The sequence below is a fragment of the Coregonus lavaretus genome (assembly GCF_964263955.1).
Source record: "Coregonus lavaretus genome assembly, chromosome: 27".
NCBI classification, from domain to species: domain Eukaryota; kingdom Metazoa; phylum Chordata; class Actinopteri; order Salmoniformes; family Salmonidae; genus Coregonus; species Coregonus lavaretus.
Window position 1 is genome coordinate 42,882,889 of NC_140014.1, and position 63,169 is coordinate 42,946,057.

Genomic DNA, 63,169 nt, shown 5'->3' on the forward strand with positions numbered 1-63,169 from the left:
AATGTAATGACATCATGCGTATTTTGGGAATTAGAAACAAAAGCCAATAGTGGCCAAGTTGGCCAACACTAGGAGGTCAAATGAGGGCACTTCTGATCAGGGTAACACATGCACATATGGAGATCACATTAATAGACTATAACATATGGAGATCACATTAATAGACTATAACATTCTTTAATCATTATTAAGGAAGCAATTGAGACTCCTGCTTATTTATTTACTTTGTTTGGAGAAGGAAGCTTGTTAATCTGAGAATGTTTGTTGAAGGGCATTTACCGGAGGGAGAGCGTGCCAACAGACCAACCAGCCTTGCACCCGACGGGCACTAGGACCCAACACGTGTCTGTGTTTCCAGTGGAGGTTTAGGAGAAGGACAGCCTGGGGAAATTCCCACTATTCCGCCTGTTCTCTAGAGAGGATAGAAATACGTTTTGCGTCTTCCAGGCGGGATAACCGCTTAGCAGGTTTTTATAAGTTGTTTTAGTTGATTTAATGTGGTTATTGTGAGATGATAATAATTGCTGAAATGTTTAAGAATCTTTTCTAGATATGTATCTCTTCTCATTAGAAGATATAAGCTGACTGCTGTCAATTAATTTTCTGAACTATTCTGTCGTCAGAAAGATAATCACAGTCAGGTTATCAATTAATTTGAATGTAAACAGAAACTTTCAGGCGGTATACATTTGGTTTAGTTGTGCTGTTTATCATATTGTGTACTCTGATTACGACCCTATATTACAGCATGGCAATGGAATGCATCAAGAACTGCTGCAAGAGCTTCCTAGGCAAAGGCACTGAGATCGAACAGCAAGGTAGATTGTTCATTTTATACATATAAAAAAATATAGCCTATAGCTATGGGATTTACTGTAGCTCAGCTGGTAGAGCACGGCGCTTGTAACGCCAGTGTAGTGGGGTCGATCCCCGGGACCACCCATACGTAAAAAAAAAAATAATGTATGCACACATGACTGTAAGTCGCTTTGGATAAAAGCGTCTGCTAAATGGCATATTATTATATCTAATAAATGTTTATTAAAGGAAATACATTGATTATAGTCCGTCCTTATCGTGTTATTTTCCCCTTTCAATGTAGTCCCGTATTGTCTTTCTACAGCCTAATCAGATCCGATGTCCACTACTTAGTACCTTTTAGTAGACGCTCTTATCCAGAGCGACTTACAGGAGCAATTGGGGTTAAGTGCCTTGCTCAAGGGCACATCGGCAGATTTTTCACCTAGTCGGCTCGGGGATTAGAACCAGCGACCATTCGGTTACTGGCACGACGCTCTTAACCACTAAAGCTACCTGCCGCCCTAGTAAACTGAAGTCCCCTCTGTTAAAATAAAAAATGGTCTATTCTACTTTGTAGTGATTACAGTGAAGATGCCCCCTGCCAGAGCAATCTCAGGTGGCTCCAGGAAGAGTCTAGGGGTAACAGAGGACTATCTCCTCTCTAAACTCCCCCCGGATGGAAAAGAGGTTCCTTTTGTCCTCCCCACGTTCACACCTTCCTACATCCAACCACGAGGATCACGCTACCTCGGCTACCAGCCACCCGGGCTACCAGGGCTACACAGTATGTACCAATCAACCAATCAATGTCTTTACTGTCACAATTGGGAGAAAAAAATTTACACGCACCATTGTCTGAGCTTTTCTAAGAGAGAAAATGTATATCAATCAATGTTTTATTGCTAAGATCATAATAATGTACATACTGTATTGATTATGGCGATAACCTCTGTGTGTGTACCCCAGGTTTAGGTGATGTGTCAGGTAACCTCTGACCTGTGACCTCTAACCTCTGTGTACCCCAGGTTCAGTCAGGAGCACCTATGCAGAGAGGAAGGCAGAGCTGTCAGGGGTCAGTCACATAGCCTATAACCCTGACTCCTCCCCCAACATGTCTCCCGGGACAACACGACACAGCACCCTGAAAAATAGCCCCCGGGGCTCAGGATCAGGTGTGTACTGGAATATCACCCTGACCCCTGACCCCTGACCCTAACACTAACCCTGTAAACCCCTGTACTGTAATATCACCCCTAACCCCTAGTGTACTGTAATATCACCCCTAACCCCTAGTGTACTGTAATATCACGGCTGAGAAAAGTCTCTCATACCAGCTCATATTGGTTTATATGTGAGGAGAGACCAGGACCTCAGGATCAGGTGTAGTTTATATGTGAGGAGAGAGCAGGACCCCAGGATCAGGTGTAGTTTATATGTGAGGAGAGACCGGGACCTCAGGATCAGGTGTAGTTTATATGTGAGGAGAGACCAGGACCCCAGGATCAGGTGTAGTTTATATGTGAGGAGAGACCAGGACCTCAGGATCAGGTGTAGTTTATATGTGAGGAGAGACTGGGACCTCAGGATCAGGTGTAGTTTATATGTGAGGAGAGACCAGGACCTCAGGATCAGGTGTAGTTTATATGTGAGGAGAGACCAGGACCCCAGGATCAGGTGTAGTTTATATGTGAGGAGAGACCGGGACCTCAGGATCAGGTGTAGTTTATATGTGAGGAGAGACCAGGACCCCAGGATCAGGTGTAGTTTATATGTGAGGAGAGACCAGGACCTCAGGATCAGGTGTAGTTTATATGTGAGGAGAGACCAGGACCCCAGGATCAGGTGTAGTTTATATGTGAGGAGAGACCAGGACCCCAGGATCAGGTGTAGTTTATATGTGAGGAGAGACCAGGACCTCAGGATCAGGTGTAGTTTATATGTGAGGAGAGAGCAGGACCTCAGGATCAGGTGTGTACTGTAAAATCAGAAAGAGAAGGTCTCCCATCATCTCCCTAAGAAAGATGAATATTGCATAATTGAGATTTCCCTGTAACTGTTTGCTTGGCTTTCACATTGGGAAAAGTATCTTTAATCCTTTAATACGTCCTTTTGGTTTGATTGGCTTTCAGGTGGGAATATGAAGACTGAGAGACTGACTCTGAGCAAATCCATGTTTGACTTGTCCAACTCCAGCCCTCACGGCCACATACAGGTGAGTGAGGATGTTTATGTAATAATCAAACACCTGTATTATTTAACAACCACCTCCGACACATTCAGTAATGATGCCTCTGTAAACAAAAGCCTAAATCCACCTATGAGCTGACATACCTATTTTTGTCATTGTGCGTCACCGGTACCTTCCGGGGTTTTCCATTGACCGTCACTCACCTCTCAGCCTCTAAAAGACGGCGCAAATCTCTGTTGATTGTGCTGAATGAAGTGGTAATCAATCACAATAATATGTAGGGTTTGGTTAGGGTTGGTGTGGGTGAGGTCCGCTTAGCTGTATTAGTAATATAAGAGATATTGTATCGTAATCGCTAGTCATCAACAATCCATCGGTTACCAGGTATATATTGATAGTGGATTTGTTATGAATACTTCGGGACTCGTGTCTCGCCCCAAAACCACGATAAACATTACAATCTATCGTACAGAACCTCGTGATAAATAACGGGATAGACTTCAGTTTCTGATATTACTCCTGGGCTTGCATCCCAAATGGGACCCTATTCTCTATATAGTGACCTACGGGCCCTGGTCCAAAGTATAGTGCACTAAATAGGACATAGGGTGCCGAGTGGGTTAACCTCCCGAGTGGCGCAGTGGTCTAAGGCACTGCACATCGCAGCGCTAGCTGTGCCACTAGAGATCCTGGTTCGAATCCAGGCTCTGTCGTAGCCGGCCGCGACCGGGAGACCCATTGGGGCGGCGCACAATTCGTCCAGGGTAGGGGAGGGAATGGCCGGCAGGGATGTAGAGCATGGCGTTTGCAATGCCAGGGTTGTGGGTTCGATTCCCACGGGGGGCCAGTATGAAAAATAAGTCGCTCTGGATAAGAGCGTCTGCTAAATGACTAAAATGTAAAAAAATAAAATAAATGTAAATGGTGCCATTTGGGACATTAACTGGACCTGGTTGAAAATAGCCAGAACTTTGTGATTTGATTATTTGTCTGTGTTGTGTTGTGTTGCTAAACTGTTGCTAAACTTCCCCCTTATCTGGGGAAGTTTAGTTACTGAGCTGTTTCTGTGTAGTGTAATATCGGGGGAAGTTTAGCTACGGAGCTGTTTCTGTGTAGTGTAATATCGGGGGAAGTTTAGTTACTGAGCTGTTTCTGTGTAGTGTAATATCGGGGGAAGTTTAGCTACTGAGCTGTTTCTGTGTAGTGTAATATCGGGGGAAGTTTAGTTACTGAGCTGTTTCTGTGTAGTGTAATATCGGGGGAAGTTTAGCTACTGAGCTGTTTCTGTGTAGTGTAATATCGGGGGAAGTTTAGTTACTGAGCTGTTTCTGTGTAGTGTAATATCGGGGGAAGTTTAGTTACTGAGCTGTTTCTGTGTAGTGTATTCATACATCCTGTTAATGTCCTGTTGACTTCATGTCTTGATGTCACGCAAGGTTGCCTCATGTGTTTATCATGTCTCTGTGTTTGTCCCAATGTAGCGTTACGACAGTGTGTCCAGTGTCCAGAGCAGCAGTGCGTCGTCCTCCCAGAGGGACTCCCTGGAGAACAGCCGTAGCCTTGGTAACCATTACACACACGCACACGCACACGCACACACGCACACACACACACACACACGCACACGCACACGCACGCACACACACACACACACACACACACACACACAGTTGTAGCCTTGGTAACCAATACAAAGGAGACACTAAGCCCTGACTACAGAACAAAGACAACAATTCACTTACTAACAGACTTAGAATTTGTTTTTGTGCTTTTTCTTTTTTTGAGGAAATAGAAAAGAAAACAGCCCGTAGCCTTGGTAACCATTACACACAACACACACACACACACAACACACACACACACAACACACACAGCCCCACCAGACCTCCCTGATTCAGTCAGATTGAGATTGTTCTCCTCTGCTCTGTTCTGCTCTGTATTGTTGAGAAAATCATGAAAGGGCAAATCTGTTGACGTTGGTCGATCCAGCGTTTAAATCCTCAGATAACACTGTGAATAAGACTAGATGGGCAGCTTGTCAAACACAAACTGTCAAACACACACAATGTACATCAAGTATTTCACAATAAGCAGATGAATATCCAAACGAACAGTCATGTTCTGTAGCTTAGCTTTAGCCTTAGGCTAACAACATTGTGTTTTCCATTGAGCTGACAAGTCTCTGTGTGTCTGTCTTTGTAGAGTCCATCACGCTGTCTGGGGATGAGAGGGAACAGAGAGAGTTGGGGAAGGTGTGTGTCCGGCTGAGTTACCAGGAGGCCCTGGAGCAGGTGTGGATCACGTTGCTACAGGTACGGTTACAGGCCTGGGGGGTGGAGGGGGCTACCCAGGGCACTGAAGGGCCCATTGTACCTGCCTGCTAGGTGGCTGAATGGGGCTTCTGTCTCAGACTGTTGGAAACCCAGAAATTCCATCTCAATATCTCCTCTCTCTCACAAGTCACTGCTCTGTTAACTTCTGAGAGGTTTTTTACTGAGGAGCAATAATCACTGCTTTGAGATTTTTTTTATTGAGGAGAAATAATCACCGCTTTGAGAGGTTATTTACTGAGGATAAATAATCACTGCTTTGAGATGTTTTTTACTGAGGAGAAATAATCACTGCTTTGAGAGTTTTTTTTACTGAGGATAAATAATCACTGCTTTGAGAGGTTATTTACTGAGGAGAAATAATCTCAACGTAGATACACTAACAAGTAAATTACTTTCAACCAAAGCAAAAACAAGAGGACAAGTCCTGAGACACTTGGCTAGAAGTCCCTGTATAATAAATACACTATGATACCTACTGTAGCCAGACCTCTATCTCTGTAGCCAGACGACCTCTAACTCTGTAGCCAGACGACCTCTAACTCTGTAGCCAGACCTCCAACTCTGTAGCCAGACGACCTCTAACGCTGTAGCCAGACGACCTCTAACGCTGTAGCCAGACGACCTCTAACTCTGTAACCAGACGACCTCTAACCCTGTAGCCAGACGACCTCTAACCCTGTAGCCAGACGACCTCTAACTCTGTAGCCAGACGACCTCTAACTCTGTAGCCAGACGACCTCTAACTCTGTAGCCAGACGACCTCTAACTCTGTAGCCAGACCTCTAACTCTGTAGCCAGACGACCTCTAACTCTGTAGCCAGACGACCTCTAACCCTGTAGCCAGACGACCTCTAACTCTATAGCCAGACGATCTCTAACTCTGTAGCCAGACGACCTCTAACTCTGTAGCCAGACAAACTCTAACTCTGTAGCCAGACGACCTCTAACTCTGTAGCCAGACGACCTCTAACTCTGTAGCCAGACGACCTCTAACCCTGTAGCCAGACGACCTCTAACTCTATAGCCAGACGATCTCTAACTCTGTAGCCACACCTCCAACTCTGTAGCCACACCTCTAACTCTGTAGCCACACCTCCAACTCTGTAGCCACACCTCCAACTCTGTAGCCACACCTCCAACTCTGTAGCCACACCTCCAACTCTGTAGCCACACCTCTAACTCTTCTTCCTCTCCTCTCAGTGTAAGGATGTGTACCTCGCTCAGGACAGCAGCGAGCAGCAGAAGATTGGCTTTAAAGGCATCATCACTATGACCAAACCAGTACAGTTCAAGAGCTCCGTGAAGGAAGGCTCTCCGGTAAGTTATTTAGCGCATCCCAACCCCATGTTAGCCTGGTACCAGATCTGTTTGCGCTGTCTTGCTAACTCATATGGTCAGTGATGTAGGAAAGACAACACAAACGGTTCTGGCACCAGGCTAACCCCATTTACTGTACAATGCTATGTCTCCAATCACATCTAAGATAGACTAGCATTAGCCTGGTCCCAGATCTGTTTGTGCATGACAACCACCATAGGAGTTGGCTATATGCCTACAACTCAAACAGATCTGGGACCAGGATAGTCTAGCATTTCCTCACCTATCATAATTCCATGCGGAGCGTTCGAAAATAAACAAATTCATTGGAACAGCGCCGGAGCAAAAATGACTGGAAGTGAATGTTAGCAGTACAAAAAGTTTTGTCATCCAAGTGGAAAATAAACGTAATCGTAGCGGCAGGTAGCTTAGTGGTTAAGAGCGTTGTGCCAGTAAACGAAAGGTCGCTGGTTCTAATCCCCGAGCCGACTAGGTGAAAAATCTGTCGATGTGCCCTTGAGCAAGGCACTTAACCCGAATTGCTCCTGTAAGTCACTCTGGATAAGAGCGTCTGCTAAATGACTTAAATGTAAAATGAATTTCAGCTAACTACTAAGCATACACAGAATAATAACTGTTTCCTGTCATTCTACAACCACGTTATGACCTGATGTCCAGACCGCTGGTCACGGTTTCAATGCTAATCCTCTAGAATCAGCAAAAAGCGCTGGTGGTCCAATGAATGTGTTTATTTTCCGAACACTTCTGCATGGAATTATTACGTCGTCTTAACCTTCTCTGTATTCGACCTTCGACCTACCTAAAACACTGAACCACTGACGGTCAGTTACCTAATAAGCTTCACATCCAAGTAGCAGTTCTCGCTGCCAGCATCCTCACGTCTTAGATATTGGGCTTCTGTTTGATAGAGAGGAAATGTCTGTTTGGGAGAGAGTAAAGGTAATTCTCTCTGGCAGCTAATGTCCTACTAGTCTGAGTGGAGTACCATCCTAATCTACCAGATACTAGTCTGAGTGGAGTACCATCCTAATCTACCAGATACTAGTCAGAGTGGAGTACCATCCTAATCTACCAGATACTAGTCTGAGCGGAGTACCATCCTAATCTACCAGATACTAGTCTGAGTGGAGGACCATCCTAATCTACCAGATACTAGTCTGAGTGGAGTACCATCCTAATCTACCAGATACTAGTCTGAGTGGAGTACCATCCTAATCTACCAGATACTAGTCTGAGTGGAGTACCATCCTAATCTACCAGATACTAGTCAGAGTGGAGTACCATCCTAATCTACCAGATACTAGTCTGAGCGGAGTACCATCCTAATCTACCAGATACTAGTCTGAGTGGAGGACCATCCTAATCTACCAGATACTAGTCTGAGCGGAGTACCATCCTAATCTACCAGATACTAGTCTGAGTGGAGTACCATCCTAATCTACCAGATACTAGTCTGAGTGGAGTACCATCCTAATCTACCAGATACTAGTCTGAGTGGAGGACCATCCTAATCTACCAGATACTAGTCTGAGCGGAGTACCATCCTAATCTACCAGATACTAGTCTGAGTGGAGTACCATCCTAATCTACCAGATACTAGTCTGAGTGGAGGACCATCCTAATCTACCAGATACTAGTCTGAGTGGAGTACCATCCTAATCTACCAGATACTAGTCTGAGTGGAGTACCATCCTAATCTACCAGATACTAGTCTGAGTGGAGTACCATCCTAATCTACCAGATACTAGTCAGAGTGGAGTACCATCCTAATCTACCAGATACTATTCTGAGTGGAGTACCATCCTAATCTACCAGATACTAGTCAGAGTGGAGTACCATCCTAATCTACCAGATACTAGTCTGAGTGGAGTACCATCCTAATCTACCAGATACTAGTCAGAGTGGAGTACCATCCTAATCTACCAGATACTAGTCAGAGTGGAGTACCATCCTAATCTACCAGATACTAGTCAGAGTGGAGTACCATCCTAATCTACCAGATACTAGTCTGAGTGGAGTACCATCCTAATCTACCAGATACTAGTCTGAGTGGAGGACCATCCTAATCTACCAGATACTAGTCTGAGTGGAGTACCATCCTAATCTACCAGATACTAGTCTGAGTGGAGTACCATCCTAATCTACCAGATACTAGTCTGAGTGGAGGACCATCCTAATCTACCAGATACTAGTCTGAGCGGAGTACCATCCTAATCTACCAGATACTAGTCTGAGTGGAGTACCATCCTAATCTACCAGATACTAGTCTGAGTGGAGGACCATCCTAATCTACCAGATACTAGTCTGAGTGGAGTACCATCCTAATCTACCAGATACTAGTCTGAGTGGAGTACCATCCTAATCTACCAGATACTAGTCAGAGTGGAGTACCATCCTAATCTACCAGATACTAGTCAGAGTGGAGTACCATCCTAATCTACCAGATACTAGTCTGAGTGGAGTACCATCCTAATCTACCAGATACTAGTCTGAGTGGAGTACCATCCTAATCTACCAGATACTAGTCTGAGTGGAGTACCATCCTAATCTACCAGATACTAGTCTGAGTGGAGTACCATCCTAATCTACCAGATACTAGTCTGAGTGGAGTACCATCCTAATCTACCAGATACTAGTCTGAGTGGAGTACCATCCTAATCTTCTATCTCTGCTCCCTCCCTGCCTCCCTCCCTGCCTCCCTCCCTCCCTCCCTCCCTCCCTCCCTCCCTGCCTCCCTCCCTCCCTCCCTCCCTCCCTCCCTCCCTCCCTCCCTCCCTCCCTCCCTCCCTCCTAGGACACAGTCTTCATGGAGACCTTTGTGTTTGCGTTGCGGCTGCAGCAGCTGCGTTGCAGTGCTCTGGTCCTCCGGCTGCAGACCCACCACCCCAGGAAGAGGACGGTGGCAGAGTGTGTCCTCTCCCTCAGACAGCTGGGCCCTGAGGAGACACAGCACTGGATGGAGCTCAGCCCCCCCTCCAAGACCCCTGTGAGTGTATAGAGTTATACAGCATAGAAATAGAATGACCAGAAAGTACATTCCAACTCGGGGGCCTTGTGGTTAGAGCGTCCGCCCTGAGATTGAAACTTTGTGGAGTTGGAATCCCAGGCGGAGTCATACCAAACCGTGTAAAAATGGGACCCAATGCGTCTTTGCTTGGCACTCAGCATTAAAGAGATGGATTGGTAAGGCCCAGCGATAGACTAGCGTCCTGTCCAGAGGGTGTACTCGTACATCAAGCTGCCTCACGCTACAGAAACAGGAGATAGACTCCTCCCCCTATGAGCCATTCTTACTTACTTTAGAATGTACATTCCTAGCCAACTGACCTCTGTGGTGGATGGGGTTATGACCTCGTTGAGAATGGGGCCGTCTTCATTAGGGTACCGTAGCAAAATGTAAAATGAAAATGAATGTTTGTTATTGGGCAAGGTCAGAGAGTACCTCCCCGAGTGATTTCTCAGTGTTTGTCTTCGCGGAGGGTGGCTATTGAAATTCAGTCTGTTAGTTTTGTTAATAAATATATATTTAGTCCCTATTTTGTTTTGTATTCTGCGGATTTCATTGAGAAAAAGCCCATGTTTTTCACTCACGAGCCTGCAGCCACTAGTTAGCTTGTCAGTTGACGTTCAAAGTTAGCGCCATTTTGCCTCGGAGCAGTGACAGAGTTCTATTGAGCAGTGACCACTTGTTGATCATGTCTGTGATGACATTCCATCCACTCTCATGCTACATTCTCAGAATAAAACGTCTAACTTTTGAATCATACATGGTAGAGACATGGGGTTTGGACCATTGTTTTTCTGATGTAATTCTCTATTGAATGGACGTATTTGTATAAACCTTGAATGAATTAATATTTTTGTTGGTGAACAACACCCTGTCATCTGGGAGTATCCTTATGAGCACTACCCTGTTCTCTGGGAGTATCCTTCTGAACACTACCCTGTCCTCTGGGAGTATCCTTCTGAGCACTACCCTGTGCTCCAACCTGGTCTCAGAGTATTTTGTATTATTCTGTATGGAACTCCGAGACACCTCAATTAGTATGATATGTTATGTTTCGTATGGTATCAATTTGTGGATGTCCATCTTCCATTTTGTACGATATGTTATGAATTAGCAAAATGTATGATATGTTACGAATTCCAATTTGTTGTGGCTAACGTTAGCTAGGTGGCTAGCTGGCTAATGTTAGCTAAGCTAGGGGTTAGGGGTTAAGGTTAGGGTTAAGGTTAGGAGTTAGGTTAAAGGGTTAGGGGAAGAGTTAGCTAACATGCTAAGTAGTTGCAAAGTAGCTAAAAATGGGTTGCTAGACGTTCGCATTATACACCCACCCATCCACCCCGACCAACCACCCTCCTTTCTTTTTTGGCTTAAGTAACCTCCTGTCTTATGTAACTGTACCAAACATAACATATCATACTAATTTGGGTGTCCCCTGGATTTACATTTACACTCTGTCCTCTGGGAGTATCCCTCTCAACACTACCCTGTCCCCTGGGAGTATCCCTCTGAACACTACCCTGTCCTCTGGGAGTATCCCTCTGAATACCACCCTGTCCTCTGGGAGTATCCCTCTGAACACCACCCTGTCCTCTGGGAGTATCCCTCTGAACACTACCCTGTCCTCTGGGAGTATCCCTCTGAACACCACCCTGTCCTCTGGGAGTATCCCTCTGAACACCACTCTATCCTCTGGGAGTATCCCTCTGAACACCACCCTGTCCTCTGGGAGTATCCCTCTGAATACCACCCTGTCCTCTGGGAGTATCCCTCTGAACACCACCCTGTCCTCTGGGAGTATCCCTCTGAACACTACCCTGTCCTCTGGGAGTATCCCTCTGAACACCACCCTGTCCTCTGGGAGTATCCCTCTGAATACCACCCTGTCCTCTGGGAGTATCCCTCTGAACACCACCCTGTCCTCTGGGAGTATCCCTCTGAACACTACCCTGTCCTCTGGGAGTATCCCTCTGAACACCACTCTGTCCTCTGGGAGTATCCCTCTGAACACCACTCTGTCCTCTGGGAGTATCCCTCTGAACACCACCCTGTCCTCTGGGAGTATCCCTCTGAATACCACCCTGTCCTCTGGGAGTATCCCTCTGAACACTACCCTGTCCTCTGGGAGTATCCCTCTGAACACCACCCTGTCCTCTGGGAGTATCCCTCTCAACACTACCCTGTCCCCTGGGAGTATCCCTCTGAACACTACCCTGTCCTCTGGGAGTATCCCTCTGAACACTACTCAGTCCTCTGGGAGTATCCCTCTGAACACCACCCTGTCCTCTGGGAGTATCCCTCTGAACACCACCCTGTCCTCTGGGAGTATCCCTCTGAACACCACTCTGTCCTCTGGGAGTATCCCTCTGAACACCACCCTGTCCTCTGGGAGTATCCCTCTGAACACTACTCAGACCTCTGGGAGTATCCCTCTGAACACTACTCAGACCTCTGGGAGTATCCCTCTGAACACTACTCAGACCTCTGGGAGTATCCCTCTGAACACTACCCTGTCCCCTGGGAGTATCCCTCTGAACACCACCCTGTCCTCTGGGAGTATCCCTCTGAACACCACCCTGTCCTCTGGGAGTATCCCTCTGAACACCACTCTGTCCTCTGGGAGTATCCCTCTGAACACCACCCTGTCCTCTGGGAGTATCCCTCTGAACACTACTCAGTCCTCTGGGAGTATCCCTCTGAACACTACTCAGTCCCCTGGGAGTATCCCTCTGAACACTACCCTGTCCTCTGGGAGTATCCCTCTGAACACTACTCAGTCCTCTGGGAGTATCGTCCTGGCCCCAGCTGTTCCTTTCTTTCTCCCATGTACTTCCCAACTGTGACGCACTGGCTTATTTGCAGTTTCTTAAGGCGCCCAACCGAGCCCTTAGATAACACAGGCCTTAGACAGAGTCATACCTAAGAGCTTTCCTTTTTGTTGTATCCTTGTTTCTGAAATAGACTAACCTGTTATATGAAGAGTGTGTATTTGAAACAGTGGATGCAATAAAAATGCATCTTTAGAAAAAGCTTTGTGGGCTTATTATGTGGAGAGTGTAAATGTAATGTAAATGAGAGTTGTTGATGGAGGTTATAGGCAGTAGCACTGTAAGGAAGGTGATTTAGAAACGGTTAGAAACAATTGATGCAATAATATTATTTAGAAGTAGCCTTGTGTAATAATGTGAAAGGTTTAGAATGGACATTAGAGGCATCTGATGTACAGATGTAGTATCTTAACTTGAGCCAGTTAATTTGAGCTGCAGCAAGAAAAAATGTGAATTATTATGTGGATTATAATTAATTGACTTTTTTGTATGGGGTTGATACAAATTACAAACTTCAGAAACCTTTTTAAACCTCAAAAAATACACTACAAGTTTTACATTTCCTGCATTGCAGGACATTTCTCCTGCAAAAGGGTGATCAAATTAAGATCCTACACCGGTGTATACACAGTCCAGGAAGTTTAAGAAAGGTTATTGACTGTACTTACCGTAACAGGAAATGTCCTTGTACATATTCTTGTTGTCATGCCTCAACATGTCCGTCTTGTGGCAGAAATGGGTCAGTGGTCCAGTGGCTGGCCTCTGAAAGGAGAAGCAGGAGAACTGGGTCACTTGGACCATTACACGCTGTTGGTCCTTACAATGGTAATGTCATGCTAATGTTATGAAAGAGCCCACTCTCTGTAGCATCATTGGTTGCGTATCAAATGGCTCCCTATTCGCTATTAATAAATAAATAAAATATCCCAATGCCCCAGGGCAGTGATTGGGGACATTGCCCTGTGTAGGGTGCCGTCTTTCGGATGGGACGTTAAACTGGTGACCTGACTCTCTGTGGTCACTAAAGATCCCATGGTGGCTTCCAATTGGCTCATTCATCCCCCCCTCCTCTCCCCTGTAACTATTCCTCAGGTCGTTGCTGTAAATGAGAACGCGTTCTCAGTCAACATACCTGTTAAAATAAAGGTAAAATAAAATGAAATTTAGTGCAGTACTTTTGATCAGAGCCCTATGGAACCTGGTCAACGGTACTGCAGTAAATAGGGAACTAAGCTTTGTACTTGTGAATCAATTTATGATTGTGTTTAAAGACTATGATTAAATAAATAATGGGGATGTTCTGGGGATGCATACGGTTACGATTCTGCAAAATGTTGTGATAACACATGTTTACAGGACATATACAGTGAGCTCCAAAAGTATTGGGGACAGTGACACATTTGTTGTTATTTTGGCTCTGTACTCCAGCACTTTGGATTTGAAATGATACAAATGAGGTTAACGTGCAGACCGTCAGATTTAATTTGAGAGTATTTCCATCCATATCGGGTGAACCGTTTAGAAATTACAGCACTTTTTGTCCGAAGTCCCCCCATTTTAAGGGACTAAAAGTATTGGGACAAATTCACTTATATGTGTATTAAAGTAGTCAAAAGTTAAGTATTTTGTCCCATATTAACAGCACGCAATGATTACATTAAGCTTGTGACTCTACAAATGTGTTGTAAACATTTGCTGTTGTTTTGGTTGTGTTTCAGATTATTTTCTGCCCAATAGAAATGAATGGTAAATAATGTATTGTCATTTTGGAGTCACTTTTATTGTAGATAAGAATATAATATGTTTCTAAACACTTCTACATTAAATGTGGATGCTACCATGATTACGGATAGTCCTGAATGAATCGTGAATAATGGTGAGTGAGAAAATTACAGACAGAAAACGACACTGTTTTGTTTCTGCGGTCCAGAAGTCATTGTGCTCTCTCAGAAAAGAGACATCCAATTTTTCCTAGAAAACAAGCACATGTTGTTAGACCATATCATTTAGTCTACCACTTTAAGGTACACATAAACAGCACAAACAAGAACAGAACATACAATTCCTTTCGGTTAACTCATAAAAACGCCAACAAAAAGATGGTGGAATTTTCACTATCTTCTTCAAATTTGTACTCCTTCAAACCAATCCAGGTTACACACAGAAGCAATAAGTACTTTAGTATCACGTTGTTGTTACGCTGTTACCTAGTCTCACGTTACCATACCTCCAAATCACGTTGTTGTCACGCTGCTACCTAGTCTCACGTTACCATACCTCCAAATCACGTTGTTGTCACGCTGTTACCTAGTCTCACGTTACCATTCCTCCAAATCACGTTGTTACACTGTTACCTAGTCTCACGTTACCATTCCTCCAAATCACGTTGTTGTTACGCTGCTACCTAGTCTCACGTTACCATACCTCCAAATCACGTTGTTGTCACGCTGCTACCTAGTCTCACGTTACCATTCCTCCAAATCACGTTGTTGTCACGCTGCTACCTAGTCTCACGTTACCATTCCTCCAAATCACGTTGTTGTCACGCTGCTACCTAGACTCACGTTACCATTCCTCCAAATCACGTTGTTGTCACGCTGCTACCTAGTCTCACGTTACCATACCTCCAAATCACGTTGTCACGCTGCTACCTAGTCTCACGTTACCATACCTCCAAATCACGTTGTTACGCTGTTACCTAGTCTCACGTTACCATACCTCCAAATCACATTGTCACGCTGCTACCTAGTCTCACGTTACCATACCTCCAAATCACGTTGTTGTCACGCCGCAGTAGCTTCCTAGTCTCGCGTTACCACACCTCCAAATCACGTTGTTGTCACGCTGCTACCTAGTCTCGCGTTACCATACCTCCAAATCACGTTGTTACGCTGTTACCTAGTCTCACGTTACCATACCTCCAAATCACGTTGTTACGCTGCTACCTAGTCTCGCGTTACCATACCTCCAAATCACGTTGTTACGCTGTTACCTAGTCTCGCGTTACCATACCTCCAAATCACGTTGTTACGCTGTTACCTAGTCTCACGTTACCATACCTCAAAATCACATTGTTGTCACGCAGCATTAGCTGCCTAACCAAGTACAGGCATTTGGGATGGCACCAGTGTATTTCCAATTGGGATGGCACCAGTGTATTTCCAATTGGGATGGCACCAGTGTGTTTCCATTTGGGATGGCACCAGTGTGTTTCCATTTGGGATGGCACCAGTGTGTTTCCATTTGGGATGGCACCAGTGTGTTTCCATTTGGGATGGCACCAGTGTGTTTCCATTTGGGATGGCACCAGTGTGTTTCCATTTGGGATGGCACCAGTGTGTTTAGCAATATTACATTTTTAGTAATTTAGCAGACGCTCTTATCCAGAGCGACTTACAGTTAGTGAGTGCATACATTTTCATACTGGCCCCCCGTGGGAAACGAACCCACAACCCTGGCGTTGCAAGTGCCATGCTCTACCAACTGAGCTACAGGGGACTTATGAAGTTGTTGAGGTTGTTGGTAGGAAATGTTTCCCGTCTCCAGTGTCTGATGTTCTCCTCCTCTTCCTCTGTCTCCAGTGTCTGATGTTCTCCTCCTCTTCCTCTGTCTCCAGTGTCTGATGTTCTCCTCTTCCTCTGTCTCCGGTGTCTGATGTTCTCCTCTTCCTCCGTCTCCGGTGTCTGATGTTCTCCTCTTCCTCCGTCTCCGGTGTCTGATGTTCTCCTCTACTTCCTCCCTGTTTCTCCAGGTGTGTCATGCTGAGCTGCACCTGGCCACCTGTTTCCAACCTGTTAACGGATGCATCCAACTGCAGGTCCTCGCTGCCCAGAACCTCCCAGCTCCACTCAGGCAGGGTAGGTGTCTACTCCACCTGACCAGACCTGGGTTCAAAATATTATTAGAAAAAATGTAGCTGTGATCGATTGAACCAACCCTGGCCACCACCAGGCACTCCGGGCAGGCTACAGCAGCAATGTTTTTGAAAGATTTCAAATAGTATTTGAACCCAGGTCTGGATCTGACCACCAAACACCATTCACTTACGTCATTCTTTGAAACATTTGAAATTCTTTGAATGAAGAGTAGTCTAGAGTGGGCATCCTTACAAATCCCGTCTGGTACATGAGAAGCCTGGGCATGCGAGGCTAATGAGTAGCCATTTTGTTTGTGTGTCCCCCCCCTCCCAGCGTTCTTTGTGAAGATAGAGATGCAGCAGTTGGGCACGGTGGTGATGGAGAAGAAGACTCATGCCCTGAAGTCCTCCGGAGGTCAGCTGACCTGGACCGAGTCTTTCTACTTCCCCTTAGCTCAGGACCAGAGCTTCCTGCTGTCAGTCAAACTCTACAGCCGCCGCTCTGTCAGACGGAAACGCTACCTCGGACAGGTGATAATGGCTTAACGTATCTGTGTGACTGTTTGTTGTTGTTGTTGTTGTTGTTGTACTACTCAATAATTACTAACTCAGGTTGCCACTATCCATGTTCTCTGCCTATCTTTACTAACTCAGGTTGCCACTATCCATGTTCTCTGCCTATCTTTACTAACTCAGGTTGCCACTATCCATGTTCTCTGCCTATCTTTACTAACTCAGGTTGCCACTATCCATGTTCTCTGCCTATCTTTACTAACTCAGGTTGCCACTATCCATGTTCTCTGCCTATCTTTACTAACTCAGGTTGCCACTATCCATGTTCTCTGCCTATCTCGCTGTCACACACACAATTAACCACGTGGAACGTTTGCGTTCTAAGATTAGGCCTGTTACATAACTTTCATAACTGCTTCTGCAGGTTCACCTTGGCTTCGACAGCCCAACGCAGGAAGCAGCAGAGCAGTGGAGGGACAGCATGTCTCACCCTGAGAAGGTGATTGCTGTATGGCACAGACTCAACGGGTCCTGAAACGCCTGTAGAAACTCACACAGCCTTCATTCCAAATGGCACCCTATTTCAGGGGTTCTCAAAGTGGGGTCTACGGATGTACTGCAGGGAGTCCGCGGCCACAACTAAAAATATATATTTTAAAAAATATTTTAAAAAACAAACATTTCTATTGAATTTTACGAACAAAAACAGGTTAAACAAATTTTGGCATAGGGATCTGTGGAATAAGTTTACAGTGTGTAATATAATGTTATATTATTAACCTACAATTTATGTTCTTAAAGGCCCAGTGCAGTCAAAAACGTGATTTTCCTGTGTTTTACATATGAGGTTAGAATAATACTGTGAAGTAGTGAAAATTATGATAATGCCCTTTTAGTGTACGAGCTGTTTGAAAGACCTGACATTTCTGCCTGTTTTGGTGGGATGTAGTTTTGGCCTGTCTGGTGACATCACCAGGTGGTAAATTAGTTAATATAGCCAATAAGAAAGAGAGTTCCAAATCTTTCTGCCAATAACAGCTAGTTTTCAGTTTTCCCCTCCCCACTCTGACCACTCCCAGACAGTCCTATCAACATTCTTGCTTGAGAAATTGCTCTTTGCTAAGAATCTATGTTTGATTCTTTTTGACTATTTTATTTCAAACAATCACAGTAACGTACTTAATTGTTACCCAACAACAAAACATCTCTCTGCCCCATGACAAAATGTGTAGAATTACAGGAAATTAGTTTAAAAACTGCAACATTTTCTCTCCGATGCCAAGTGGCAGCCTTTAAAATGTTAATGGCTTCCACTACAGATTCTGTACCCTCGGTCTGTCACTCTGCTTAAAGGGATCATTATCCCGTCGGTCTGTCACTCTGCTTAAAGGGATCATTATCCTTCGGTCTGTCACTCTGATTAAAGGGATCATTATCCTTCGGTCTGTCACTCTGATTAAAGGGATCATTATCCTTCGGTCTGTGTCACTCTGATTAAAGGGATCATTATTTAAACACTGTGCATTCTGTGAATGTCTGGAAGAACAAATGGATTTGTTTATTTTGTAGATAAGGCTGGACTTGTTTTGTATGTTGTCAATGTTAGTGAACATGCAATATATCAGGAAGTTCTGTTTAATGGATATGGATGTTTTTATGAAGGAAAATTATTTTAAACTCTTATTTAATATATTTATAGCTGTTTATAACTGCTAGGAATTGTGGCAGATGAATCCCTGGTTTTATGTAATGTATCATATATTTTTTTGCACATCTTCCTTGTTTAATCTTCTAATCTTAATCTAGAGAACTACTGTATAGTAATAATAAATTATTATTAAGCCCCCGACATTAGGTGGTCCTCTGTAGCTCAGCTGGTAGAGCACAGCGCTTGTAACGCCAAGGTAGTGGGTTCGATCCCCGGGACCACCCATACACAAAAAAATGTATGCACGCATGACTGTAAGTCGCTTTGGATAAAAGCGTCTGCTAAATGGCATATTATTATTATATTATATTAGCATATTAGCGTATAAACTCTGGTTTACGAGTCTTTCATCTCCTGTCTTGTCTACTGCATGTGAAGATTGTGAAGATAAGCATGATTAAAATTAAGGTCTTATCTTAAACCCAAATCTGTACAGATGTCAGACCTGGTTTGTTCTGATCAAAGTTGTTGTAAGATGTAAAAGCAAGGAAACGGGCCGGTCTGTTGGTTCAGTATGTACAGCATACGATGGTAACGTATCCCGTGGTATTCTACAGGCCAGTGTGTATCTTCTCTGAAGTGGGCCAACAACTGTAAACAATTTGTAGCCTTTTTAATTATAGAACTGCGTGAGTGACACGTGTTCAAAACAAACAGTGAAGATTCCACACTGGCCTCAATACAATACACATTTCCACTGCGTCACTAACCTCCTTCCAACTCTCTGACTGTCATATTCCTGCTGGTTCAGATGCAATCATGTGTCCGCTGACCTGTATTCTACAAAAACTCAATCAATAATTTTCTTGGCCAGGAATAGAGAAATGGTTTTGGTCTGGCCACTGAAAAAATGTATTTAAAAGACTGTCTTTTGAGTACAAGATCACGCTTAAAGAGCACTTCATCTACCCTGAAAGCGTCATTAATATTGTCTTACATTAACATATATTACTACATTACAACGAGGTGTATATATAAACCCTTAGAAGCCCTTTGTAAATCCATTATAAAGGCAGCCAGTAAAGTGTTACCAGCATTGTTCTAGTCTATTTTGAGGGTGGTATATTGGTGTGAGGCTGATCAGTGTCTATTAGGAGGGTGGTATATTGGTGTGAGGCTGATCAGTGTCTATTAGGAGGGTGGTATATTGGTGTGAGGCTGATCAGTGTCTATTAGGAGGGTGGTATATTGGTCAGGCTGATCAGTGTCTATTAGGAGGGTGGTATATTGGTGTGAGGCTGATCAGTGTCTATTAGGAGGGTGGTATATTGGTGTGAGGCTGATCAGTGTCTATTAGGAGGGTGGTATATTGGTGTGAGGCTGATCAGTGTCTATTAGGAGGGTGGTATATTGGTGTGAGGCTGATCAGTGTCTATTAGGAGGGTGGTATATTGGTCAGGCTGATCAGTGTCTATTAGGAGGGTGGTATATTGGTGTGAGGCTGATCAGTGTCTATTAGGAGGGTGGTATATTGGTGTGAGGCTGATCAGTGTCTATTAGGAGGGTGGTATATTGGTGTGAGGCTGATCAGTGTCTATTAGGAGGGTGGTATATTGGTCAGGCTGATCAGTGTCTATTAGGAGGGTGGTATATTGGTGTGAGGCTGATCAGTGTCTATTAGGAGGGTGGTATATTGGTGTGAGGCTGATCAGTGTCTATTAGGAGGGTGGTATATTGGTGTGAGGCTGATCAGTGTCTATTAGGAGGGTTGGCGCCCCCCCCTTGGTTTGTGCTGTGGTGGAGACCTCTGTGGGCTATACTCGGCCTTGTCTCAGGATTGTAAGTTGGTGGTTGGGGATATCCCTCTAGTGGTGCGGGGGCTGTGCTTTGGCGGAGTGGGTGGGGTTATATCCTTCCTGTTTGGCCCTGTCCGGGGGTTTCTTCGGATGGGGCCACAGTGTCTCCGGACCGCTCCTGTCTCAGCCTCCAGTATTTATGCTGCAGTAGTTTATGTGTCGGGGGGCTGGGGTTAGTTGGTTATACCTGGAGTACTTCTCCTGTCTTATCCAGTGTCCTGTGTGAATTTAAGTATGCTCTCTCTAATTCTCTCGTTCTCTCTTTCTCTCTGAGAACCTGAGCCCTAGGACCATACGTCAGGACTACCGGGCATGATGACACCTTGCTGTCCCCAGTCCGCCTGGCCTTGCTGCTATTCCAGTTTCAACTGTTCTGCCTGCGGCTACGAAACCCCTACCTGTCCCAGACCTGCTGTTTTCAACTCTAAATGATCGGCTATGAAAAGCCAACTGAGAGACCTGAGCCCTAGGACCATACGTCGGGACTACCGGCCGTGGTGACTCCTTGCTGTCCCCAGTCCGCCTGGCCTTGCTGCTATTCCAGTTTAAACTGTTCTGCCTGCGGTTATGGAACCCCTACCTGTCCCAGACCTGCTGTTTTAAACTCTAATGATCGGCTATGAAAAGCCAACTGAGATTTATTCCTGATTATTATTTGACCATGCTTGTCACTTATGAACATTTTTGAACATCTTGGCATGGTTCTGTTATAATCTCCACCCGGCACAGCCAGAAGAGGACTGGCCACCCCTCATAGCCTGGTTCCTCTCTAGGTTTCTTCCTAGGTTTTGCCTTTCTAGGGAGTTTTTCCTAGCCACCGTGCTTCTACACCTGCATTACTAGCTGTTTGGGGTTTTAGGCTGGGTTTCTGTACAGCACTTCGAGATATTAGCTGATGTAAGAAGGGCTATATAAAATAAAATTGATTGATTGATTGATTGGTATATTGGTGTGAGGCTGATCAGTGTCTATTAGGAGGGTGGTATATTGGTGTGAGGCTGATCAGTGTCTATTAGGAGTGTGGTATATTGATGTGAGGCTGATCAGTGTCTATTAGGAGGGTGGTATATTGGTGTGAGGCTGATCAGTGTCTATTAGGAGGGTGGTATATTGGTGTGAGGCTGATCAGTGTCTATTAGGAGGGTGGTATATTGGTGTGAGGCTGATCAGTGTCTATTAGGAGGGTGGTATATTGGTCAGGCTGATCAGTGTCTATTAGGAGGGTGGTATATTGGTGTCAGGCTGATCAGTGTCTATTAGGAGGGTGATATATTGGTCAGGCTGATCAGTGTCTATTAGGAGGGTGGTATATTGGTCAGGCTGATCAGTGTCTATTAGGAGGGTGGTATATTGGTGTGAGGCTGATCAGTGTCTATTAGGAGGGTGGTATATTGGTCAGGCTGGTCAGTGGAAGGGGGGTGGTATATTGGTCAGGCTGATCAGTGGAAGGGGGGTGGTATATTGGTCAGGCTGGTCAGTGGAAGGGGGGTGATATATTGGTCAGGCTGGTCAGTGTCTATTAGGAGGGTGGTATATTGGTCAGGCTGGTCAGTGGAAGGGGGGTGGTATATTGGTGTCAGGCTGGTCAGTGGAAGGGGGGTGGTATATTGGTTAGGCTGGTCAGTGGAAGGGGGGTGGTATATTGGTGTCAGGCTGGTCAGTGGAAGGGGGGGTGTTATATTGGTGTCAGGCTGGTCAGTGGAAGCGGGGTGGTATATTGGTGTCAGGCTGGTCAGTGGAAGGGGGGTGGTATATTGGTGTCAGGCTGGTCAGTGGAAGGGGGGTGGTATATTGGTCAGGCTGGTCAGTGGAAGGGGGGTGGTATATTGGTGTCAGGCTGGTCAGTGGAAGGGGGGTGGTATATTGGTCAGGCTGGTCAGTGGAAGGGGGGTGTTATATTGGTGTCAGGCTGGTCAGTGGAAGGGGGGTGGTATATTGGTGTCAGGCTGGTCAGTGGAAGGGGGGTGGTATATTGGTGTCAGGCTGGTCAGTGGAAGGGGGGTGGTATATTGGTCAGGCTGGTCAGTGGAAGGGGGGTGTTATATTGGTGTCAGGCTGGTCAGTGGAAGGGGGGTGGTATATTGGTGTCAGGCTGGTCAGTGGAAGGGGGGTGGTATATTGGTGTCAGGCTGGTCAGTGGAAGGGGGGTGGTATATTGGTGTCAGGCTGGTCAGTGGAAGGGGGGTGGTATATTGGTCAGGCTGGTCAGTGGAAAGGGGGTGGTATATTGGTGTCAGGCTGGTCAGTGGAAGGGGGGTGGTATATTGGTGTCAGGCTGGTCAGTGGAAGGGGGGTGGTATATTGGTCAGTGGAAGGGGGGTGGTATATTGGTCAGGCTGGTCAGTGGAAGGGGGGTGGTATATTGGTGTCAGGCTGGTCAGTGGAAGGGGGGTGGTATATTGGTCAGGCTGGTCAGTGGAAGGGGGGTGGTATATTGGTGTCAGGCTGGTCAGTGGAAGGGGGGGTGTTATATTGGTGTCAGGCTGGTCAGTGGAAGGGGGGTGGTATATTGGTGTCAGGCTGGTCAGTGGAAGGGGGTGGTATATTGGTGTCAGGCTGGTCAGTGGAAGGGGGGTGGTATATTGGTCAGGCTGGTCAGTGGAAGGGGGGGGGTATATTGGTCAGGCTGGTCAGTGGAAGGGGAGGGAATGGCCGGCAGGGAGGTAGCTCAGTTGTTAGAGCATGGTGTTTGCAACGCCAGGGTTGTGGGTTCGATTCCCACGGGGGGCCAGTATAAAAAAATAAAATGTATACACTAACTGTAAGTCGCTCTGGATAAGAGCGTCTGATAAATGACGTAAATGGAAATGGAAGTGGAAGGGGGGTGGTATATTGGTCAGGCTGGTCAGTGGAAGGGGGGGGGTGAGCAGCTGTGGTAGCACAGCTCTACAAACACACTCAAGGGACCAATTACGTTGTGGACTAAGACAACAATGCATGGTGTGTATGTGCATGCTTGCTTTGCTTTCATGCGTGTGTGTGTGTGTCTCCAGAACAACGAGGCATTCCACGTGACGTGGTCAAATACCTCCACTACATCCTGGGTGTTTAATCGCCAGTCATCATTTACGTAATTAATGTTTGATCTAAGTTAATATTTAGCAGCCACACCTTGGCCAATAGTTTTTCTTAGCAATCAACAAAGAGCAAAGGTTCTGGCTACCTGAGAGAAAATGAAGTACTGCTCCTATTCTATAGAGATACTGTCTAGTTTTTTGTTGTTGTTGTGTGTAACATCTGGGTTCAAATACTACTTTTGCTTTAGAATGCCTGGAGTGTGTGGTGGGCAGTTTGCACTTTTGAGACTTTTCTATTTGGTTCCATTGCAACAGGCAAGCTCAATCAAGCACAGACATTATTTGAAATGATTTTGAATAGTATTTGAACCCAGGTCTGGTGTGTAACAGGCTATATCATGACGGCAACCTGCCTTCTCTTGTTCTGTTGTATGAGGAAGTTCAGGTCTTTATTTGGATAGCCCCACGCCGATGATCTACAGATAAGCCACGCCATCAACAAACTATCTGTTGATAAAAAGCAACTGCTTGCTAAAGGTTACGGTTAGGGTTAGTAAATAGTTAGTTGAAATGTTGTTGACAGTTATTGAACATCTACAAACCATCTCTTTGGGACTATCCCCGCCCCAAAAAAGTGTTACGTAAGTTTAATTCCGTCACTATGGATAAAATGAGTGAAGGGCCTCTGAATGTTTCTATTGTGGCCAGAGCCATCCTGAGTTACCAGGATGTAAGTTAACTCTGTGTGTTCTGGTTGTGGGCTAGATGGAGTACAGCGACGGGTCGGAAGTGACGCAAAAATCGTCATTCTCTCACCTTGTGATTTGGTTTTGGCTAGATGGGAGTACAGCTAAGGACATACAGTGCTTGGGTCCCCTGAGAAAAACTGTCATCTTTATCAAACATATGAAGAACATTGTTTTTCCTTCAAGTGGGTAATAGAATACGACCTTTTAGGTCTAGATTCAATCAGATCAAGTGTTACCCCCAGCGATAGCAGACACCCGCATAGCGGATGTTTTGGAAGTGTTTGGGAGGTGGGACTTCATTGGAGCTGTCAAATCGGTGAGTAGCTGTTCTTGCAACATTGTCACGAAGTCACACCCGCCCCCACCCAACTCCTTTTAGAAGTTCAGACCTAGGCTATATTTAAATAATTATCATTAAATAATGAGGAGTTCTATCATTCTAATCAGGGTGTAGATTACATCATTACGTTCCAGTGTTCGAACGAGGATACATGTAGGAGCACAATTTAAAAACTCTGGAGGTAAGAAGCCGTTTTCTTTGTAGCAATGGTGCAAGCATGACGGTCATGTATCTGTTCTCCACTCAGTGGCTGCAGTAGTGAAGGAATCATTGCAACAATTATCTGGGTGATTTTTTTTTTCTTCTTTCTCCTAAATTAAAAATTCCAGGTCGCCAGAGCAAAAAATATTTAGGCGCATATTGCTAATGCGACTCCGTGCTGCACCTGTGGACTTGACAGCTTCCAGTACAGCTCTCGACGACGTCAAAACATCAGCTATGCGGATGTTGGGTAAAGCGGATCTGATTGAATCAGGGCCCTTAGTGTTAACGAGTCTTTTACACTGTTAGAATGCGCTTTCATGTCATTATTGTGTCGGGACCTGCCTGCAGTACCTGAAGCCGAGAACACACAGCGTTAACTAGGGATGATCATTTCTCCAAGTGGGGGGGTCCCCTCTATTTTCTAGTGTCAATTTGGGGCCCCCAACCCAAAACATACAATACAAATCAGATAGAATATGAACACGTCATAAATCATGGCAAAACGTGTAGAATCACCGGAAATTAGATTTACAACTGCAAATGTTTCTCTCTGCCCCGTGGCAAAATATATAGAATTGCAGGTAATTAGCCGTTTTACTAAATTAAACAGTTTTTCCCCACAAACAAATCTGGCGCCCATGTGGTGTTTTAAATCTGTCGATGTGCCCTTGAGCAAGGCACTTAACCCTAATTGCTCCTGTAAGTCGCTCTGGATAAGAGCGTCTGCTAAATGACCAATTATTATTATTATTATTATTATGATAAGACTAGAATTCATGTAAAACCCAAAGTTTGGGGTATAATATGCAATGTGGCTAAACTTACCCTCTGATAGGCTAGAGGAAATGTTCAAATGATCTGAAATTATTTGATCTAGCCTATCAGAGGCTTTCCATTCTTAAGACACGTTAAAAACTTCACAACTTTCCCACGAGAACAGCCAAACACATACAGGGTAAAAAAAAAAAACGTGGGAAAAAATAACAAAAATACATTTAATGATCATTGGATTTCCAAAACGTAATCCATACTGTAGGTCAAATTCCCTGATTGTATCAAATAATGTATTAAATCTCCTGTACATGTGCCTTGGAGGTTAAGGGCTGGGGGTTGTTTCTGGACAAGGCCCTGTTATCCTTCTCCTGAAAGCGTGGTCCCTCTCCAAAGCCTTTTATATTGTCCAGAGTGTGGACATCAATGTGCTGGCTACATCCTGAAGTCCTAATAGCTATAATCTATCAGGATTAGAATGCTGCATCCACCATATTGAAAACTCAAGCTCAGAACAAAGACCAACAACAACAGAGACCAACAGAATAGAAATGAAGCTGGCTGTAATATTCTGTTACACAACTAATAAAGACTTGCGGTCGCTCATAACAACAGATCAGTCTATTTCCTGTGACCTCACAACCAGTCAGAGAGGAGTCTGTCCACTGTGTGGGGAGTCTGATTAACATTGTATTCCTGTTCTGGTAAATCTTCAGGTCAGTCCATGGCATGGAGTTCAAAGACAACCAGTCTGACAGGAAATCGGTGTGGCTGAAGATGCAACGGGTGGTGTCCAACATCCTCGGGGCAGGTCCACAGGTTGAGGATGGAATCAGACTTCCTGTCACTCTAGTATGGCCAATAGAGGATCTGGGAATAAAATGAGGAGACATATTATGCATTCACAGAGGTAATCAAGTTTCTGGGGGTAAAAAATAAAAACATAAAATGACACTCGTGATTATAATAATAATAATATAATATGCCATTTAGCAAACGCTTTTATCCAAAGCGACTTACAGTCGTGCGTGCATACATTTTTGTGTATGGGTGGTCCCGGGGATCGAACCCACTACCTTGGCGTTACAAGCGCCGTGCTCTACCAGCTGAGCTACAGAGGACCAGAGGATTAAAATAATGATTTAATTTGTCAACAGAAGTAGGGATTTATGGAATTAATTGTTTTGGTACAAATCCACAATGAGTGAAAAACCTTGTATGGAAAAAGACTCCATGACAACAAGACCTTGTTGTTCCAATCCTGACAACAAGGTAATCTCCATGACAACAAGACAACCTCCATGACAACAAGGCAATCTCTATGACAACAAGGTCATCTCTATGACAACAAGGTCATCTCTATGACAACAAGGTCATCTCTATGACAATTTTATTTAATTTTCATTTTATTTAACCTTTATTTAACCAGGTAAGCCAGTTGAGAACAAGTTCTCATTTACAAACTGCGACCTGGCCAAGATAAAGCAAAGCAGTGCGATTAAAACAACAACAACAACACAGAGTTACATATGCACCCTTCAGCAGTACTACTGAGCCACCTGCAGAGGGCGCCATGGAGAGCGGCAGTCTGGACACGGGGACCAGTGAGGAGCCCATGGAGCAGGACTAGGACCTCAGCATCCATCTGACTAGTTAGAACATCTATCCTCAAGTCCAGCTTGAGTGTCACCGGTGAAGGGGACGCGCCATCCTGGTCCCCTAGATACTTTACGCCTTGTCTAAATTTTGGGCACTCCTCAAAATGACCACCTGATGTGGGCATAAACATTTTATTTTGAATCAAATATTTTTAAACTGGATTTCCTTTTTTCTACACTATTTCTGAGTTTCATTTTAAGGCTTGTGGTCTCTAGAGGTTTTTGTTTCAGCCTTGATCAGTCTTTGGAGTTGCAGTTTGTTATGTTTGTTGTCTGCGCCTTCCGAGTGGCGCAGTGGTCTAAGGCACTGCATCACAGTGCTAGCTGTGCCACTAGAGATCCTGGTTCGAATCCAGGCTCTGTCGTAGCCGGCCGCGACCGGGAGACCCATGGGGCGGCGCACAATTGGTCCAGGGTAGGGGAGGGAATGGCCGGCAGGGATGTAGCTCAGTTGGTAGAGCATGGCGTTTGCAACGGCAGGGTTGTGGGTTTGATTCCCACGGGGGGCCAGAATGAAAAATAAAAAAATAATAATGTATGCACTCACTAACTGTAAGTCACTCTGGATAAGAGCGTCTTCTAAATGACTAAAATGTAAATGTGCTGATAGGACGGGGTGTTCATCTGGCAATTGTTTTCCCTCATCAGTTTAAGCTTTTGGCAGGAAAGGTAAAGCAGGCAGGTTTGTTCCTGTAGCCAGTTCTCTCTGTGGATTATCACCCCAGCCAACCAGAGTCGAGACAAAAGCTATCCCCGCTAATTCACTTCCTCATTATTTATGCCGTCAGTTACTCACTCATGAATGAACTAGCTAGAATCATTTCTGACTGAAGCACAAGCCTTGGCATCGGGTGCCGATGACATGGATGTCGATTAAGGCAGCCCCCCCCGCACCTCTCTGAGGGGTGGGGTTAAATGCGGAAGACATTTCAGTTGAATGCAGGTAGCTTAGTGGTTAAGAGCGTTGTGCCAGTCACCGAAAGGTCGCTGGTTCTAATCCTGAGCCAACTAGGTGAAAAATCTGTTGATGTGCCCTTGAGCAAGGCACTTAACCCTAATTGCTCCTGTAAGTCGCTCTGGATAAGAGCGTCTGCTAAATGACAAAAATGTAGCTTCAGAGATTTTTGCAGTTCGTTCCAGTCATTGGCAGCAGAGAACTGGAAGGAATGGTGGCCAAAGGAGGTGTTGGCTTTGGGGATGACCAGTGAGATATACCTGCTGGAGCGCAGACTACGGGTGGGTGTTGCTATGGTGACCAGTGAGCTAAGATAAGACAGGGATTTGCCTAGCAGTGATTTATAGATGACCTGGAGCCAGTGGGTTTGGCGACGAATATGTAGTGAGGGCCAGCCAACGAGAGCGTACAGGTCACAATGGTGGGTAGTATATGGGGCTTTGGTGACAAAGCGGATGGCACTGTGATAGACTACATCCAATTTGCTGAGTAGAGTGTTGGAAGCTATTTTGTAAATGACATCGCCGACGTCAAGGATCGGTAGGATAGTCAGTTTTACGAGGGCATGTTTAGCAGCATGAGTGAAGGAGGCTTTGTTGCGAAATAGGAAGCCGATTCTAGATTTAACTTTGGATTGGAGATGCTTAATGTGAGTCTGGAAGGAGAGTTTACGGTCTAACCAGACACCTAGGTATTTGTAGTTGTCCACATATTCTAAGTCAGACCCGCCGAGAGTAGTGATTCTAGTCGGGCGGGCGGGTGCAAGCAGCGTTCGATTGAAGAGCATGCATTTAGATTTACTAGTGTTTAAGAGCAGTTGGAGGCTATGGAAGGAGTGCTGTATGGCATTGAAGCTCGTTTGGAGGTTTGTTAACACAGTGTCCAATGAAGGGCCAGATGTATACAAAATGGTGTCGTCTGCGTAGTGGTGGATCTGAGAGTCACCAGCAGCAAGAGCGACATCATTGATATACACAGAGAATAGAGTCAGCCCGAGAATTGAACCCTGTGGCACCCCCATAGAGACTGCCAGAGGTCCAGACAACAGGCCCTCCGATTTGACACATTGAACTCTATCTGAGAAGTAGTTGGTGAACCAGGCGAGGCAGTCATTTGAGAAACCAAGGCTATTTAGTCTGCCAACTATGATTGACGGAGTCGAAAGCCTTGGCCAGGTCGATGAAGACGGCTGCACAGTACTGTCTTTTATCGATCGCGGTTATAATATAATTTAGGACCTTGAGCGTGGCTGAGGTGCACCCATGACCAGCTCGGAAACCAGATTGCATGGCGGAGAAGGTACGGTGGGATTCGAAATGGTCGGTGATCTGTTTGTTAACTTGGCTTTCAAAAACTTTCGAAAGGCAGGGCAGGATGGATATAGGTCTGTAGCAGTTTGGATCTAGAGTGTCACCCCCTTTGAAGAGGGGGATGACCGCGGCAGCTTTCCAATATCTGGGGATCTCAGACGATATGAAAGAGAGGTTGAACAGGCTAGTAATAGGGGTTGCGACAATTTTGGCGGCTAATTTTTGAAAGAAAGGGTCCAGATTGTCTAGCCCAGCTGATTTGTAGGGGTCCAGATTTTGCAGCTCTTTCAGAACATCAGCTATCTGAATTTGGGTGAAGGAGAAGCGGGGGGGGTATGGGCAAGTTGCAGTGGAGGGTGCAGAGCTGATGGCCGGGGTAGTGGTAGCCAGGTGGAAAGCATGGCCAGCCGTAGCAAAATGCTTGTTGAAATAGTGACAGTGTTTCCTAGCCTCAGTGCAGTGGGCAGTTGGGAGGAGGTGCTCTTATTCTCCATGGACTTTACAGTGTCCCAAAACGTTTTGGAGTTAGTGCTACAGGATGCACATTTCTGTTCGAAAAAGCTAGCCTTTGCTTTCCTAACTGATTGTGTATATTGGTTCCTGACTTCCCTGAAAAGTTGCATATCGCGGGGGCTGTTTCAATGCTAACGCAGTACGCCACAGGATGTTTTACATTTACATTTACATTTTAGTCATTTAGCAGACGCTCTTATCCAGAGCGACTTACAGGAGCAATTAGGGTTAAGTGCCTTGCTCAAGGGCACATTTACGTCATTTAGCAGACGCTCTTATCCAGAGCGACTTACAAATTGGTGCATTCACCCTATAGCCAGTGGGATAACCACTTTCCAAATTTTTATTTATTTATTTATTTATTTATTTATTTATTTTGGGGGGGGGGGGTAGAAGGATTACTTTATCCTATCCCAGGTATTCCTTAAAGAGGTGGGGTTTCAAATGTCTCCGGAAGGTGGTGAGTGACTCCGCTGTCCTGGCGTCGTGAGGGAGTTTTTGTGCTGGTCAAGGGCAGTCAAGTCTGGGGTGAACCAGACAAGTGAACGCTAGCCTGGATTTTCACATTTGCGTTGCTGCAAGTCTGCTGAGATGTGTTTTGATGTGTTTGGGGATTGTGATTACTTTCAGGCACCTGGATGAAGACAGAACCATTTAGCCCTACCATATTGTATCCTAACTTGAGATACACATGGAAAGACAAATAACATGCTCATTGAGCATCGGAAATGTATCTATAAATAAATAAATACAATTATTATATGTTCTGTGTCTGGCTTGGTATATCTGCTAAATCTGTGTAAAAATATAAAATATTTTTTTCCCGCCTCTGCCATAGGATCAATTGAAGTCAGTTTCTGAGTCTCTGAAACAACAAGGTACCACAAAGAGAGACTTCATGGGCTACAGTTGGCAGCAGATGGTTTTTGACCCATCTTCTCCTTTACGAGGCCCACATTTGACAACCTACTGTCACAATGAGAAGACCTCCCCTCATCATGACTGAGAAGACTCCTCCTCAAGTGTTGCTCTCCTGGAACAAGACAAGACCTCCCCTCATCATGACTGAGAAGACTCCTCCTCAAGTGTTGCTCTCCTGGAACAAGACAAGACCTCCCCTCATCATGACTGAGAAGACTCCTCCTCAAGTGTTGCTCTCCTGGAACAAGACACTGCTCCTGACATAGATGACGTCCTTGTCCACCACTAGATCTGGAATTAGAGCAATTCTCTATGAGTTCCACTGACGATTTGTATATCAAAAGGAAACATTATTTCAATCCCCACCCTCTGCCCCACAGGAGGCCTTTTGCCTCTTACCAGGCCGTCATTGTAAATAATAATTTGTTCTGAATTGACCTGCCTGGTAAAATATAGGTTACATTTAGAGAATTCCCCAAAAATAAGTGCCTCATCAAAACGTTTTAAGGTAGCTGCTTTTAGCAAGTATTTAGACACTAGCATTGCTAGGAATTAGCTTTCAAAACAACAGAATAGTCCGCCGGAAGCCAGGAGTTAAATAAAAAAGATTAGGAAATTCTGTTTAATTCTACCTTCCATTAGATTTATTTTCTTCTCACATTCCCCCCTGCATAAGGACCAAGCATACAGACAATCAATCGACAGAGTAAGTTGAAACTGAATTTTATTTAACTTGTGGATTCCGGCGGACTATTCAGGTTTTTTGCTAAATTATTCCCAGCAACGCTAGCGTGTAAATTAAATACTAGCGTTGCTAAAAGAAGCTAGTTTTAAGGTAGACAGTTGTATGTAGACGCAGTTATTCTCCCTAGTCGGCCCATGTCGATAGAGGTCTACAGTGAACATGAAAAACCTCCGCCCACAAAATGTCAGGAACTCACCAGCAGAGATGCCACCTCGTCATCTTGACTGAGAAGTTGCGTCCTCAGGTTGTTGCTCTCCTGGAAGGAACAAACCGCTGCTCCTGACATACTGTAGATGGCGTCCTTCTCCACCACTAGACGTGAAATGAAAGTGTTTAGTGCCAGTGGAAAAGTGAGGTCCACAAATAAGAATTGGATAACACTGACATCACCAATATGATTATATTCTATGAGGTCCACAAATAAGAATTGGATAACACTGACATCACCAATATTGATTATATTCTAAGCCACAAATAGTCAATTATCTGATTCTTCAAAATAATATTGCCAACACACCTTTAGGGATTTTATGTTTTCACTAGGACCATGCTGCTTTAGGGTCTCTGCTGGAAACATATACACATGTATAAGGTTATCAGACCAAGCAATAACAGCTAGTTTACATTCATTTAAGTGTTCAAATGAATGCTATTGGCACCAGTCAGATATGAATTTTTAACATTTTAACATAAACTGCATTGTTCATCCCAGTCACACATTTACCTGCATACCTTTTCATCTCACAGCTGTCAGAGGTACAACTGAGAAGAACAGTAGAAGTGTCCCTTTCCAAAAAAAATCTAAAAAGCACTTCCACTTCATAGTTGATGGTAGAATAACTCCATGTTCAAAACAGGAAGTATTGGTTACAGTAAAGCAAGTCTTGATGCGCGCGGTCTTTCATAATCTCGCCACAAAAAACAGAAAAGTGAAAAATATATTTTCTAAAAGAAAAACATGCCCCATCATCGTAGGTTCTTTCACCAACACATTCATCTTAATTAGAAAATAAAATATTATTCTTTGCCTTCTTATTTCTAACAAAAAAAAGAGATCAGAGGTTCTTCTACAGAGGCTTGTAAAGGTAGTTGAGTTTGGAAAGTCAATTGAAGTGTCCCAATAATCAAGCTGTATTCAGTCTCTTTACAGCAAGACCAGGCATCAAGAGTTAACCAACAGGAGGCCAAGGGAATCTCTAAAATCCACTAGTCAGACTAAAACCTTTATAGAAATAAGTTTACAAAATATATATATTTTGTCCTATTATTTCACTTAATACTAAAAAGACTAGGCTACTAATTGGTACACCATTGCACGTTTTGCTACAGTATCCCTAATGAATACGATGAAGGAGTTGAATCTCCGGTAGGCTTGTTGTTGACTGTTCCACGGTGAGTAATTGAGAATGTGAGTATCGACTTCAGGGAGACTGGAAATGAGTCTTCCATTAGGAACCATTCACATTCCAAGTATGGGTTTTTGGAAACACTGTAACGTTCAGTAATTAGAGGGGTTTGAAACACTTTCTAAACTGTGAAACTATTGTGATATAGGCTAAAGTAAAATACACTGAGTACACCAAACATTAGGAACACCTTCCTAATACGGAGTTGCACCCCCCACCCCACCCCACCCCCCCAATAGTCATTCCCAAGTGAGACTCTTCTTCAACATGTCAAAGGTTACAAATGCAACACTGACGGCATATTTTCTAATAGCCCCAAACTCTAGGATGTCTGATCTGTATTCAGGATTTGTTTGAATCTCTTCTCTGAACCAGTCTCGACTAAAAATCATTTTGAAAAGTTTGGAAAGAATCCACCTCTTTCTGTTTCCATTATCACATATAACAACGTCATTAATCATTTTCCGGCAAATGTGCAACTGGCTTTTCATAGAGAGAGAGAAAATCAGACTCTTCCCAGACTCCTTTTCCTTGTCAGCAGGTAGTTTTTTCCTTCCATTCTATTTCCTGGTCGAGAGGAGATTAAGTCAAATCATTTCACATTGTATTTGTCACGCGCCGAATACAACAGGTGTGAAATGCTTACTTACAAGCCCTTAACCAACAATGCAGACATTTTAAAAAAAGTACGAAAATATTTCCAATTTATATAACTTAAGTAAGATAAAAAGTAATATAATAAAATACCAATGCCGAGGGGGTACAGGTAGAGTCAATGTGTGGGGGTACAGGTAGAGTCAATGTGTGGGGGTACAGGTAGAGTCAATGTGTGGGGGTACAGGTACAGAGTCAATGTGTGGGGGTACAGGTGCAGAGTCAATGTGTGGGGGTACAGGTAGAGAGTCAATGTGTGGGGGTACAGGTGCAGAGTCAATGTGTGGGGGTACAGGTGCAGAGTCAATGTGTGGGGGTACAGGTAGAGTCAATGTGTGGGGGTACAGGTAGAGTCAATGTGTGGGGGTACAGGTACAGAGTCAATGTGTGGGGGTACAGGTACAGAGTCAATGTGTGGGGGTACAGGTAGAGTCAATGTGTGGGGGTACAGGTACAGAGTCAATGTGTGGGGGTACAGGTAGAGTCAATGTGTGGGGGTACAGGTACAGAGTCAATGTGTGGGGGTACAGGTACAGAGTCAATGTGTGGGGGTACAGGTACAGAGTCAATGTGTGGGGGTACAGGTAGAGTCAATGTGTGGGGGTACAGGTGCAGAGTCAATGTGTGGAGGTACAGGTACAGAGTCAATGTGTGGGGGTACAGGTAGAGTCAATGTGTGGGGGTACAGGTACAGAGTCAATGTGTGGGGGTACAGGTAGAGTCAATGTGTGGGGGTACAGGTAGAGTCAATGTGTGGGGGTACAGGTAGAGTCAATGTGTGGGGGTACAGGTGCAGAGTCAATGTGTGGGGGTACAGGTAGAGTCTATGTGTGGGGGTACAGGTAGAGTCAATGTGTGGGGGTACAGGTAGAGTCAATGTGTGGGGGTACAGGTGCAGAGTCAATGTGTGGAGGTACAGGTAGAGTCAATGTGTGGGGGTACAGGTACAGAGTCAATGTGTGGGGGTACAGGTAGAGTCTATGTGTGGGGGTACAGGTACAGAGTCAATGTGTGGGGGTACAGGTAGAGTCAATGTGTGGGGGTACAGGTAGAGTCTATGTGTGGGGGTACAGGTAGAGTCAATGTGTGGGGGTACAGGTAGAGTCAATGTGTGGGGGTACAGGTGCAGAGTCAATGTGTGGGGGTACAGGTAGAGAGTCAATGTGTGGGGGTACAGGTAGAGAGTCAATGTGTGGGGGTACAGGTAGAGTCAATGTGTGGGGGTACAGGTAGAGAGTCAATGTGTGGGGGTACAGGTAGAGTCTATGTGTGGGGGTACAGGTAGAGTCAATGTGTGGGGGTACAGGTAGAGTCAATGTGTGGGGGTACAGGTGCAGAGTCAATGTGTGGGGGTACAGGTAGAGTCTATGTGTGGGGGTACAGGTAGAGTCAATGTGTGGGGGTACAGGTAGAGTCAATGTGTGGGGGTACAGGTAGAGTCTATGTGTGGGGGTACAGGTAGAGAGTCAATGTGTGGGGGTACAGGTAGAGTCAATGTGTGGGGGTACAGGTAGAGAGTCAATGTGTGGGGGTACAGGTAGAGTCAATGTGTGGGGGTACAGGTAGAGAGTCAATGTGTGGGGGTACAGGTAGAGTCTATGTGTGGGGGTACAGGTAGAGTCAATGTGTGGGGGTACAGGTGCAGAGTCAATGTGTGGGGGTACAGGTAGAGTCTATGTGTGGGGGTACAGGTAGAGTCTATGTGTGGGGGTACAGGTAGAGTCAATGTGTGGGGGTACAGGTAGAGTCAATGTGTGGGGGTACAGGTAGAGTCAATGTGTGGGGGTACAGGTAGAGTCTATGTGTGGGGGTACAGGTAGAGTCAATGTGTGGGGGTACAGGTAGAGTCAATGTGTGGAGGTACAGGTAGAGTCAATGTGTGGGGGTACAGGTAGAGTCAATGTGTGGGGGTACAGGTAGAGTCAATGTGTGGGGGTACAGGTACAGAGTCAATGTGTGGGGGTACAGGTACAGAGTCAATGTGTGGGGGTACAGGTACAGAGTCAATGTGTGGGGGTACAGGTACAGAGTCAATGTGTGGGGGTACATGTACAGAGTCAATGTGTGGGGGTACATGTACAGAGTCAATGTGTGGGGGTACAGGTAGAGTTAATGTGTGGGGGTACAGGTACAGAGTCAATGTGTGGGGGTACAGGTAGAGTCAATGTGTGGGGGTACAGGTAGAGTCAATGTGTGGGGGTACAGGTAGAGTCAATGTGTGGGGGTACAGGTGCAGAGTCAATGTGTGGGGGTACAGGTAGAGTCAATGTGTGGGGGTACAGGTAGAGTCAATGTGTGGGGGTACAGGTGCAGAGTCAATGTGTGGGGGTACAGGTACAGAGTCAATGTGTGGGGGTACAGGTAGAGTCAATGTGTGGGGGTACAGGTAGAGTCAATGTGTGGGGGTACAGGTAGAGTCAATGTGTGGGGGTACAGGTACAGAGTCAATGTGTGGGGGTACAGGTTAGTTGAGGTAATTGACTAATTGAGGTAATATGTACATGTAGGTAGGGATAAAGTGAATATGCATAGATAATAAAACAGCGAGTAGCAGCAGCGTAAAAAAAGGGGGTCAATACAAATAGACTGGGTGGCCATTTGATTAACTGTTTAACGGCTTGGGGGTAGAAGCTGTTAAGGAACCTTTTGGACCTAGACTTGGTGCTCCGGTACCGCTTGCCGATTGTCTTCTTGGCTAAAACATGTCAACTTCTTTCTTCTTCTTCCTCATTAAATATAAATCTCATTTTTTTCTGTGACTCCTTTCAGTCTTTGGCTCAAGTGAAGCTGTAGTGACTTTCTGGTTACATCTGTGAAGTTGGGTTGTTTCGACTTTCAAAAATAACCCCTTTCTGCAGTCGATTGTGGTGACTGGGAGGCTGAATACATTTTCTGTCCTAATATTAGTGGGTGTTGATCCATGCCATGATCCATCTTTGATCAAGAGCTCTTGGTGCTGACGGTATCTTGGTCTTCACAGAAATAAACCCCTTTGACCTCAGAGTGAAGGTCAGGCTCCTCCTTTTTATGCAGATATCAGCAGGTCCATTATCCCGGGCAAGCATTGCTGCTTCATCAGTTGAGATTGTTTCAACCGTCTCCATAGCGAGTGTCTTTACCTCGATGAGGATAAACCAGTTTTACATCTTGTTCCATACATTTTTCGGGAAAATAATCTGAAAGCACTGTTTTTCTTTGCTTTGGTTTGCATCACACTAGGTATTATGAACAATTCTTTAGAGATTTCGCCCTTTTCTGAGAGTTCAGCTTTGTGTTTCTGAACCATTCTTCGCACTTTAAGATGAATACATAATTGAAATTGATTACGTCTCTGATTTTGCAAACTAAGATCAAAATTGTATTCTAGAATATCATAGAGAATATACCCCCATCCTTTTGCTTTTACGGGATAGGATTTTACCTTAGCATATTTATACACCTCAAATATTACACCGTTTGTCAGTAACTGAAATTCCAGTTTCTTTTTAGGTTTGGATGCAACACCAAGGTCCAGACCTATTTCCTCACAGAGTGGGTAGCACACTTTCAGCCCTTTTTGGGTGTTAGACGTCACATTTGATTGGTCCAAGTTGGTAACAACAATTTGCTTTGTTTCATCAGTACAAAGTGCAAGGTCAGTCTCATCAGAGATGCTCTCCATCTTGACACAATGAGGTTCTACTGGTCTGACTTCAAAACGCACTCCCTCTGTCTCCCTCACTATGCACATGTCCATTTCATTTTTCTTCCTCATTAAATCCAATCTCCTCCTTTTCGATACTTCTTTCATTTGGTATTTCGGCTCAAGTGATGTTGTAGTTACCTGGTTACTGGACATCTCTGCAGGGTTCTTGCGTTTGCGTGACTTCTTCAAGAAAAAGTATTCCTTTTCAAATTCACATCTCAGTCGGTAGTCATGATATTTTAAACCTGCCTTGCGCTGCAAAACTGCTCTTAACCTTCCCATAATATCTTCAGCCAGCTCAGTTTTCCCACTTTGTAAATCCAGATCAAAATTATGCTCGAGAACATCACAGACCATCTGCTTCCAATTTCCACACACTTTTGAGGCAAAATCAGCCAATTCAAACATCACGTCTCTGGTCAATAGATGCAAGTCAAGTTTCTCATTTTTCCCAAATTTTGATTTCACATCAAGGTCAAGTCCTTTTTCCTTACAGATTGGGTAGAGTTCCCTCAATGCTTCTTCTACTGTGGGCATCATTAAGGATTGGTCCACTGTCGTGTCTGTCTGAGTGGTTAAGGTCTCCGTCTGGACATGATGGATGATGTCCAGATCTGGCTCATCCCTCGAGCAGATATCATTAGGTTCATTTTTAGGATCAAAGATTGCTGTCTCATCAGCACATCCTGTTACATCTGTCTCATCAGCACATCCTGTTACATCTGTCTCATCAGCACATCCTGTTACATGTGTCTCATCAGCACATCCTGTTACATCTGTCTCATCAGCACATCCTGTTACATCTGTCTCATCAGCACATCCTGTTACATCTCTCTCATCAGCACATCCTGTTACATGTGTCTCAGTAGAGAAGCGCTCAGTCGTCACACGCAGAGGAGCTATCAGGTCCCCAACAGGCTCCTCCTTTATGCAGATGTCAAAAGGTGTAGGATTTCCTGACACGCTGTTATGCAAATTGGACCTTGCAAATCGAGATTTTCCCCATGCTTTCATCGTCTTTGGATCAGGAAGTTCAAACACTTCTGTTAACCACTCAGGGTTTCTCCTCTTAGAATGCATCTTCAGCATGTCTTTTAATTTCCACATAGTGCGGCTTGAAAATAAATATCGTACATCATTTTGTACACCAAGACCAAAGTTGTATTCTAGAATTTCACAGATAACATGCTTGTTAGATCTATTAATATTTTTAGCATATTCGGACACCTCGACCATAACACCAATTGTCAGTAAATGCAAATCAAGTTTCTGTTTCGGTCCAGATCCAACATTGAAATCTACACCTATTTCCTTGCACTTGGCGTATGGATCTTTCCAACATTTCCCAAACTTTTTAAGGTTAGGTCTTGAGTAACAGCCACGACACTGCCGTATATATTTATCCTCTACCGTTTGTTGGCATTGTAGTCTTCGTCTTAAATCGGCATTGTAGTCTTCTTCTTCTTCATCCGAGGGAAAGTTCAATGGCTCACAATATTCTGGAAGAATAGGTCTAGTATATACAGCTAAATTACAGCCGCTTTCTGTAGCAGGTGAGGTTAGCACAGAAGGAATGGCAGTACTATGGCTTGGGATAGTAACATTGTCTACAAGCAATTCATTATTGGTCTGGGTCTGGTTTAGGCTAAACCCCTGTGAAGTTGGGTTGATTTGAGCTTCAAAAAAACCACTGAGGGTGGATACATTCGCCATTGAAATATCACTGGACGGTGCTTCGTGCCATGACTCCTCTTTGATCAAAAGCCTTTCAGATGTGCTGACTGTATCTTGGTCTTCACAGAAATAAACCATTTTGACAGCCCTGTTCTCCCCATCACGTGCTCCGGTCTTTTCAGGAAAAATACGTAAAACCTGCCCATGACTTGTTGTTTGGGGATTTATTGTAGGTACATGTGAATGCTCTTTCAGTAAACCCACATGGGAACCTGTTTCTGTGTTTCCTGACAATAGAGAACTTGGGTAATCTATCCAGGCATTAATCGAATCAGACCAAATGATTGTTTGGGATATCTCCCTCTCATCTTCCTCTAGCTTAACGTCAACATCCATTTCGCACCAATGAATACATGGACCATAAAACTGACGTGAGCAAGCTAACTTGATAACTGCCTACCGCTAGCTACATAACTAGCTATTATCATTTGCCCTATTTAAGTTAGTTAGCTAAGTGGCTGCAAACGCCTAAATCGTATATGGAGATGCTGCTAACGTTTGCTATCTAGCTAGTTACCTTTTCTTGTGTTTTTTCGCTAGCTAGCAAGCTAGGTTAGGCTAATGCGGTTTGCAGCTGCGTTAGCTAGCTACTTGTCCCTAACCTGATAGGCTAGCTAACGCTTTACCTTTACTGGTGGTGGACTACTGCAAATCCCTTGGCCTCCATTATGTTTAAATTAAATTCGAGACAAAAAAAGACTTCCCAGCTCTTTTGAGAAATATTTCTCTAAACTTCGTCTGCTAGCTAGTAAGTTTCTAAACCCAGAGGCGCGACATCCGGGAACTCTTTCAAAACAGACCAGGCCGGGGTTTGGGTTTGAGAAGTGAAAAAATATTTCATAGTTGTTAATTTTCTCGAAATCTAAAGGCACAACCTAGATTCAAGCCAATGTCTTCAGTAGTTTAATTTCTTACTGCTCCCACCTCTTGAGAGTCACAAACTGACACTTTTTCATTTTCGTCAAAAACTACTTTATAATATATAGCCACCGTTGCCATGACATCGCCTACAAGTGTGATCGGGAATGTATATTGGAGAAGCAGCTTTAGCCTTCATACTGTACTATCTTTAGTTTAGTTTATACCTCCCTTGTCTTGGATGTTCCTCTGTCAGTAACTAAAATAGTTGTTTACTAAATTATTTAACTTCATATCACAAATTATTTAACTTCATACCACCTTCGCAGTGGAGAAGGCGGAAAGCTTCAAATTCCTTTGGTGTACACATCACTGACACATTGAAATGGTCCACCCAGACAGACAGTGTGTTGAAGAAGGTGCAACAGCGCCTCTTCAACCTCAGGAGGCTGAAGAAATTTGGTTTGGCCCTTAAAACCCTCAAAAACCTTTACAGATGCACAATTGAGAAAATCCTGTCGGGCTGTATCAACGCCTGGTACGGCAACTGCACTGCCCGCAACCGCAGGGCTCTCCAGAGGGTGGTGCGGTCTGCCCAACAGCAATGCGTCACCGGGGTTAAACTACCAGCCCTCCAGGACACCTACAGCACCCGATGTCACAGGAAGGCCAAAAAGATCATCAAGGACAACAACCACCGCTATCATCCAGAAGGCGAGTTCAGTACAGGTGCATCAAAGCTGGGACCGAGAGACTGAAAAACAGCTTCTATCTCAAGACCATCAGACTGTTAAATAGCCATCACTAGCACATTAGAGGCTGCTGCCTATTAGAAATCACTGGTCACTTTAATAAATTGAACACTATTGACTTGAATAATGTTTACATATCTTGCATTACTCATCTCATATGTATATACTATATTCTATACTATTCTACTGTATCTTAGTCTAGTTTACATACACTCAATTCATATTTGGTAGCATTGCCTTTAAATTATTTAACTTGGGTCAAACACTTCGGGTAGCCTTCCACAAGCTTCCCACAATAAGGTGAATTTTGGCCCATTCCTCCTGACAGAGCTGGTGTAACTGAGTCAGGTTTGTAGGCCTCCTTGTTCGCACACACTTTTTCAGTTCTGCCCACACATTTTCTATAGGATTGAGGTCAGGGCTTTGTGATGGCCACTCCAATACTTTGACTTTGTTGTCCTTAAGCCATTTTGCCACAACTTTGGAAGTATGCTTGGGGTCATTGTCCATTTGGAAGACCCATTTGCGACCAAGCTTTAACTTCCTGACTGATGTCTTGAGCTGTTGCTTCAATATATCCACATAATTTTCCTTCCTCATGATGCCATCTATTTTGTGAAGTGCACCAGTCCCTCCTGCAGCAAGCACCCCCACAGCATGATGCTGCCACCCCCGTGCTTCACAGTTGGGATGGTGTTATTCGGCTTGCAAGCATCCCCCTTTTTCCTCCAAACATAACGATGGTCATTATGGCCAAACAGTTATATTTTTGTTTAATCAGACCAGAGGACATTTCTACAAAAAGTACTATCTTTGTCCCCATCTGCAGTTGCAAACCATAGTCTGGCTTTTTTATGGCGGTTTTGAAGCAGTGGCTTCTTCCTTGCTGAGCGGCCTTTCAGGTTATGTCGATATAGGACTTGTTTTACTGTGGATATAGATACTTTTGTACCGGTTTCCTCCAGCATCTTCACAAGGTCCTTTGCTGTTGTTCTGGGATTGATTTGTTCTGGGATTGATTTTCATCTCTAGGAGACAGAACGTGTCTCCTTCCTGAGCGGTATGATGGCTGCGTGGTCCCATGGTGTTTATACTTGCGTACTATTGTTTGTACAGATGAACGTGGTACCTTCAGGCGTTTGGAAATTGCTCCCAAGGATGAACTAGACTTGTGGTCTACAATTTTTTTTCTGAGGTCTTGGCTGATTTATTTTGATTTTCCCATGATGTCAAGCAAAGAGGGACTGAGTTTGAAGGTAGGCCTTGAAATACATCCACAGGTACACCTCCAATTGACTCAAATTATGTCAATTAGCCTATCAGAAGCTTCTAAAGCCATGACATCATTTTCTGGAATTTTCCAAGCTGTTTAAAGGCACAGTCAACTTAGTGTATGTAAACTTCTGACCCACTGGAATTGTGATATAGTGAATTATAAATGAAATAATCTGTCTGTAAACAATTGTTGTAAAAATGACTTGTGTCATGCACAAAGTAGATGTCCTAACCGACTTCCCAAAACTATAGTTTGTTAAGAAGAAATTTGTGGAGTGGTTGAAAAACGAGTTTTAATGACTCCAACCTAAGTGTATGTAAACTTCTGACTTCAACTGTAATAACATTCACTGCTCGCACGCTAGCAGTGAACATTTTGCAGAAACATAACGCTATGTTGCATATCTCACTGCTTTCTTCAATGTGCTGTGCTCTCCTGACGCCAAATAATTAATACTTCTTGATATTAATTAAATGGATTGGGGTCAGTAAACCCATGGAATATGGTGTCAATAATATTTGTTTAAAAAAAAAAAAGTGCACAACTATATCGTAATTTTCCGGAAAGAAAAATTGTTGGAAAAATTATTTATCATTTTGTTGCAATCTTTTCATAAACCAAGTCCAATATTTGATTGGCAATAAAAAAAAGCCCCATGTTGATGTTAGTCATATTACCGCTAACTTATGTGAGCTGGTCATGCTGCGCACTGTGCAGTTCCAAAATAATCCACATGGTGGCAGCCTAAACCTAAACCACAAATGAATGTTTTGCATGAACAAACGTTCTAGTTACGTGCAATAATGCAGGATTGGGATTTTAGGCTGCAATCCTTTGGATTATGTTGGAACGGCATAAACTCACATTAGCAGTAGGCTTGTATTATAACTGTAGAGTGTAATAATATGTACAAACACAGGCACCAAACACGCTTGCAAACAGGCACCAAACACGCTTGCAGGCACCAAACACGCTTGCAAATTATGATTTTATCATATTTGTCATAATAAATCACAGATTCCAAGGTCAATTAGCTACAGGACAATATTTCTACCTAATTAATTACACAAAATCAAATACACCCCCTCCAACACCCCTGTAGTAACAACACTTCACAATTTTACACACATACCAGCATACAATCCTTTCTACAACTAAATATTCACGATGTTTGCGAATTATTTTACACAGTACTAGGATGTTAGTCCATCCATAAAGATTAGAAATTAAACAAAATGAAACTGTAGGTGCAAACCTGTCTATGACTTCACTCTTTCACAAGCGTGTTAGTAGGTACACTGCCAGTCAAATGTGGACACACCTACTCATTCAAGGTTTTTTTTGTTTTTTTGTTGTAACTTTTTTTTTTTACATTGTAGAATAATAGTGAAGACATCAAAACAATGAAATAACACATATGGAATCATGTAGTAACCAAAAAAGTGTTAAACAAATCAAAATATATTTTATATTTGAGATTCTTCAATAGCCCCTCTTTGCCTTGATGACAGCTTTGTACACTCTTTGTATATCTTTGTCAATTGTCACGATGCATTCTATCTCGGGTCATTGGGCTCCTAAACCAGGTATGTAGACATCTTAATGCACTGAAAGATCTCTCGCAGCTGCTAGCCGGGATGGTCAGAGCTGCTAGCTGGGATGGTCAGCGCTGCTAGCTGGGATGGTCAGAGCTGCTAGCTGGGATGGTCAGAGCTGCTAGCTGGGATGGTCAGAGCTGCTAGCTGGGATGGTCAGAGCTGCTAGCTGGGATGGTCAGAGCTGCTAGCTGGGATGGTCAGAGCTGCTAGCTGGGATGGTCAGAGCTGCTAGCTGGGATGGTCAGAGCTGCTAGCTGGGATGGTCAGAGCTGCTAGCTGGGATGGTCAGAGCTGCTAGCTGGGATGGTCAGAGCTGCTAGCTGGGATGGTCAGAGCTGCTAGCCGGGATGGTCAGCGCTGCTAGATGGGATGGTCAGAGCTGCTAGCTGGGATGGTCAGCGCTGCTAGCCGGGATGGTCAGCGCTGCTAGCCGGGATGGTCAGCGCTGCTAGATGGGATGGTCAGAGCTGCTAGCTGGGATGGTCAGCGCTGCTAGCCGGGATGGTCAGCGCTGCTAGCCGGGATGGTCAGCACTGCTAGATGGGATGGTCAGAGCTGCTAGCCGGGATGGTCAGCGCGGCCTGTATGATTTCCTTCAGTGATGGGAACATATCAGGGTCTAACAATTTATACACACAGAACATGTCAGAAGTGGCATCTTTATTTTTTTGAGAGGTAATGTTTTAGCAAGGACTACTTCCTCTGGCTTCAGAGGAATATGCCTTGTTTGTCTTGTGTGGGCCTCACGTTTGGAGTATTCATTGCAGTTCATTACGCCATCCCAGCAGGGCAGAAGACTCGGGGCTGAGACAAAATCATCCGGGGCTAAAGCCCGCGATGGTGTAGGACAAGGGAACTGGAACAAAGTCTTGTTGTTGTCTGGCAAATGTTGTATATCTAACAAGGTGAAAGAAGTATCATACAAACTCATTCATAGAATCGACCCTGTAAAGACCTTTATTGTACACAGATTCATAATAGCTAACAAATGTGTATTTTGTGGTTGTGACCCTGAGACTCTTGACCATTTATTTTGGGTCTGTTTTTATGTCAGAAGATTTTGGAGTTAGAAGATTTTATAAAAATAAAAAAAACGGATATGTTTTATTTTGATTCAAATGATTTGGACCCCGATTTAACTTCATGGAAGATTCTTTATCCATAAAATGAAATGGGCGGAGAACAAACTCCTCTTCACATTGTTTAAGATAGAATTGAAATATTATTTAGAAATGATCAGTAAGTGTAAAAAAAAAGCATTACATATCATAAAACCTTTTGACAAATTGAAAATGTATCTCGACATGTAATACACCTGTCCGTTAGGTTGATGTACTCGTTTGTATATTTCTGTTTTTGTATTTGTTTTATTGTTCATAATAAATAAAATAAAAAATAAAACATATTTGGTTTACGTTTGCATTTTGTGGTGGGCGTCAGAGGGTTGTTGCTAGACGGGGTACAGCTACGGATAGAAGTGACGCAAATATCGTCATTCTCTCGCCATGCAATTTGGTTTTGGCTAGATGGAGTCAGCTTGGGGTGGGCAACTGTACTGAACAAAAATATAAAACGCAACATGCAACAATTTCTAAGATTTTACTGAGTTACAGTTCATATAAGGAAATCAGTCAATTGAAATAAATTCATTAGGCCCTAATCTGTGGATTGGACAGGGGCACACCCATGGGTGGGCCTGGGAGGGCATAGGCCCACCCACTGGGGACTCTGTACCGGTACCCCCTGTATATAGCCTCCCTACTGTTATTTCATATTGACTCTGTACCGGTACCCCCTGTATATAGCCTCCCTACTGTTATTTCACATTGACTCTGTACCGGTACCCCCTGTATATAGCCTCCCTACTGTTATTTTTACTGCTGCTCTTTAGTTAAGTTACTTTTATTTCGTATTATTTTTTTATTGAATGTTTTTTTTGGTATTTCGTTTGGTATTCTTTCTTAAAACTGCATTGTTGGTTATGGGCTTGTAAGTAAGCATTTCACTGTAAGATCTTCACCTGTTGTATTTGGCGCATGTGACAATAACATTTGGTTTGATTTGGCTGAGATTCCAACATAGGAGTGATGAGCTCCAGGGGTAGTGGTGGGTGTGGTGGGGTGGTCCTTTTGGGGCGGTCCTGGTGGGGTGGGGTGGGGGTAGTGGTTGGGCGTGGTGTGGTGGGGGTAGTGGGGCGTGGTGGGTTGGGGGTAGTGGTGGTCCTGGTGGGGCATGATGTTAGTGGTGGTGCGTGGTAACTAACTTGCTCACAGTTAACAGAAACTTAAGAAGTGCTGGGGATAGTCTCTGACGGTGTAACTGTGTCCCCAGGCTAATTGAGCATTGTGCAGAAGTGACTGGCAAACAAGATTACTGGTGGGGCGTGGTGGAGTGAAAGCCTATCCACTACCATGGACTGTTCTGTTGCAACATTCAAACCCTCAACCCTTTTCACAGCTTCTGCATATGAAATGCTCTGTACAACCCTGACTTTGGCCACCTCATTCTCTTTTACCCATGTGGGGCATTCAGAATACGTGGCTTCATGATTCCCACCGCAATTACAACATGTCACATTGTCTTCACTTTTACACATATGATATTTTCCACATATTAGCTTCTCCCTTCTGCAAACACTTTCTACACGACCAAAAGCTTTACAATGTTCACCCGGCATTGTTCTTCGGATAAATGCTCCAACTCTGTAGTTAATATATCCTAACTGCACTTCATTAGGGAGAGACTCCATTTCAAAAACAAAAGAACAGATAAACTCTTCACTTTTTCCCCATTCACCACTAGATTCATCCGACGTGCTTCAATCACTCCAGGAATATTTTTCATCTCTTCCAAATCAACTTCCCACGAAACGCCAGATATAACCCCCTTAAGGGGTGCCCTGTTCCGAAGCGACACACACAACACTTCAAACGTATCAAATCGATCCGCGGAATCACAAAACATATAAACAAACCCGCCTCTCGTGACCCTCACATCCTTCCCTTTACCCAGCACTGTCCACCAGTCTGGGTAACTCAAATGGATTCTTCCAAGATTGGTACTCTGCTCAGCTGCTCCTTATTAACAAACCGTACTCCTAGTAGATACGAAGGGTCATTCTCAGCACTGTACACTACATTACTCCGTTTTCCATTCTTTTGAACAATACTCATTTTCTCCTTGATTCTACCGCCATTGTGTTCAGATTCCACTTCGTCATCCGCTTCCGCCATTTTCCCCTCCTTCTTTCGTCTCCTCCCGGCAACGACTCGACGTCAACAGCCCTAATCGAGGGTTCCTATTGAAAATTCGAGACGGGCTATGCATATTCATGAGGCTAGCATCGCACTCTCCATTGAATACAGGCGGTTGACGTCAACACCCCTCGTCGAATATTCAAGAGGTATTCAAATACAAAGATGTATCCACCAATCGAAAGAGAGTAATAGGCAACGGAAACCGTCTTGCAACGGAAACCGTTTAACGAGCAAACGGAAGCAAACAGAACAAACTCAATGAAATGTGAAGGGACTTAACTGAATTTGTGTCCGTTTGGAGTAAACGATTTCTGTTGAAAAATGTTTTGCAACAATGGGAAAACAATTCGGAACATCTCAGAACGTTTTGCAACAGAATCAACGTAATGAATACACCCCTGGTATAGCCTTATCTGGCAGGAAGCTCTCGTTCAACCTTTGAACTGCAAGCGCCAATCAGCTGATTTCATCACATGACATACGTCTCTAGCATGGCCACTGTGCTCCTAGCATAACAACTCGGAAGAGGGAAGAAATAAGAGTGAAATCTTATTTTAAAAAAGGAATACATTCACCTCGATAAAAAGTAAGTAATGTAAGTTAGTTTATTATGTTATGAATTGGTTATTCTTGATCTAATCAGCATGATGTGCTTATGATTTAGTCGGTTACGTCTTTGATGAAATAAATGCCATTTCGTTTCGACAGCTAACGTTAGCTAGTTGGCTATTATTTGGATGGTGTTTAGCTGTCAGCGATGTTGTCTCACGATGAATTAGGTCACGTTTCTTTTAACAACACTCAAATAAGGACGAACCTTATTGTAAAAACATCTACACTGAACATTACTGAGTTACAGTTCATATAAGGAGATCAGTCAATTGAAATAAATTAATTAGTCCCCTGATCTATGGATTTCACATGACTGGGAATTCAGATATGCGTATGTTGGTCACAGATAGCCGCGTGGATCAAATCTATTCACGTCACCAAATAATTGATTAAAACACAGCACTCTGTAGGGTAGCACCATTGTGTAGCCAGAGGACAGCTAGTTTCAGTCCTCCTCTGGGTATATTGACTTCAATACAAAACCTAGGAGGCTCATGGTTCTCGCCCCCTTCCATAGACTTACACAGGAATTATGACAACTTCCGGAGGATGTCCTCCAACCTATCAGAGCTCTTGCAGCTTGAACTGACATGCAGTCCACCCAATCAAAGGAACAGAGAATGAGTATTGAAAGCATAAGCTACAGCTAGCTAGCACTGCAGTGCATAAAATGTGGTGAGTAGTTGACTCAAAGAGAGAGAAAGACAATAGTTGAACAGTTTTGAACAAATTAATTTCTTCCAAAATGAAGTTGAAGCAAGAGGGGATAGAGAGAGATTTTATAATTTTTTTTCCCACTTTCAGTCTCACTTACTTAGCTAGCAAATGCAGCTAGCTAGATTAGCCTACTGAAACACCCTGCTCAAACAGAGGGATGTTTTGTTAGCTAGCTGGCTATGACTATCCAACACAACACTGGAAATCTTCCAAGTCGATGTAAGCTTTTGGTTTTACTAATTTATTGCCACCGGGCCGGCTGGTGTAAGTGCTAAACTGCTTACTGACTGTACACCGTAACGTTACTGCATGATTGTAGCGTGTTTACTAATGTGTTAGTTCTATTAGCCATGTTGACTATGACGTTACTTTAGCTAATATGGTGACAACGATGTAGGCTGTGTGTAGCGGTTATATGGTTTGGCTTGGGAAGTTTTTTTTCGCCTGGTCACATAGAGCTGATGTGTTGAAGTCCACAAGCGAAGTCCACAAGCATTGAAGTCCACAAGCGAAGGGAAAAGGTGAGAGGAGGAGAGTGCATAGATGTGAGAAGGAATATTACTTGCTGCTATGAAAGTAAACTGTGTTTGCGCGTGTTCAGGGGTGTATTCATTCAGCTGATTCTGTTGACAAATGTTTCTTAAATGGAAGCAAACAGGAATAAACATACCCGAGTTTGTCCAATAGAAACTCTTGTTTGCAACTGTTGGACTAATAATTACACCCTAGATCAGCTAGATGCAGGCAAGAGTGTGTAAGGAGGTATTGAATGTGTCACTGTCTGTCACCTCAAATGTTTCTCTCAACCTGTGTGCACCTACGTTGTAAACTTTAATTCATAGGCTAGGTTGTAGCAACCTCATGATTGGTATAGGGAACATTAGAGTATCATGTAGTAGCCTAAACCCATCGCTGTTACATTGAGCTGAGTGAATGGAATATGAATGACAGTCATCCAATATGCTGTAATAGAAATAAAGCAATGCTCATGAAGAAAATAAATAGTCCTCCCTCATCTTAAACGGCACGACTGCCACTAATCGGGTGTGACCACCATTTGCCTCATGCAAATCGGGTGTGACCGCCATTTGCAACTCAACAACACAAACAGCTCACTGCCTGCACCAGCCAGTCATGGCTATATGTTGGTTTGCAAGCTGAGGTTAATCATTAAATGCATTAGGCTGTCCCCGACTAAAATAGAATCTTGGTAGAACGAGAGTCGTCCTGTTCTTTCGACAAATCGATTGGTCAAAATGTTATACCTTATTTTTCCATATATAGAATAAAACCAACTGCATACAGTGCATTAGGAAAGTATTCAGACCCCTTTACTTTTTCCACATTTTGTTAATTTACAGCCTTATTTTAAAATTGATTATATTGTTTTTTTTCTCAGCAATCTACACACAATACCCCATAATGACAAAGCAAAAACAGGATTTTAGAAATGTTTGCAAATGTATAAAAAATACATTTGCATGGTCCTCTGTAGCTCAGCTGGTAGAGCACGGCGCTTGTAACGCCAAGGTAGTGGGTTCGATCCCCGGGACCACCCATACACAAAAATGTATGCACGCACGACTGTAAGTCGCTTTGGATAAAAGCGTCTGCTAAATGGCATATTATTTATTATTATTATAAAAAACTGAAATCACATTTACATAAGTATTCAAACCCTTTACTCAGTACTTTGTTGAAGCACCTTTGGCAGCGATAACAGCCTCAAGTCTTCTTGGGTATGACGCTACAAGCTTGGCACACCTGTATTTGGGGAGTTTCTTCCATTCTTCTCTTGGCTGTGTGCTTAGGGTTGTTGGAAGGTGAAACTTCGCCCCAGTCTGAGGTCCTGAGCGCTCTGGAGCAGGTTTTCATCAAGGATCTCTCTGTACTTTGCTCCGTTCATCTTTGCCCTCGACCCTGACTAGTTTCCCAGTACCTGCCGCTGAAAAACATCCCCACAGCATGATGCTGCCACAACCATGCTTCACCGTAGGGATGGTGCCAGGTTTCCTCCAGACGGAATGCTTGTCATTCAGGCCAAATAGTTCAATCTTGGTTTCATCAGACCAGAGAATCTTGTTTCTCATGGTCTGAAAGTCCTTTAGGTGCCTTTTGGCAAACTCCAAGTGGGCTGTCATGTGCCTTTTACTGAGGAGTGGCTTCCGTCAGGCCACTCTACCATAAAGGCCTGATTGGTGGAGTGCTGCAGAGATGATTGTCCTTCTGGAAGGTTCTCCCATCTCCACAGAGGAACTCTGGAGCTCTGTCAGAGTGACCATCGGGTTCTTGGTCACCTCCCTGACCAAGGCTCTTCTCCCCCGATTGCTCAGTTTGGTCGGGTGGCCAGCTCTAGGAAGAGTCTTGGTGGTTCCAAACTTCTTCCATTTAAGAATGATGGAGGCCACTGTGTCCTTAAACCTTCAATACTGCAGACATTTTTTGGTACCCTTCCCCAGATCTGTGCCTCGACACAATCCTGTCTCGGAGCTCTACGGACAATTCCTTCGACCTCATGGCGGTTTTTGCTCTGACATGCACTGTCAACTGTGGGACCTTATATAGACAGGTGTGTGCCTTTCCAAATCATGTCCAATGAATTGAATTTACCCCAATCAAGTTTTAGAAACATCTCAAGGATGATCAATGGAAACAGGCTCAATTTCGAGTCTCATAGCAAAGTGTCTGTAGCTCAATTGGTAGAGCATGGCGCTTGTAATGCCAGGGTAGTGGGTTCGATCCCCGGGACCACCCATACGTAAAAATGTATGCGCACATGACTGTAAGTCGCTTTGGATAAAAGTGTCTGCTAAATGGCATATTATTATATTATTATAAATAAGGTATTTCTGTTTTTTATTTTTAATAAATGTGCAAAAAATTCTAAAATCCTGTTTTTGCTTTGTCATAATGGCGTATTGTGTGTAGATTTGAAATTTGTGTGAAATTAATTTAATCAATTTTAGAATAAGGCTGTAACATAACAATGTGGAAAAAGTCAAGGGGTCTGAATACTTTACGAAAGCACTGTGTGTATGTATGTATGTATGTATGTGTGTGTGTGTGTGTGTGTGTGTGTGTGTGTATATGTGAGAGATGGAATCTAAAACAAAAGTCCAGAAAATCACATTGTAAGACCCAGCCACGACCCATCTTCAATGCTCTTACTGAGGGAAGGAGGTTGTTGGCCAAGATCTCGCGATACATGGCCCCATCCATCCTCCCCTCAATACGGTGCAGTCGTCCTGTCCACTTTGCAGAAAAGCATCCCCAAAGAATGATGTTTCCACCTCCATGCTTCACGGTTGGGATGGTGTTCTTGGGGTTGTACTCATCCTTCTTCTTCCTCCAAACACGGCGAGTGGAGTTTAGACCAAAAAGCTCTATATTGTCTCATCAGACCACATGACCTTCTCCCATTCCTCCTCTGGATCATCCAGATGGTCATTGGCAAACTTCAGACGGGCCTGGACATGCGCTGGCTTGAGCAGGGGGACCTTGCGTGCGCTGAAGGATTTTAATCCATGACGGCGTAGTGTGTTACTAATGGTTTTCATTGAGACTGTGGTCCCAGCTCTCTTAAGGTCATTAACCAGGTCCTGCCGTGTAGTTCTGGGCTGATCCCTCACCTTCCTCATGATCATTGATGCCCCACGAGGTGAGATCTTGCATGGAGCCCCAGACCGAGGGTGATTGACCGTCATCTTGAACTTCTTCCATTTTCTAATAATTGCGCCAACAATTGTTGCCTTCTCACCAAGCTGCTTGCCTATTGTCCTGTAGCCCATCCCAGCCTTGTGCAGGTCTACAATTTTATCCCTGATGTCCTTACACAGCTCTCTGGTCTTGGCCATTGTGGAGAGGTTGGAGTCTGTTTGATTGAGTGTGTGGACAGGTGTCTTTTTATACAGGTAACGAGTTCAAACAGGTGCAGTTAATACAGGTAATGAGTGGAGAACAGGAGGGCTTCTTAAAGAAAAACAAACAGGTCTGTGAGAGCCGTAATTCTTACTGGTTGGTAGGTGATCAAATACTTATGTCATGCAATAAAATGCAAATTAATTACTTAAAAATCATACAATGTGATTTTCTGGATTTTTCTCTCACAGTTGAAGTGTACCTATGATAAAAATTACAGACCTCTACATGCTTTGTAAGTAGGAAAACCTGCAAAATCGGCAGTGTATCAAATACTTGTTCTCCCCACTGTATATATACTGCTCAAAAAAATTAAGGGAACACTAAAATAACACATCCTAGATCTGAATGAATGAAATAATCTTATTAAATACTTTTTTCTTTACATAGTTGAATGTGCTGACAACAAAATCACACAAATTATCAATGAAAATCAAATGTATCAACCCATGGAGGTCTGGATTTGGAGTCACCCTCAAAATGAAGGTGGAAAACCACACTACAGGTTGATCTAACTTTGATGTAATGGCCTTAAAACAAGTCAAAATGAGGCTCAGTAGTGTGTGTGGCCTCCACGTGCCTGTATGACCTCCCTACAACGCCTGGGCATGCTCCTGATGAGGTGGCAGATGGTCTCCTGAGGGATCTCCTCCCAGACCTGGACTAAAGCATCCGCCAACTCCTGGACAGTCTGTGGTGCAACGTGGCGTTGGTGGATGGAGCGAGACATGATGTCCCAGATGTGCTCAATTGGATTCTGGTCTGAGGAACGGGCGGGCCAGTCCATAGCATCAATGCCTTCCTCTTGCAGGAACTGCTGACACACTCCAGCCACATGAGGTCTAGCATTGTCTTGCATTAGGAGGAACCCAGTGCCAACCGCACCAGCATATGGTCTCACAAGGGGTCTGAGGATCTCATCTCGGTACCTAATGGCAGTCAGGCTACCTCTGGCGAGCACATGGAGGGCTCTGCGGCCCCCCAAAGAAATGCCACCCCACACCATGACTGACCCACCGCCAAACCGGTCATGCTGGAGGATGTTGCAGGCAGCAGAACGTTCTCCACGGCGTCTCCAGACTCTGTCACGTCTGTCACGTGCTCAGTGTGAACCTGCTTTCATCTGTGAAGAGCACAGGGCGCCAGTGGCGAATTTGCCAATCTTGGTGTTCTCTGGCAAATGCCAAACGTCCTGCACGGTGTTGGGCTGTAAGCACAACCCCCACCTGTGGACGCCGGGCCCTCATACCACCCTCATGGAGTCTGTTTCTGACCGTTTGAGCAGACACATGCACATTTGTGGCCTGCTGGAGGTCATTTTGCAGGGCTCTGGCAGTGCTCCTCCTGCTCCTCCTTGCACAAAGGTGGAGGTAGCAGTCCTGCTGCTGGGTTGTTGCCCTCCTACGGCCTCCTCCACGTCTCCTGATGTACTGGCCTGTCTCCTGGTAGCGCCTCCATGCTCTGGACACTACACTGACAGACACAGCAAACCTTCTTGCCACAGCTCGCATTGATGTGCCATCCTGGATGAGCTGCACTATCTGAGCCACTTGTGTGGGTTGTAGACTCCGTCTCATGCTACCACTAGAGTGAAAGCACCGCCAGCATTGAAAAGTGACCAAAACATCAGCCAGGAAGCATAGGAACTGAGAAGTGGTCTGTGGTCACCACCTGCAAAACCAGTCCTTTATTGGGGGTGTCTTGCTAATTGCCTATAATTTCCACCTGTTGTCACAGCCATTTGCACAACAGCATGTGAAATGTATTGTCAATCAGTGTTGCTTCCTAAGTGGACAGTTTGATTTCACAGAAGTGTGATTGAGCAGTGTATATATATATATAATCTCTCTCTCATTAGGCTGTATGTATTTTTAGATAAATTGTATTGTAGCTTCACCATCTTTATTGGAAAAATAAATAAAAAAATACACAACTTTTAAGCTAAATGTTAATTTGACAGAGGTAATGAACTGTCCATTGATCCACACAGCAATTGATTAAAACAGGACCATGTTTGCAAAACAAGCTTATGTCGGGTAAGCTAACGGTTACGTCAGTCAGGAATGCAGACGGGCTAGCTCATGTTATTGTGGGAACTATTCCTCTAAGAGTAGGAATTAGGCTGTTTTTGAGGAGGTTTGAATCCTCAGCAACCTGCAGACACATTGTTTTGAAGAACAACAGACTAACATAGCTACTGTAGTGCTGGGTAACCTTGGTATTTAAAAATTTTTTTTAGTCATTTTAGCAGACGCTCTTATCCAGAGCGACTTACAGTTAGTGAGTGCATACACTATTATTTTTAAATATTTTTTCATACTGGCCCCCCGTGGGAATCGAACCCACAACGCCATGCTCTACCAACTGAGCTACATCCCTGCCGGCCATTCCCTCCCATTTCCTGGACGACGCTGGGCCAATTGTGCGCCGCCCCATGGGTCTCCCAGTCGCGGCCGGCTACGACAGAGCCTGGATTCGAACCAGGATCTCTAGTGGCATAGCTAGCACTGCGATGCAGTGCTTTAGACCACTGCGCCACTCGGGCATGGGTGGAGTAGGCATGGGTGGAGTAGGCATGGGTGGAGTAGGCATTGTGGTGCTCATGTGAATTTTCCTTTCAGACAAATGCCTACTTCTCACTCAAAACATAACGTTTTTTTTGGGGGGGGGGGTTTTAATAGGGAATAGGGTGCCAGTCAAACGTAGTGCACTAGATAGGGAGTAGAATGCTGTTTGGGATGCAGCTGCTCTTCCTTATCATTCATGTTACAGTCCCAGATAATCAGAATAATCCTGTGGTCCTCCTAGCAGAACACTCAACTCTCTTTATATAAGAGAATGGGGTTGAGCGTTCCTCAGCTAGTGGTCCTCTGTGCCTAGCACCCGCAACACCAAGGATTGTGGGTTCGAATCCCGCTGGGGCCAGCCATATGAAACAGTTATGCACGCATGACTGTAAGTCGTTTAGGATAAAAGTGTTTACTAGATGTCAAATGATATAATCCTGTATTTTTTCCCCCCCTGCTCCAGATGAGGAAATCTCCAGCACCTTGTTACTCCTCCACTGCCATGTGGTGAAGGACAGGGGTCAACCCTTGACCCTGAGGTGACCAGACTGTGATTTAAACCTCCCCAGAGGAGGAGGAGGAGGAGACAGACATGCACCCGTACGGCTGTGAGGCAGAGACTTCCCTTCAGGAGCTGTTTGATTTCTTCACCCGGTGTCTGCAGAATGGGGAGTGGGAGCTGGCTGGAGCCTGTGTGCCTCAGCTGGGTGATGCTGGAGGAAAGGTGTCACAACAGCTACGGGACATCATCAAGGCCATCGTCACCTACCCTTACCTGCTAGCGTGAGTTAGGCTGCTTACCTGGAGGAAGGGTGTTACCCGGAGGAGGGGTGTTACCTGGAGGAAGGGTGTTACCTGGAGGAGGGGTGTTACCTGGAGGAGGGGTGTTACCCGGAGGAGGGGTGTTACCCGGAGGAAGGGTGTTACCCGGAGGAGGGGTGTTACCCGGAGGAGGGGTGTTACCTGGAGGAAGGGGTGTTACCCGGAGGAGGGGTGTTACCCGGAGGAAGGGTGTTACCCGGAGGAGGGGTGTTACCTGGAGGAAGGGTGTTACCCGGAGGAGGGGTGTTACCCGGAGGAGGGGTGTTACCCGGAGGAGGGGTGTTACCCGGAGGAGGGGTGTTACCCGGAGGAGGGGTGTTACCCGGAGGAGGGGTGTTACCCGGAGGAGGGGTGTTACCCGGAGGAGGGGTGTTACCCGGAGGAAGGGGTGTTACCTGGAGGAGGGGTGTTACCTGGAGGAGGGGTGTTACCTGGAGGAAGGGGTGTTACCCGGAGGAGGGGTGTTACCTGGAGGAGGGGTGTTACCTGGAGGAAGGAAATGATGACCCGTTATATTCACCTTCCTCCTAGTTTTGCTTTGTAATTGATTAGCCAATATCAATTGGTTATATAATTATCTTTGGTGTGTATTGTAGATGGGAGAATGTGGGCAGCCCTCACAGACTGGCCTGGCTTTGGCTTCAAGTCCTGGAGAAATGGACCAAGGAAGAGGTTTCGGTTTCAGTCAGGAGAGAACTGGACTTCCTGCTGCTTCTAGAGGAGATGGGAGAGGAGGTGCCGGAGACGACGCTCAAGGTCTATACTTGAATTTTCTAAAAAATAGACAAGGACAGCATTTATAGAGACCGTAAAAGTTAAAGTTCAACAATTACAGCCATTGATACAGAACCAAAAGTTTAGTCTTAAGTTAATATTTTAGAGTAATTGGGGGAAAAAGCCATTAGACAAGCGTTCTTCTCGTCCCAAGGAGCTCCACCAGGCCTTCCTAACCACCCAGGAGGAGAGAAAGGGACCCGGCGTTCCACCAGGGACAGGCGATGCTCTGAGTCCAGGGATAGAGTCCTGTCTCCGGGCCTTGTTGGACCAGAAGAGACCCAGAGTGGCCCAAGCTCTGGTCAGCTTCCTGGAGGACCACCCCAGGGATGTTAATACAGAGGACCACACCCTACAGGTAGGCTTTTAATTGTAATTGTCTCTCTCCTCCCACCCCCCCGGTTTTGAAAAGGCGCTTTAAATCAAATGTGTTATTATTTCTATTAAAGGACACATTCATCAGATACTTGATGGAGAGACTGCAGCATCCTGGTCCAGACCCAGAGGAGATGGAGGGCTGGGCGGAGGAGGTGTGTGTGGTCCTGGGACTGATGCCCTGGAGGTCGGAGCGAGGTGGAGGTGGAGGGGGCCAGCTGGAGGCCCTGTGTGAGGCCCTGTGGAGGGCCAGAGAGGGGCCCCTGAGAGAGGAGAGGGTCCTGAGCGCCCTGCTACGGCCCCACGGCCACGCCCTGCTCTCCCGCTACTGCTCCACAGCCCTCAGGATGCACAGAGACAAGCTGCTGAGGGACACACCCAGCACACAGGGTGAGATGACCTTTACCTCAACCCTCTCCAGCAGGTGACCTGGTCAACGAGAGAGTGTTTTTAATTTGGTTAACAAAAAAATTAATAAAAGAAATAAAATAAAAATTTAAAAAATAAATAAAAAGAAGATGAAAAATAAATAAAAATAAGAAATATAATAACAAAAAGAAAAGAATAACAAAGAAAAAATATATAAAAAGAAAAGAAAAAAATTGTACAGTGGTGATCCCACTGGCTATAAGGTGAATGCACCTATTTGTAAGTCGCTCTGGATAAGAGCGTCTGCTAAATGACGTAAATGTAAAATGTGATTTACTCGAATAGAAGTTTCATAGTGCTTAGGTTGTTAGGAGTGTACTGATAAGTAGGTCACGTGACATCCCGGCGACTTTGAGAAAAAAAACACTTTATATCGGAGTTGTGCCTGATGGTCACACGCCTATCTGCCCTCTCATTGGCTAGAATGGTCCCACCTGATATAGCCTCCTGACTGCCTTCTAGTCCCCGTGTAGCTCAGTTGGTAGAGCGTGGCGCTTGCAACGCCAGGGTTGTGGGTTCGTTTCCCACGGGGGGCCAGGTAGCTTAGTGGTTGAGGAGCGTTGTGCCAGTAACCGAAAGGTCGCTGGTTCTAATCCCCGAGCCGACTAGGTAAAAAAATCTGTCGACGTGCCCTTGAGCAAGGCACTTAACCCTAATTGCTCCTGTAAGTCGCTCTGGATAAGAGCGTCTGCTAAAATGACAAAAATGTTAATGTAGTGTGATTACCAGTCTCTTTAGCTAGCGTTCCACTCCTTGCCATTGCCAAAGAGTCTTTGGCACGTGACTGTTTACTATTGCCTTGTATTCTGATGGAGTATGACCGTTAAGCAAAGCTCGTGATGTATTTATAAGTTATATTCTTCAAGAATCAATGGCTATATATCATTAATTAAAACGTAAGAAAATGGTTGTAGCAAGCACAGATTTGCCTTTTTAAATTGAACTTCAACTTTAAAAAATGACACATTGATTTCTTACCGTGTAAGCAATCTATAGACAAGGTATGACAGCAATCCATGCTTTAGTTTAGTTTACCTGGCACTGTTTCCACGTGCTAACGTTTTAGCATTTGTGCCACAAATCCCATTCAAGTCATGGGATCGATATTAGCATTTTTTTGCTTATCGCGTCCAAATAATCTGAAAGTTTCTAAAATTGATTGGTGAAGCTCAACAAAGTCACAGAGATATTTTGAACATGATGCATGAAAAATGCTAATATCGGTCCCATTACTTGAATGTGGAAACAGTGCCAGGGAAACTAAACCAAATCATTGATTGCTGTCATACCTTGTCTATAGACTGCTGACTTTATCAGTTACTTTACCTGAAATTTATACAAACTTTACTTTATCAGGTTTCTTTGACAGAGATAAAGCACATTGATCAATATTGGGCCTTGTTCTTTAACAGTCATCTTACGGTTGTGTGTAGAGGAGAAAGGTTTTTAGACCCTTTTATTATAGCTAGTTCTTTAACAGGTATGAATGTAGGCTATGTGGATGTGTATTAACACTATATACTGTGTATTAACACTATATACTGTGTATTAACACTGTCTACTGTGTATTAACACTGTCTACTGTGTATTAACACTATATACTGTGTATTAACGCTGTATACTGTGTATTAACGCTGTATACTGTGTATTAACGCTGTATACTGTGTATTAACACTGTATACTGTGTATTAACACTATATTCTGTGTATTAAAACTATATACTGTGTATTAACACTATATACTGTGTATTAACGCTGTATACTGTGTATTAACGCTATATACTGTGTATTAACGCTATATACTGTGTATTAACGCTATATACTGTGTATTAACACTATATACTGTGTATTAACACTATATACTGTGTATTAACACTGTTTTTAAAATACACTAAAGTGTTTTGTGAGAAAGTATTAGCTCACTGATTTTAAATGCAAAATGTTTCTGAAATAAGGTATGAAATGGCCATTATTTTACACAGTGTTTCTCTCTCTTTAGGCCAGTGGCCAATCCTCTAGCCTCGTTGTTGAGACACCCCTACCCGAGGTCGAACAAAACAAAAACATGTTTTTTTCCACATCTGTAATGTCTCCCATTTTATGAAATGGATGGTTGTGTAAAAAATATTTTACTGCAAAAGTGGTTAAATTGAAAGATATTGTGACACCCCCCCCCCCCCCTAAACTCAGAGTATAGAATAATACCTGGCTGGATGACACCTTAGTTCATGTAACCCAATATTGCAAGTGTCACAATATCTTATCAATTTAACCACTTTTTGCAGTATTTTTTTTTTTTTTTTTACACATTTCATAAATGGGAGACGTTAGAGATGTGGAAAAACCTAGTTGTGTGTTGTTCTACCCCGGGTAGGGTATCAACAATGTGTCGGGCCTTACCACTAGCCTTCTCTCTGTACCCTTTTCACCCCAGTGGATCTTCCTGAGGCGGAGAAGTTACTGCTGGGCTTGTGTTGTCATGGGGACCGCGCCTCCGTCTGGAAAACCATTTATTTTGAGTGCCTTAGCAGCGGAAAGCACTTCCTTGAACGGGTCCTGGTGAGTGTATAGTTATGTAGGTAATGTACCACAACAACGTTACTGTGTGAAGACGTGGTTAGGTTGGACCAGTATATCGAGGGGGCAAATATCAGCACAGGTACTATTGACATCCTGATATCATCAGGTACTATTGACATCCTGATATCATCAGGTACTATTGACATCCTGATATCATCAGGTACTATTGACATCCTGATATCATCAGGTACTATTGACATCCTGATATCATCAGGTACTATTGACATCCTGATATCAGCACAGGTACTATTGACATCCTGATATCAGCACAGGTACTATTGACATCCTGATATCATCAGGTACTATTGACATCCTGATATCATCAGGTACTATTGACATCCTGATATCAGCACAGGTACTATTGACATCCTGATATCAGCACAGGTACTATTGACATCCTGATATCAGCACAGGTACTATAACTATTGACATCCTGATAACGGATGAGTTCTTTGCATATAAGGCACCTTTTTCTGTTTTAGGGTGCATCCCAAATAGCACCCTATTCCCTACATAGTGCACTAGGGCTCTGGTCAAATGTAGTGCACTAAATAGGGAGTAGGGTGCCATTTGAGACACATCCTCAGTTCTAACCCCACCTTTCCCCCCTCCTCAGGTGACTGCTCTGGACCTGGTAAAGAGGGAGGCGTTCTCTAGGCTGGAGGATCTGCTGAAGGGGGAGTTCCAGCCTCTTTCTCGCCTCCTGCTCCTCCTGGGGTGGACTCAGTGCCAAAGCCTCCTCTCAGCTCAAACCCTGCTACGCCTCCTACACTATGACCAGGTTAGGCCTCCTACACTATGACCAGGTTAGGCCTCCTACACTATGACCAGGTTAGGCCTCCTACACTATGACCAGGTTAGGCCTCCTACACCACGACCAGGTTAGGCCTCCTACACTATGACCAGGTTAGGCCTCCTACACTATGACCAGTTTAGGCCTCCTACACTATGACCAGGTTAGGCCTCCTACACCACGACCAGGTTAGGCCTCCTACACTATGACCAGGTTAGGCCTCCTACACTATGACCAGGTTAGGCCTCCTACACTATGACCAGGTTAGGCCTCCTACACTATGACCAGGTTAGGCCTCCTACACTATGACCAGGTTAGGCCTCCTACACCACGACCAGGTTAGGCCTCCTACACTATGACCAGGTTAGGCCTCCTACACTATGACCAGGTTAGGCCTCCTACACCACGACCAGGTTAGGCCTCCTACACCACGACCAGGTTAGGCCTCCTACACCACGACCAGGTTAGGCCTCCTACACCACGACCAGGTTAGGCCTCCTACACTATGACCAGGTTAGGCCTCCTACACTATGACCAGGTTAGGCCTCCTACACTATGACCAGGTTAGGCCTCCTACACTATGACCAGGTTAGGCCTCCTACACCACGACCAGGTTAGGCCTCCTACACTATGACCAGGTTAGGCCTCCTACACTATGACCAGGTTAGGCCTCCTACACCACGACCAGGTTAGGCCTCCTACACCACGACCAGGTTAGGCCTCCTACACCACGACCAGGTTAGGCCTCCTACACTATGACCAGGTTAGGCCTCCTACACTATGACCAGGTTATGCCTCCTTCACCACGACCAGGTTAGGCCTCCTTCACCACGACCAGGTTAGGCCTCCTACACTATGACCAGGTTAGGCCTCCTACACCACGACCAGGTTAGGCCTCCTACACCACGACCAGGTTAGGCCTCCTACACTATGACCAGGTTAGGCCTCCTACACTATGACCAGGTTAGGCCTCCTACACTATGACCAGGTTAGGCCTCCTACACTATGACCAGGTTAGGCCTCCTACACTATGACCAGGTTAGGCCTCCTACACTATGACCAGGTTAGGCCTCCTACACTATGACCAGGTTAGGCCTCCTACACTACGACCAGGTTAGGCCTCCTACACTATGACCAGGTTAGGCCTCCTACACTACGACCAGTTTAGGCCTCCTACACCACGACCAGGTTAGGCCTCCTACACCACGACCAGGTTAGGCATCCTACACTATGACCAGGTTAGGCCTCCTACACTATGACCAGGTTAGGCCTCCTACACCACGACCAGGTTAGGCCTCCTACACTATGACCAGGTTAGGCCTCCAACACCACGACCAGGTTAGGCCTCCTACACTATGACCAGGTTAGGCCTCCTACACCACGACCAGGTTAGGCCTCCTACACTATGACCAGGTTAGGCCTCCTACACTATGACCAGGTTAGGCCTCCTACACCACGACCAGGTTAGGCCTCCTACACCACGACCAGGTTAGGCCTCCTACACTATGACCAGGTTAGGCCTCCTACACCACGACCAGGTTAGGCCTCCTACACCACGACCAGGTTAGGCCTCCTACACTATGACCAGGTTAGGCCTCCTACACCACGACCAGGTTAGGCCTCCTACACCACGACCAGGTTAGGCCTCCTACACCACGACCAGGTTAGGCCTCCTACACCACGACCAGGTTAGGCCTCCTACACTATGACCAGGTTAGGCCTCCTACACTATGACCAGGTTAGGCCTCCTACACTATGACCAGGTTAGGCCTCCTACACTATGACCAGGTTAGGCCTCCTACACTATGACCAGGTTAGGCCTCCTACACTATGACCAGGTTAGGCCTCCTACACTATGACCAGGTTAGGCCTCCTACACCACGACCAGGTTAGGCCTCCTACACCACGACCAGGTTAGGCCTCCTACACCACGACCAGGTTAGGCCTCCTACACTACGACCAGGTTAGGCCTCCTACACTATGACCAGGTTAGGCCTCCTACACTATGACCAGGTTAGGCCTCCTACACTATGACCAGGTTAGGCCTCCTACACTATGACCAGGTTAGGCCTCCTACACCACGACCAGGTTAGGCCTCCTACACCACGACCAGGTTAGGCATCCTACACCACGACCAGGTTAGGCATCCTACACTATGACCAGGTTAGGCCTCCTACACTATGACCAGGTTAGGCCTCCTACACCACGACCAGGTTAGGCCTCCTACACTATGACCAGGTTAGGCCTCCTACACCACGACCAGGTTAGGCCTCCTACACTATGACCAGGTTAGGCCTCCTACACCACGACCAGGTTAGGCCTCCTACACTATGACCAGGTTAGGCCTCCTACACTATGACCAGGTTAGGCCTCCTACACCACGACCAGGTTAGGCCTCCTACACCACGACCAGGTTAGGCCTCCTACACTATGACCAGGTTAGGCCTCCTACACCACGACCAGGTTAGGCCTCCTACACTATGACCAGGTTAGGCCTCCTACACTATGACCAGGTTAGGCCTCCTACACCACGACCAGGTTAGGCCTCCTACACCACGACCAGGTTAGGCCTCCTACACCACGACCAGGTTAGGCCTCCTACACCACGACCAGGTTAGGCCTCCTACACCACGACCAGGTTAGGCCTCCTACACTATGACCAGGTTAGGCCTCCTACACCACGACCAGGTTAGGCCTCCTACACCACGACCAGGTTAGGCCTCCTACACCACGACCAGGTTAGGCCTCCTACACCACGACCAGGTTAGGCCTCCTACACTACGACCAGGTTAGGCCTCCTACACTATGACCAGGT

At 44.9% G+C, this 63,169-nt stretch overlaps 2 protein-coding genes and 1 long non-coding RNA gene across 3 annotated transcripts in view; 2 read left to right on the forward strand and 1 right to left on the reverse strand.

Annotated features, from left to right (window-relative positions):
• Positions 1-379: 379 nt before the first annotated feature.
• Positions 380-18,971, forward strand: tc2n (tandem C2 domains, nuclear). The gene is made up of 12 exons (XM_084143918.1): positions 380-467; positions 748-818; positions 1,379-1,585; positions 1,827-1,973; positions 2,931-3,013; positions 4,471-4,552; positions 5,192-5,301; positions 6,523-6,639; positions 9,455-9,646; positions 16,244-16,349; positions 16,683-16,879; positions 17,286-18,971. Exons 2-12 carry the CDS (start codon positions 749-751, stop codon positions 17,394-17,396), a joined length of 1,422 nt encoding a protein of 473 aa, XP_084000044.1. The 5' UTR covers positions 380-467; position 748; the 3' UTR covers positions 17,397-18,971.
• Positions 18,972-30,858: 11,887 nt separating this feature from the next.
• Positions 30,859-33,108, reverse strand: LOC311103114. Its single transcript, XR_014610061.1, has 4 exons — positions 32,281-33,108; positions 32,066-32,115; positions 31,745-31,860; positions 30,859-31,094 (listed from the first exon to the last, which is right to left on the reverse strand). It is a non-coding gene; the product is annotated as an uncharacterized lncRNA (long non-coding RNA).
• A 14,142-nt stretch (positions 33,109-47,250) lies between these two features.
• zfyve26 (zinc finger, FYVE domain containing 26) overlaps positions 47,251-63,169 on the forward strand; it is a 113,179-nt gene continuing 97,260 nt past the window's right edge. Inside the window, 7 exon segments of the mRNA XM_084143898.1 lie at positions 47,251-47,354; positions 55,046-55,365; positions 56,001-56,160; positions 56,333-56,536; positions 56,628-56,943; positions 59,416-59,540; positions 60,178-60,342. Coding sequence (XP_084000024.1) covers positions 55,175-55,365; positions 56,001-56,160; positions 56,333-56,536; positions 56,628-56,943; positions 59,416-59,540; positions 60,178-60,342 — 1,161 coding nt within the window. The 5' untranslated portion in view covers positions 47,251-47,354; positions 55,046-55,174.

What these genes read in the sequence shown, in the direction of transcription:
- tc2n (XM_084143918.1), top strand. Translation starts at nt 749, where the DNA reads ATGGCAATGGAATGCATCAAGAACTGCTGCAAGAGCTTCCTAGGCAAA. An exon ending in CGGGCTACCAGGGCTACACA is followed by an intron (nt 1,586 to 1,826) that starts GTATGTACCAAT and finishes TGTGTACCCCAG; the next exon opens with GTTCAGTCAGGAGCACCTAT. An exon ending in GCCCCCCCTCCAAGACCCCT is followed by an intron (nt 9,647 to 16,243) that starts GTGAGTGTATAG and finishes CTGTTTCTCCAG; the next exon opens with GTGTGTCATGCTGAGCTGCA.